This window comes from Pipra filicauda, unplaced genomic scaffold (genome assembly GCF_003945595.2).
Source record: "Pipra filicauda isolate LSUMZ 115617 unplaced genomic scaffold, ASM394559v2 scaffold66_size7647185_pilon, whole genome shotgun sequence".
Taxonomy (NCBI): Eukaryota; Metazoa; Chordata; class Aves; order Passeriformes; family Pipridae; genus Pipra; species Pipra filicauda.
The window spans coordinates 200,778-272,866 of NW_024104831.1; the positions used below are offsets into that span (position 1 = coordinate 200,778).

The 72,089-nt window shown below is 37.8% G+C and overlaps 1 protein-coding gene across 1 annotated transcript; it reads left to right on the plus strand.

Annotated features, from left to right (window-relative positions):
* The first annotated feature begins 7,808 nt into the window (after nucleotides 1-7,808).
* On the plus strand, nucleotides 7,809-48,407 carry MACC1 (MET transcriptional regulator MACC1). The gene is given in 6 exon segments (XM_039388606.1): nucleotides 7,809-7,890; nucleotides 22,987-23,216; nucleotides 36,218-36,332; nucleotides 38,331-40,369; nucleotides 42,817-43,005; nucleotides 48,192-48,407. Coding segments are annotated over 6 exon segments (2,871 nt in total).
* Nucleotides 48,408-72,089: the final 23,682 nt, after the last annotated feature.

Genomic DNA, 72,089 nt, shown 5'->3' on the forward strand with positions numbered 1-72,089 from the left:
CTGATTTACATTTGCTTTCTTAATTTTGTGTCTACAAATAAATTGGAATGTGTAAGCCAGAGACAGATTGATTGTGGGTTTTTTAGTACATTAATAGGTGAGTTTTAAAAGAATTTTATGCAAACTAAATCAAAGCTTCATTAGGTTTTGAAAATTTTAAGGTTTTTTAGAATATGCTTTATAAACTTCTTTTACTTCTGTTTTCTTCAATAGTATTTAATTCTATATCTAATGATAAGCACAACATTTTTATTTAAAATATGAATTCATTGACTAAAATAGAAATAAAAGCAAAATATATTTTTAGTTCTAATTGCATTATCCTTTTACAAGGAGGCTCCATGGAAGTACACATGCTTTTCTGGTGATTTAGTACACTGTTTCCAGCCTTGTATTTCATGGGGAAAGCTCTGCTGTTTCCATAGGGGAAAAAAAATAAGAGAAGCTGGCAAAAGAACATGTTCTGGAATAGAATTATTCCACTATCAAACTAATGTGAGTTTCCAACCATTTTTGTGTGTGCGTGTGGAATGGAGCCCTGTTATAGCAGCTTTTTTATTGCAAAGCTTTTAAAATATGACTCATGAGTGTTTTTTCAGTGGAAATGTTTGTAAAAGATGTTAAGAGCATTATTTGTTTTCAAATTTTCGGTTAACTCTGATTTTAAATGTTTATATACGGATCACATTCAATAATCTCTTGATTCAAATCATCTGAACATAAGTTAGTGTGGATAAAAATCACTTCATCATATCTTTTGTGCATTTTTCCATACAATTTCTGTTAAAGAATAGAGTTTGTTTCTTAAAATGATGTGTGTTACTGTATAAATTGGACTAAAACCACTTTTTTTTGTTTAAATATCCAACATCAGAAAAGCACTTCAATTGAATAGAAACATTTAATGTTAAATATATAATCAAGAACTTTTATGCCCAAAGGGTAAATTAATAATAAAGCTATCAGTACTGCTGTGAATTCAATGACTAATTGGAATAAAATGTCCATAGAAAAAATAACAACCAAAAAATTTATAATATTTAGAACCTCCTTAAGGTATACATAAAGTCCTTATGCATGCTGAAATAAGCATTTGCTTTATTACTAAACATGACAGTAACATCGAAATACTCAAAATCAAAACCTAAACCTCTATTAACTCCTGAACTTATAGAACAATGTAAAGGTTTTTTTTATCTTTTACAAGTGTATCACTGCTGGTCTTCACGGTGAACATTGACTGAGGAAAGGATACTTGAAAAATAAATCAAAAGAAGGAAAAGGACAGGGAGGAAAGTATACGTTTTATACTTCATGAATGTACCCAGATTTTTAGATCTGGCTTTTTTACTTTCTAGAACAGTGTGTTCCTGGTGATGGAGTGAAGAAAGGACAGTTCATTTCTGTTTGTTTAATGGAAATCTTTTTTGTAGTCCTCTGATATGGCAAAATAATGTTTTATCTCTAGCAAAATATTCAGTTGAAGACAAAAATATTCTGTTGAAATTATGTTTTGGCAGCATACTTCTATCTTACTTCTGTCTCTCTGATTCATCAGTGTTTTGCTGATGTTTAGAGCCACAAAGACATATTTCACTTCTGGTGATATTGCTCTTTGTCATGAAAATAAACCTGAGGTATTTGGTAGGATGTGTCCAAAAGTACGTAAATAGTAAGGAGGTTTGTTTGGAAATTTTTACCAGATATAGCTCTTTTCCTGGTTTCCTGTTTTTCAAAAATCCAATAAAAAGTAAGAGCAAGTGGCATTAGCAGCAAGGCTGGTACTTAGTGGAAGTTTGTCCTATGTCATATGGGAACTTCATATGAAGCACTGAAGTAAAGGTGAATCTTGTGGTGGGGTTCGGCTACGATTAAAAAATCTGTATCACTTTCCCAAAAATCTGTGTGTGATTTTAGGATGTTTCTTAAATGGAAGAAGAGATCAAACTTTTTAAGTCAAAATCTCTGCCTAATTTTTTTTTGCTATTGAAAATATTTCTGAATACAAGTATTTTTATGAAGTTCACAGTCCTTTTAAGAAAAAAAGGATTTACTGGAAATGTTTTTAACCTTTTTTTTCTTTATCTAAAGTTCTGTTTTGACAAAGTGTTCACAAATAGTTACTTCAGAACCGGTCAGAACCACGAAAAGGCACTTCTTCTGTAGACAAGTATGAAGCTAACTTTTTGACTCTCCCTTCAACATTCTGTTCTGTCTCAGATTACTTTATGAAGAATAGTTAACAAATAAATCCAAATTCAACTAGACAATTTCATATGTCAGGAGACCTATATATTTTAAGAAATGTAATAAATAATTATTGAAAAAAATAATGACAAAGTTTAATGTTTTTCTGAAGATAAAATGAAATACATATAAAATAGAATTTGTTTTAAACACCTTAATTGAAAAATGGAATTATATTTCTGACAAAAAGTGAACCTTTTTTATTGGTGTAGTAATTGCCTGTACTAATCAGCCCCTGAAACAAGGAAAAATGTGTGTTATCCCAGGAAAACAGTTGAAACATTTCATCAGAGACCACTAAAGTCTTTCCTTCTGTGCATCTCTGGGAAATAAAACCCTTTCTCTGCTCACTGTAATTTGAATGTTTTCAGGGTTTCTATTTCAAAGTCTGTAAACACGCACTCCATTTCTCTGGTCATGTAGTTTTTAATTGAGAATAACTTCTGATTAACTACTGAGATGAAATATTTTTTTAACAAGGGTCCCCTAATCAGAAAAGAAGTTTGATGCACCAAAGCTCTTACTCTTCAAGCAACCACAAAGAATGCCACTGACTTGGTAAGCTTTCAGTATTCACAGGGTAAAGAAGGAAAAAGGAAAATCATAACAAAATTCTAAGTTGTATTAATCATCCTGTAATACAAAGATTTTCATTGCAAGATCACTGTACCGAGTAAGCTGAAGACATGCCTACCCCTCAGAAGCCAAGTACAACTTGTTACAACTGCTTTTTGCAAGCATATGTGATACTGGTACTTTACAACTGGAAAAGGGTCAAAACAAATGCACAACTCCAGTTGCTCAAAATGAGATAAGAGAAGTCATGGATCTTAAGTCTGTTCTCACAGTGGTTTCTTGTAAACAATATCCAGTGGTTGATGATACACCAAAATTCCCCAAGAAAAAGTAATTGACTTTATTGAAGCACACATGGATAATGCCAAAAGGTTCATATAGAGTCCACAAGATTACTCAATGTGGAGAAGTTGTAGTGATAAATTTACAATATTTTATTTGGTCCTGAGGCTCAGCATTTGTCATGGAAACTTCTGTTAGGATTCCAATGCTATGGAGAGCTTAATACCCTGGGTAGCAAAATGGAGAGCAAGAGCTCTGTTTACTCATTGTAATGCCCATACTTGGAATGTGGCATGGCTTCAGACTGTAATAATATTGTATGTGATAACTCTGTAGTTGTTTACCAAACTATAAAACTTAATTCAAATGACACAAATGAGATGTTATTTTTCAGGCCAAATAAAAAAAGTCACGATGTCATCATAAGGATTTTGACCAAAAGGATAGCATATGCATGGAGGAGCACTGATTTTAACTTCTGAACTGACTAGAACAATAGAAAAACTGGGAGACATGCAAAGAAAGAATTTAAAATGATTGTTTGAACTGATTGCAAAGTGTTGTGAGCCTTAGAAATCCCCCTCTTTCATGCTATTTATATGGAAGAATTCCAGAGAGGGTAAATCTTTCCAATTCACGTTGCAGCAAAAGAAGACAAATTTTTCTCTCCACTCACACTGCTGAAATCTAGAAATAAAATATCAAGCAAAGCTTAGCACCTTGTAATTCAAATGGCAGAATGGAGCTGCAGTATTAGGTTTTTCAAAGTACAGTTTCAGATTATGTATGCAATGAGGAGCACTCATTTGATATGTTATGCTAGGAGAGCTCTAGCTACAGAATCCTTGGCAGAGAAACAGGGATAAAAATCTGTGAAGGCTGTAATTTCTGAACTGCCACAGACATTTTGGCAGGAATGATTTGTCAAGGGCAAATCCACCAAAAAGTTGTGAAGTTAGAAATTCTTGAAGGTGCCTGAGGTTCCAAGGAAGAAGAGAGTTCCAAGGAAAGTGTGGTTAACAAAACTAGACACTCAAACTCATGAAAGTATTTTATGATATTTTTAATTGGCTCCTAAATACATTTCACAATGTCCAGCACTCAATCAAACTTTGAACAGAAAATGCACCAATATAGAAGATCTGATCATTTGTATGACCTCAATAGAAACACGCATGCAGACATGCTTTGGATGAATGGTTTTAAATACAACTATGATTGACAGATTTTACAACTTTATTAGTATATTTCCTGTCAAGATTCGTCTGCTTCAATGCATGAAAAAGATTCTGCATAATGGAAAGGGGGAAGTGAGACAGATCTGAGTTGAAGGGGCTGACATGGAAGTAGCACTGTATTGACCAGAGAAATGAGTCCTGGAAGAAATTGTTTCACAGGGGCAACCCAGCACACTCCTCTATTATGCAATCAAATGCTCTAGGTGCAGTTGATCAGCAAATAAACATTGGTAAGGAAACCAGAGTGAAGGCAATGCACTGCCAGTGCGTGAGATGTGGCCCAAGCTACAGGGGAGCAGGAGCCTGGAGTCACACACATGAGCCTCAACCTCTCAGCGTGGGAGGCTTGACAGGTCATACCTGTTGCAAGATAGTGTCAGGTAACAACAAGATTGTTAATGTTAGATCAGAAATATGTATATTTGTTCAATCAAACTGTAACAGTGTCTGCATTTAAAAACAGCAAAGGCAGTAACAACAGGCCTGGTGGCACTGGTAATTAATGCTCTTTGTGGGCATATTTAAATACTCTTCATTATAACAAACTGTGGCTTTGATCCACAATTTAAAAATCATGACTGAACTTGTATACAATTTTATATGTTTATGAGGGAAAAAAAAATATGACTTACAGCTTCCAGATGTTCTTGAGGAATCCATTTCAAGACACTCATCACAAGACTACTCTCTGAACTTTTTTCAGATTTATAAGTTGTTCTTTTCCCTTATATTTAAAAGATTAATGTTTGTATTTTGCTGTTATTAAATTTTTCCACTATTAATAGTGAGATAATGATTCCCTATTCCAAAAAGTATTTTTTAATATAGAAATTAAGTCCAGTGCCAGTAAACTAACCAAGTGAAAGGAGTAGCTAATAATTTAAAAGCAAAAATGTAGTTTATATGTGTGAGTACCTGTGAGTACTTCTTATGTGTTTATACATTTGCATGACTATAGTCTGGACGTTTTGCTGAAGTGTACCAGCATCACTGCCCAATTTATGTATGTCTTTGATCTTGGCCTTCAGCAAGAAATGGATGCAAAGGGAATCTCCACGGATCCTCTGTGACCCAGTTGCTCAAAACATCTTAGACCAACTAACTTTGGTATGTGTGTTTACTGAAACGTAACTTTTATTTTTTGTTGCCATTTCGAGACGGCTTTTTATTCATTTTTCCTCCTTGAAGTTCCAGCCACAAGGCAGTACTACTGCTGGTCTAAACTCAGAATTGTCTGAAGTCATCAAAGTCACAGCTGCTAACACCACAATCAGCAGAACCGCAATTTGAATGCCTCTGAATAATCACGGCTTCCTCACTGCATTGGATTTAAAAACCAAAGAGAAATGTGTGGGACACTGGAAGATGCCAGATTAAGCATTGGTTGTATTATTTGGCTGGAAAATGTTTACTGAAACCACTCATGTCATTTAAAGAAGTTTAAAGCAGTTCATTATTTGATCTTATCTGCTCCTGTACATGTCAACAAAGATAAATCATTGCATTCAAAATAAAGGCAAGAGGAACGAACCCTGCAAGATTTTTGAGTGAGCACTCCCTCGAGCCAGTCAGTGCTGAAAATATTCAGTGCATTGCAGGGACCTGCCTTCCAGAACAGGTCTCATAAAGACCTCTAAACCAAATACGCTCCTATTTCCACAGCTTTCATTTAACAGGGGCCTAGTGTACTGAAGTGATGTTCCACGTTTAGCAGTTTGATACGTATCAGATCCTCAGAAGATGTGAACTGGAACCACTCCTTTTGCTTCAGCAGAGTTGCTCTGATTACTAACAGCTGAAGAACTAGCATTATTACTTTTTTATAACTGCATTCTCAACATACGCTGTACTTAAGTCATACTGTTTATTGAACCTTGCAGGATTTCTCTAAGCTGGGAAGCCATCTTTAGTCAGAACCTTTGAAAGTCCAAAAGATAAAACTTAAAAGCAAAAAGAAAAATGATATTAGCAGAAGATGAAATCAGAATATCGTCTCTTGCATTACCATTTCTCCCACATTAGCAGCCTCAGTGCAAAAAATGTCAGTAGACACAGGGAGTGCTCAGCTGCCACCACCTCGTAAGCTGCAGGAGGTGCCAGCCATGGGTGGAGGGCTGCTGTACCAGCACACACTGCTCTGGTGGTGTAGGCATTAATTACAGTCATTATGGTAATCAGAGGCAACAGGAGGTATCAGTGAATAAGAGGTTCTCTTTTAAGTTCCAGGGGCCCAGAGGTAACAGCAGCTCTGCCCAGAGCTGGCCAGGTCTGGGAGTGGCTTTTCAGCTGAAATACTCTTGGGTTCCAGCTCTATTACTCCTAAGGCAGCCAGAAATGATCCTCCTTTTCGGTAGGCACATTAAAGACCATCTCCAGGCCTTTGTGTGTGCTTCAGATTAGTCACGTGAGGTCACCTGGGAGTTAAAGCTGGGTCCTGTTTTTCAGTTGTAAGGATGATAATGTCAGGCCTTTTCTGAAAGGATTGGGGTCACTCTACCTTAGGAGTAATTTTAATGGGTTTATAGTGCATCAAAATTTCTTGTTATAGGAGAGAGAGATTTCAGTTGCAGAAACAGTGTTTTGCAGATCAGGTGGTTGTTTGTAGAGCTTTTGGAAAATTACATTTCGGTTATTAAAAGGTGAGACAATATTATCAGGGTGATAATAGCATCTGGTTAGTACCAGTTGCTTGTGGAGCTGAGAGGTATGTACTCCAGAGCTTAGATTCGGGTGCAGAAAAAAACATATACATATGCAATGTAAGCATGATAATACTATTCCTAAAGAACAAAACAACAAAATACATTGTTAAATACTCATCTGAATTATGTCAACAACAAGAAGATTAACTGATATTTTGCCGACTCGGAAACCCAACTGAACGCCGGAGTGATTACATAACTGAATAGTTTCTTTATCAGTGGTGTGGGTATTTTTCTTTGCATTGTTACAAGATTTTTCCTTTGCTTGATATAGCTGATGATGAGAAACAGAGTGGTTTTTTCCAGGTAACGAATACACAGACAGTAAGAGCTCAGATCCACATTTCTGTACCGCAAATATATGACAAAGGCATAGTAGAACTTAACTAATTTGTGTCACTATAAAAATAATTATGATCAAATTATCTAATGAGAATAGATAAAAATGCAACCAAAACCTGTACTTTTTTAATCTCCAAATATGATGTGTAAGTAATTGATAAATAAAATGCGATCAATCCAGTCATCCCATACAGTTCTATCATAGTTGTAAAGACAAATTGTTTTTCATGCTACAGACGTTATTGAAACCCTGACTCCTAGTTGTAGGCAACACTTAAAAGGTAACTTTTACACTTCTTTATCTACTATACCACACAGTAAATATGAGTAATTAATACTTTAGGTATTAGACATAATGTACTGGGTATGATAGGTCAAAAATGTAGTAAGCTTAGACTATTGCTTCAGTTACTGCGGAAATATGCAGTCACCTGGCTTAATGGACCACATTTCAAGGATACATCACAGTGAGCGGCATCATGCTGTTGGATTAAGGAGGCCAGGTGATTGTGAGAAGGGATAAAAAACTGGCCTTTAGCTCCTTTCACAGCTTCACTGCTCACTTCTTATTTAGCTACTTTTTAGACCACAATTTAGAAAATCAGTCACATTTAGGTTTACTATTAATACAGACTAAGGTGTTATTAAATTTAAAACAGGACAAATGTTTTCTACTAAACTGAGGAAATGTTCTCAACTGGAGGAATAAAACCCAAAAACTAACTCTCAATTCATAACAAAGAAGAAATGAATTTGTGGTTCTAGCTTTTCAGGGCTTATTAGCTCCTATGTTAGTGGAAATACAATCTATCTTAAAGGGATGAATAACTTGTTTTAAAGTAAAAGTTATATTTAAGCTGTAATTGATAGATATTTAGCAAGTAATTGTTCAAGTCAGTAAGAAAAAATTAATTTCTTTGAGCCTTTTCAAAATTGCATTTTTATCAACCCAAAGTAAAAAGAAGAAACCCCAGCTAGCAAATACTTACTTTCAGCTTTAAATGGCACAAAGAACATGAAACTCTTGCTATTTATGTCATTTTTCGAACCCTGTCTAACATGGAGACAATCAGTTTTAAGTTTGTAATGGTGCTATAAAGTATTTTTCAGGTCTTACCTGGTGCCTCAAATCTGATTTTTAGAAGCAGCTGCTTTCCATATGGGCACCTAAACAAAGGCTTGTCTTTCAAGAGTGTCTGGTATCTCCTGACTCCCAGTGAGGCACCGGTGGCCAGATTTTCAAGTTCTTTACATAGTCAGTGCTGAAGAACAGGTCCATGTTGACAAACTATATGGTCAAATCTAGCCACCTACTACTTAATTCAGCAAAGCTGCTTGGGATCTACAATGAGATCAGATTCTGATTCTTGATGTGTATGTTTTTGTATGAAATAGAGGAGCTTTTGGATTTCAATTTCTCATAACTTTCTGTTTTGAACTGGATTTTTACCTGTTAAAAAAAGAAACCTTCTCTGGATTTTGTGCTTTGATATCAGTCCCTCTTTCATTTGCTGTTTTCACTGTGATTTTCTGCGGTCTAATAATATGGTAACCTTTCCTCCACAGAGGTCCTCAGCTTTCTTTTTTGCTTGGATGAGCCTTTTCAAGAAACTTGCAGCATTCTACCCAATCTGAGTTCTCTGTCCCTTCATTAAGCTGAACTGGCTCATGGATTCACAAACTAGTGGTAGTGAGGATCAATTGGAGTCTTAGACACAGCACAATCATGTAGACCTTGTTTCCTGAGGAAATCAGGCTAAAAATAGCAACAAAAGAATCTTATTTGCTGCTTCTTTAGTAACCAATTATTTTCTACCCCAGTGTGGCTGAGTACAGTGTGCTAATAATTTCTTGAAATACAATATAATAAAATCTGAGACAGAACAGTATTTTTCTTGCCTCACTGCTCATTACTCTTCAAGACATGGACTTTTTGGCCTGGACCCCATTATTCTACCTTGCTCCTCCCGTCTGCAGAAATTTTTTTTTACTGTCACATGGAACATTGTCCTTGGTGACATGCAATATAAGCGAAGCAGGATTTAATGAGGAACTAGGACCAAAATAGGGTTTTACTAACCTGAAAGATGTTATTCTTTTGCCGAGTCTAATGTACATGGATCTGTAGGCATCACTGCAAGGACTGCAGGATTAGTCTCTGCAAAACACTGCTTGGGCCATGGGGGTCTTTGCATGTGTCTTACTCACTGAGGTAGTAGGCTTGTATGCTCAAGCAAAATTTGTTTTTCTTCTTTTGAGGTCTCGTTGTACCTTTTCTCTGTGGGAATGGAGTAAGTGTTCTTTCCCTGCAGAGCACAGCAGATTCAGCTGTGGGAGAGAGAAGTTTGCTAGTGACAGATTAAAAATCATGTAAACACAAAAATAAATTGTCTGTTTAATGAACACTCTTTGCACAAAGTAATCTAGCAACTAACCAAACTATCAGCCTTAGTTACAGAGAGGAAACAAATGTTTTCATAGTACAAAAGACAACTTGTGAGTCTTTCCCTAGGGTACAAGTTCCAACCCACTTTTCTTTTCAAGAGAGAAAGAGATCTTTCTCTACCACTTTCAGAGCTCTTTCTCCAATTCCCTTTTGGCAACCATATGCTCACTATTCAGGAACGTTCCTCCCCTGATATTCTTCAGTCCAGTTTGCCAGGTACCTATTCATCTAATGTTTTGCTTAAATGATCCTCTTTAAAATTTCATTACAAAACAAAATGCTCTCTATTTAATATTACTTCATGTTCAATCAACATAGAGGCATGGTATACTCATTTCTTCACTAAGATAAGTACTAGAGGAAAACAATGATTTTCCTTGAGTTGTTGATATATGAAAATCAGAAAAACTTTTTTTTCTTTAGGACTTTCTGAGTGTTTTGGTTGGTTGGTTGGTTGCTTGGTTTGGTTTGTTGGTTTGGTTTCGTTTTGGTGGTGGTTTTGGTTTTTTTTAACAAAACAAAACCACATTTCAGTTCTTGGTCCAGCTTACCATGGAGAAATTATTTCCCCCCCCCCCAGAGCAGAAACAGATCTAGTAAGTCCAAATATAGCTTCTGCTGCTCAATATAGCATCTTCCTTACAAACTTCATTGCTGGACAGTGTTCTTTCAGTTTGGTCTGTTGCCTTCAGCAGTTTAAGTACACACTTGTGCTTTGGCTGTAGTTTCTCTTACTGCATAATGCTGTGGTACTGTGGTACTCATGCCACAAGTTCTACGTATTCGTTAAAATGTGATGCTGCATTTCTTATACCAAATCTTCACCTTGACTAAAGTCTAAGAAACTTTGAGAGCTGTTTTTCTGGTGTTTAACGTTGCCCAGAACTGTATCCTTCCCTCCAGAAACCCGGTAAAAGCTTTCTGATTGCTTTGGTTCACTATATATCAGGAAAATTGGCTTTTCCTGCCTGGGTGGAGTATTCATTAGTGTTTGTAAAGCCTGCTTTGTTTTAGAAATGTTTGTTATCATAAGTAATATCTCTTCAAAATGTGATTTTTGGCCATGTTTTATACTGGCAACAGCCCTAATGTGACACAAAACTGGCAGAAGTGCTTTTGCTGGTATAGATTATACTCATGGTCCTGGAAGCAGTAAGAACAGCCAAAACCATTTTTGCCAGCATAACCATACTATTAAACATTTTCTATCGTAGACCTGTCAGAGGAACAGTTTTCACCCCCACACCTTTATTAATTGTTATTTCATTGGGAGTTCTACCTAAGCTGCTGCCTCATGTGTAAACATCTTTGGCCTGAATATTCTCTGCCATGGAAGTTTTTCTTCCACTGGTGGCTACTGGCAGGGGAAGAATAATATAGTTGACCATGTCTGAGTGGACTCTTTGTATTCAGAATGCCCTGACATGATACCTTTGTTTTCTCTCCTACATGCATGTATAAATCATGGTGCAGTGACCACAGCTAATTTGCATTGGAAATAATTATATAGGTAACTGTCACGTAGCCTAAAGTTAATGGTGGCCCTCTTCTAAAGGCTTGATGGGCAAGGGGTTCATATTTGTTATCTCATAAGTTTTAGCAATGACTGGAACAAATGGGATGAGAATAGTATGTAATGTACAGTGAAGCCTTGGTGTTCTCCGTTCTTCTGATGAGAACTGCAGCAAAAAGATATGCATGTCCAAGAGTATATGCTGCTTTCTGCCACAGCTATTCCATCCGTTGGAAGCAAATAAAATATTTTTACACGCAGAAACTAAGTGTGCCCTTTGACCCTGCAGTCACTACTAGGTTTAGCCATCAAAATATGTAGGTATTTAAACAAGCAAACAAAAGTAAAAAATCAGGAAAGGGGAAAGCACATACTGTAATCAAACGAAAAGTGAAGAGGTGGCTGCCACTTACCATGTATGTTATGTTATCTCAAGCCAGCATGTGACTGCTTATGCTCCCAAACTTTCCATGGTCTCCTCTGCTCTTGCCACACTAGTTGCTGTGCTAATGTGGGCTGATCCATCGTGTCTGGCTTTAATCCACATCTTCCCATACGCAAGTGCTCCCATCTTCCAAACTTTCCACTTCAGAATTAACCTCATTGGTCCCCCTGCTGTTCCATAAGGTTCCTCCCTAAATTCCATCAATTTCAATAACAGAAATATATCTGAGAAGTGGATTGAGCTTAGCAAACAAACAAAAAAAAAAAGTGAAAAATATATTGCCAAGTGAGCCTGTGAGGATCTGATATAGTTTTTGTTTGTGTGCACAGCATGTGGGTTTACCTTGTACACAAAAAGTGCAGTTAATTAAACACATTAAATTGCTCAACTGTCCACAAACTACCTAGCATTCCTAAGGTCTAGGAATCTAAATCTGATTTCTAGAAGACTTTGAAAATGAGTCAAACTGTAGAAAACCACAGTTTCTCATCAAATGGTGTTCAAAGAAAAGCTGTTGAGGAATCTGGGTTTCAGTGGAGTCTGGAAATGGAAACTGACTGATCAGAATTTTCTGGAGAGGTAGCAGATTATGTAGCACTGTCTTTTAAACATCTGGTTTAGATGCCTTTAAGGTAATCTTCATTGTGCAACAAGGTAGAAGTGGCAGACTTTAATAAATATGTGTGAACTAATAATTGGTCACCCTTGTACAGAAAACCTGGACAGACTATGTTAATGCTTGAGCCCTTTTGTAGGTAGGGTCCTTCCAGTACCTAAATGGCTGCTTCAAGAAAGATGGAGAGGGGCTTTTTACAAGGACATGCAGAGATAGGACAAGAGAAAATAGCTTAAGACTGAAAGAGGATAAGTTTTGATTAGATATTAGGAAGAAATTCCTTAATGAAAGGGTGGTGAGGCACTGCAACAGGTTGTGCAGAGAAGTTGTGAATGTCCCATCCCTGGAAGTGTTCAAGTCCAGGTTGGATGGGCCTTTGAGCAACCTGATCTAGTGCAAAGATGTCCAACCCAAAGCATTCTATCTTCTTATGGCCCAGAGGTGAACTGAAATCCTGTAGATGCTTTATGTGGATCGCTAGGGTTCCAACTGCAGATTTATGGGTACATTGTATACTCATTTTCTACCTGAGAAACAGTTGAGAGGCATATCATGTTAATTGAGTTTTGATTCATCTCTGTAAAAAGAGATGTTAAAAATCATCAGCTTAAACATAAAGTCTTTCTGTTTAAGATAAAATCCCACTAATATTTTTTAAAATATTGTTTTAACCAGAAGAATGGATTATCAAAAACATCTGGCTCTGAAAATACTTCTGCTGGGAACCAACATTCCTATTATGAGGATATGGTCCATTCAGGGAAATGAAGCCTGGGGAAGAGTATCTTATCTAACCAGAAATTTTAAGTTGACATGACAGAAAAGGGATTGAAATTTAGAGTTTAGGATACCAAGATCTTAATTTAGTATTAGATTATATTAGTATAACAGTAAGTTTCAATTGATTTGGTGTGTGTTGTCATTTGTATTAGACACACATGATAGGAAGTACCTACCTCAAAAAAAATGCAAAGAAAATCCAAAATCCAGAAAATGAAACATATAAAAAAAATTAAATACTTGCTTTCTTAGTAGCTCTGAATAAGCCACTAAATGTCACTGGAAACGTTTCCCTTCTTCTTCTGGTGTCTGACAGGACTTATCTGTCCCACATTTTCTATTTCCAGATCTTGAATTTCAAAACTAAACCTTTACAGAAGCAGTGGTATTAGAAATCACCTAATATTTCTGTAACTAGTAGTTTCAGTACATAGTGAATACCCTGCTGTGTTACTCTAACATTCTACTTCTGACAGCAGGATAGAGCTCTCTCAACAATCTATATCTATCATCATCATCATGGCTAGGCTTCGCGAACGAAGATTTAGGAAGGCTCTATCCATGTTTGTTACATGGATACAGTTGTTAAGCAACAATCTACTGGGTTGCTTAAAGCATTTAGAGATGGGGCATCTCTTTTTTCCTCTTTGTTACATATGGCAAGGTGGGAAAGGCTGTTTTCTGGATTGAGTGGGGGGTGGGAAAGTGTTCAGTTCTCTGAAGGAACTGAATGGTGCTGTAATGCATTGACCATTTTTTCCAGATGAAACTATTTGATGAGTTTCACCTCATTTTGCTACCAGCCCTGGTCAGACAGAACGACTTGTTTCAGCAGGTTGCTTATTTGGTGGAAATTACCCACCAGTATTGACACTATCTTGTCCATAAACAACCTGGATTCTGCCTTTCTCCATTTTTTTATCCTATCTGATTTATACTTCAGCTATTTGGAGGCAGGATTAGAAAGCCTGTGAACCCTCTTTTTGTGAAAGGAGGGTTTCAATTGTGAGTCCTAAGTGCCTTAAAACCACAGGTAGCAAATAATAACAGAATAGGCAAATCATTCCTTCTCCAACTCCCTGTGACATTACTAGCACAAAGACCATTTTTCTTACCTCTCTGTACCTGTAATCTTTGTCCTTCTAAACCTTATTCTGCAAAATTCTGAAATTACTGAGAAAAATACCTGCAATATAATGTATTTCCTCAAGGACATGGGGTAAAAGGGAACCCTTTCCTCCTGACGCTCCCAAATATCTTTGCATTCCCTCCTCTGTAGATATCCCACGCCACTGCCACCCCTCCTTCCCTTGCTTCCTTATACCCAGTTGTCTGATTCTCTCACATACCTAAACCGGTCATACAGGTTCACGAGATTTCAGTCATTGTGCTCATTGCCTGTAAATCTAATTATTTCTAACTTGACCTTTATCAGAAGGCCACTTATTGAGCCTCTCCCAGCAATTCAATATATCTGCAACATGGTGTGTGAAAGTAGAAAACCCTAATTCTGTTCCAGTGGCACACAAGGAGCACATGCTTCCTCCTTCTCTCCTCTGCGTGTCTATCTCTCCTCCCTAAGGCGAAACTCCCACACCACCTCTCCTGGTTTCAGGTGTAATCATAAACCAGCAGAAGGCAATTATGGGTAATGTAGTCCCATCGCTCACTCCTGTCTGTTCGAACAAGTGGTGCCAGGTACCTGCTAGACTGCACATTCCAGCAGGCATTGCACAGCACCCTGAAGAGGGAGGCTCGCCAGGTGTACTCCAGCACCTACCTGAACCCTCAGCACGCCGGAGTTTTTCAAAGCTGGAGCAAGAATAAGTATTCCTTCAACAATGCTGATGTCTTGGACAAAAGCCTAATTTGGATCTAGGAAAAAACTCTTAGTTTCCAGAATGGTGAGTTTGCTTTTTTCTTTCAAGTGTCTTTTGCTGATTATGTTTAAAATATATTGAAGGATCTGAAATATCAGAGTAGTTTTTTACCTTGTACTATTGCGTCTGCCCAACACTATCTTTTTGGCCATTGTTAGTTCCAGGTGCCTCTGGAGAAGGTGCAGAACTCGTGTACATTTTGAATTACATGATATTGTACCCTAGGGTGATTTGGGATGTGTAGAGAAAGACACTTGCTAGGTGTTGGTGATTGCCTTTCCTGAGAGCTTAAATAATAGCGATCCTCTTACAATTTTTAATCAATCAATATTAAGCTGGTCTTCCCTGTCTTTTTACTTTGAAATGAGCAGCTGTGTGTGTGTGTGTGTGTGTATGTGCGTGCATGCACACCTTTATGGGGTTTGATTTTTTGTTGGTTGATTGGTTGGTTTGGTTTTATTGAAGCACTGTATGAATTAAAACACTCCACACATGCAGCAGTTGGATTGGCCCCTGGCTTTGTGAGTTGGGGCCAGGATACTGAACACTGCATAACAATTCTCCCTGCGAACAAGGCAGCTACTAGAAATCAGAAAAATAGAGTTTAAAGAGCACTTCTGAACTCTAAAGTATTCATTTGCTATTAAAAGAAACCTTGAATGGTAATATCTCCAGCCTAAATGGAGGCAAGACCTATCATGCTGGCAGACCTTGAACCAACTCCCTTTACAGCTAAAAAATGACAAGCAGAGCTGTCCGGTCTGCTTAAAAATAGACACGTTTAAATGAAAGACAAGAAAGAAACAGTTCTTGTTATTTTCCCACCTGTTATTATCACAGCTAATAACACCTTTTCTTTCACAAGGATTTATTTTTTTAAGGAGACAGATCAAAATTTTAACAGCTTGGCAGTAGCTTTTGACTGGCTTTATAATGGAAGGGAAATAGGCATACTCCTGATTGAGGGAGGGAAAGGGGGGGGGGGGATCATTCATATGGTAATATTGTACTGGTTAGGTCTTGGGAGGTGCAAATTGCCGCACTGGCAACACTTGCCCTAGCCCAAAACTACGTATTTGACAGTAATGCAGCAGTTAATACGAAATTCTGCAACACTAAACTTAGACACTGGAAACAGTTGCACAGTGTCTGTGTTGGGTGGGACATACACAATGGAATTAACAACATAAATTCAAGCTGGTTATTGTCAAGCTAGAAGCCAGAGAATAGTGTTTGCCTTGAGTACATTAAAACCAAGGAATACCTACATTCATATTCACTAAACTACATAGTACAACAATATCCTGTGGGAATGTGTTCAACAGGCTAATTATACAGTCATAGAATCAAAGAATCACTTAGGTTGGAAAAGACCTCTAAGAACACAAAGTCCAGCCATTAACCCAGCGCTGCCACATCCACCACTCAACCATGTCTGTAAGAGCCACAGCTTCACAGCTTTTAAATACCTCCAGGGATGGTGACTCCGCTACTTCACTGGGCAGCCTATTCCAGTGCTTGACAAGTCTTTTGGTGAAGGATTTTTTCCTAATATCCAATCTAAGCCTCCCCTGGAGCAATTTAAGAACATTTCCTCTTGTCCTATTGCTTGTTACCTGGGAGAAGAGACTGACCCCACCAGCCTACAACCTTCTTTCAGGTAGTTGTAGAGAACAATAAGGTCCCCCATGAGCCTCCTTTTCTCCAGACTAAGCAACCCCAGCTCCCTCAGCCACTGCCCATAATACCTGTGTTGTGGATCCTTCACTAACTTTGTTGCCCTTCTTCACACTTGTTACAGCAATACCTTGCAATACAGGGTTTATCGAGCATTTAAATATTTGGGTTAAAGTTTTGTGCTGTCTCTCTTCCCCCTTTTTCTCCCCTTATTATGAGAATAGTTAATTGGTTCAATCACACACTTCTTTGTGTTACTAAAGGTCTTGTAACTCTTTTTCATAGTGATTTCCCCACTGTGGCCCAGGAATATTTGTATTTGGTGGATTATCCGTGAGAGGTTTCTATGGAAGGTATCCAAGGAAAGAAAAGACTTTGAAATTCACTATCACTGAAGTTGGATCTATTCCTGTCTGTTTTCCACAACAGATAAACTCAAGCTCCTTGAGTAACTACATGTCTTTAAGCTGCTGTAAACTTTGGCCTAAGTCCCTGCAGGGAAGTCCATCACATTGCAGTAAAAGTCAAAAGGCTGGCTTTCTTTGGACAGAACAGCCAGTTAGTCAACCTAATCTGATGATCTCTAAAGGATGTTCTCTTGTCTGAAAAGCTGAGCTATGCAGTAGCAGCAGCTGCGGTACATCACGTTTCTACACCACAGACATGGTGCATACTTGTAACAAAATTTGGAAAAGAATAAGTATAGTTCTGTCTGGAACTACAGGCTCTCCTGTCCTTTGTCCTACTGCATAGGATTCTCAGCTACCTCACAGATACAACAATGGGAAATGAAACATGATTGGGTAGGATAAAAAGAACTACTTCAATATCATACCTTTTTAGATGTCCCATACCCTGCTACTGCCACAAAAATGTTTAGTCTAATTTTACCTTCAATTTTTTAAACTGTTTTTTTATGGAAGCCTTTTCCTTTCATCTCTTGCCCTCTTTATTGAATTATTTTCAATTCATCTCCAACTCTGTAATTTCAGAAAATAGCAGAAAATAGGATTTATTTTCCAGAAACTGAAGTCCAGAGTAAAAGTGATGTCATATACTCATGGAAAATATATATCCCTATTCGCTCTGCGATGTTTTACCACATTTTCATCTGCTTCTCAGTACAGACCAGTATCTTATTTGTATTTCTGCACACGCTTTTTAAACTGCCAAAGATCATGCTTAAACTTTTCCTAAGAACCTTCAACTAGTTTAGAAATCGATGTGTATGAGTAAATTTAAATTGTTCTTCTGAAAGCACCTCTTATCTACAGCAAACCTAATCTTACACTGTCTGATTTATTAGGCTTTCCCGTAGTTCTTCATAGTCTGCTCTAGTGTTAATAATCTCATTAATTTTGGTTTGTGAGCAAACACTGTCATACCACTTTTCACTGACCTTCCCTTTCGACCCTCCAGAATTTACTCAAAGCACCTACTGTGTTTTTTGATACATGGGGGCACTGCAGTATGTCCCTACCAAGAAGCAGGATGAAGCTGAATCAGGGCTCCGATCCACTGCGAACTTCAGAAAACTGAAACAATTTTATACCTTGAGGCAAGGGCTGTTTTGGGCTCTGCTTTGGTGTCCTGGTGATGAGCAAAAGCTTTTAGGTTTAGATGCACCTGGAATTTTATAGGAGGCATATACTGATCAATTACTATAGCGGTAAGAGTCCTTCCTTGCACAGCTGAACTTCACCTTGTAAGCCACCCTGATCAGGAAAAAGTTGATTATTTAGCTGAAAGCTACCTTATTACCCCCAAATACTGCCTCCCCCTTGCTGTGTGCATGACTCTGTAGGCTGAAATGCTCTGGAAACCCAATGAACATCCCGGCAGCCCAGAAGTGAGTCTCTGAGGTCTTCTGCTTAGGATATGTATTTATAAAAGACTCTAGATGATGATTATTTGAGTCCAATATGTAAACAGACATTTTATTCAGCTTTCTCAATTGGAAAAGGATCTTTTTGAATTATTAGAGAAAGTCTGCCTTCACTGGAGACTCAGAGTACTTATAAATCTTTGTGTTCCTCTGCTACATACCTGTGAGATGGAGAACTCCACTTTACATTGGGTACGTTCCTGCACTCCATTTAAGCTGCTGTAATGGCTACCTGCTGCTGGATGGGGTAGTCCCATTTTTCATACCTTGCCATTACTTCCCACAGGCCAGCATAGGTGAACACTGAGTCACTATGCCTGGACCAGCTCCTTGTGAGACCAGATAAGTGCCAGTGTTGATGCAAAGGAGATGTAGGACTGCTGTTTTCTGGAGCAGCCAGCCAGCCAGTCAGATGGCATCCCCAAGAGCAGGCTTAGCCTCAAGCACAATGCCACATGAGCTCATCTCTTTTCACAATACTTAAAAAACTTGGGAGACTTGACCCTGCTTCTATTTCAGGCTTGCTCCAAATTAATTCTTTAATTTCTTTCTCTCTCTCCATGGAGGCGTATAATATTTCCTGCATTAAATGGGGGCTTACAAGGATTTAAATTGATTATAAAACATATTGGCTCATACTTCAATCTGCGCTGATCTCTAGCTAGATATAATGGTATTATTTCAGGTTGCACCTTTACCTACTAGTAAGAACTGCCAACAACCTCACTTGCCCATTGTGCCAGTCATCTTGCAACCGTGCCAAAGCAAGCAGTTCCTTTCCCCATGGCTGAATAGGCTGTATCGCAAAACATTCATGTAACAACTTGACAAGGAGTTGTTCAAGTTCCCTCCTGAGCCTACATCTGTAAAAAAATCCAAAAGTTTGAGTATACTCAAAGCTTGTGACCCATCAGTGGCAAATTATACAGCCTCATTTTTGTCCTGTGATCCTAAATGGAAGCAAACTTGGGATATGTATTTACATGGAGAATAAACTGTTTTTCTACATGTATTAAGCTGCGTAATTAAAAGGAAAAGACTTTGTCTGAGATAAATTGGGGGAGGGACTGCTGACAAGACTTTGAAGTGGTTTGTTTTTATTCATACATGATCTCATCCAATACCTACTCTGAGCCCTGAAGTAAAGCTATGATGTGATGATAACCCTCTTGAGTTCACTCTGATCCACTAGCCTTAACAGGATCTCTGTAAAGGTGGGAGGGGTGAGACACAGCAGAGATACAAGAATTATCAATTTATTCATAGTACTGCCCTAATTCCTGCAGCACTAATTGTCACCTGTTGCTCTGCATGAAATTATAGTGCCTTGAACATGAGTAATGCCAGTTTGTTCTGCTCTGTGATTTTTTCTCCTCCCCTCCCCTCCCCTCCCCTCCCCTCCCCTCCCCCTCCCTCCCTCCCCTCCCTCCCCCCCTCCCCTCCCCTCCCCTCCCCTCCCCTCCCCTTCCCTTCCCTTCCTTTCCCTTCTCCTCCTCTCTTTTCTTTGCTTCTTATTTGAAATTGGTCTGTTTTTTAGTGTGGACACTAGTTCTTCAGCTCTGGACTGAAACTGTTAACATGCTTCCAATGCATTGTATACAACCATCAAGTGAAATTAATAACATCACAAACATCTTTGTAAAATCTCCTTAGTTTTGCAAGGAAACATTTAAAAGCTCTCAGCAGAAACGTTTTTTGATTGAAGTGTTCATAATACCTGCCTTAAGGGGTGAGAAGAGGAAAGCTAAACTTAAACCAGGACCCTCACTTTCCGTATATAAGACAAACTGATAAGGAGCAAAGTTTTCTAGACCTACAACTAGATGGCATATAGGATGTGCATTGCACTGACTCAACCAAGAACAAAAGCCTCCAAGCTAAATTCTGTGTAGTTTTGAGGAGACTGTGGGAAACTAGTGTTTCTTCCTCAGTGAGAGAATTGGATTTTTTTTGAGAATTCAGAAGTATTTGAACTCTGAGGTACATGCGTGATTCTAATTGCAAGAGCTTAATGCATGCATTATCCTAACATAAATAACTTAATTTCTTTATCTCACCAGTGGAGAACAAGAGGTGCATTTAATAACTTTCAGAGTTACTATTTTGTCTGCCACAGCACAGGTACTTAGGCTCTGCTAGCTGGATCCCACCCACAGTTACTTGCCTGGCTTGCGCTGTCAGGTGGATACTAATATGGCTGAGTAGAAAAGTGCTACTAATGAGGAAAATATGTAGAAGGGCCCCTTGCACCTTGGAATTCCCTGATAATTATTGTACTCTAGTCACAAAACACATAGCAGAAGGTATTATATGCACTACTCATGTGCTCCCCAGATAAGTAAGAGTTTCACTAGACTTTTCCTTGTCTCCTGTAGTAAATAGCAGAAACAGAAGGACAATTTGCTTGAAGTCTGAACATAATGGAAGTTTCATTTTCCACCAATCCAAATATTTTTTTTAAATAACAAATGATATCAGACTTTTAAATTTGGCTACTAGTAAGTTGTTTTACTGGATAAATGAAAACATAGGAGAGTGTAGACACTGTAAGGTGTGTGTGTATACATCAGTAATTTTCTACTACCCATTATACATAGCTACAGCTTACTTGTATCTGACTTTGATATGTGATTTCTGCTCATAGCTGAAAAGGGAGGCCAAACGTAGCAATGTCAAAGGCTGTTAGGAGGTGTTACGAATACCTGCCTTGCTCTCCAGTTAATTCCCTTTTCAGGGTGTGAACACTTGGGGATAGAGAAGGACTCTTGTGATATTTATGCAGTTACTTTCAACACCCTGCTCTTGGTGACAATTCTCTTCCCATGGCCCTTGCACGTCCTGTGCTCATTCACTGATTTCCTAAGTAGTCTGGGACAAGTTTTTTGGAGATGGATTTTTAAGGGGTTAGCACATATTTACACAAATCTTACAGTAGGGTTGAAAGACACTGGACTGTGGTTATTGGTTTCTTTGTGGTTTAGTCTTTCCATCTTGGGTTGAGGGTTGGGCTAGATGACCTTCAGAAGATTCTTCCAAACCAAACTATTCTATACTTTATGATCTGTAAACTTGTCTATCTCCATTTTCTCCCATCCCCGCCCTTTGTCTTGTGCATTAAACAATCAGTGCCCTGTTACAAGGCACTGCTTGTTATGTATTTGTACAAAGCTTTGCAGAGGGATGCTATTCCAGCTAGTTCTGCCAAGATATAAATGAAAAAGTAAAAGAAAGCCCTGGTTTGGGTCCCAACAGAATATAAACATAAGGGGCTCAGAATTGGATTTTTTTAAAAAAAATTTCAGTTCAACGAAAAATGTGACAATAACACAACTTGTCACAATAAGAGCTAGGTAAAAGTCTGTGGCCTTAATTCTGCTTAGGAAGAGTAAAGATGATTACTTTGTTGGGGTTTTTCAATTTGAAATCTACAAATAAATCAAATTTGGTCATTATGAAAGAGTCTGACAACTACAGGATTTACCAGGTTTTGAGCTGTCACGCCTCTGGTACCAAAAACTGTGTCTTGGTACAGGCAGATCTGAGAGGCTGAAAAACCTGCACATTTCTTAAGTGATTAATCACATCTCTCCTAATACGGAGAAGGTGGAGCAAAACCTCACTCTTTTACCCTGTAGGCAAAAAGTTCACATATGGATTATGGGTTCAGCCTTAGGGTTTTCTAATGCTAATCTCTAAAGAACTTTAAAATAAAATTACTTTTGTGGATGCTAGTGAATCATCATACTGAATGATGATGACAATGACCTACCATTCATTGTAAAATGTTACTAAAATCAGCAATGTGAGATGAATTTGCACTGTAAAATATAATGATCTAAATTAACTTCCACAACAGAGAAAACTGTTTAGCTATATCTGCCAAGACACTTTAGCATAACATCATTTCTGCTTGGGGAAGTCTCCTGAATTCAGTGGAATCTCCTGAAGTTCTGAAGATTAGAATTTACACCGAATTAGAAAAATATTTTCCATATTCTTACTGATGATCTGCTACCTGATACTTTTCACTTCTGATGGATATGACATAGCTATGCAATAACTATCAGAAAAACACTGCATTAAAGCTACTAGTTTCTTAGATCGTGATGATTCAAAATTTGAGCAATGTTGTACATATTTCTCTTTATTACAGATGAAGCAACCTATACAAATATAATCCTGGGCTGTGACCTGACAGGAGCTGACCTAAGCTAACCTCATGTTGGTCAGCATTTGGAATATGGACCTCCAAGAATACTTGCCAAATTAAAGTTTAGATGAAGCTTTGGAAGTAGAACATATTTAATTTGAGTATTGATTTACATACTTCAGGTTTTACTTTCCTTTTTTGAACTAGACAACTCTTTGTCGGAGAATCCTGTGTTCTGTAAATATCTACCTGTCATCATCAATGACCTGAAACATAGAAGAATAATTGCCATAAAAGGGAAACTCAGATTTACATCCAATAAATTGCACAACCAGGCTTACATGTGTCTGTAGGATAGAAATAAAACAAGAGTCTCCTGTCTCATCACAGCCAAGGAGAAATGCCTTAAACAAAGTTACTTGCCGTCACACATCAAGGTGCACATCAAAGTACGTGTTTGATTTGATGTTTGTAAGTTAAATGTTAAAGGAATATTTATGATATTTAGGACATTATGACACATGTATACTTTAATCAAGGAACCCCTGACAGTGATAGCAATAATACATGTGTAATGGTAGGATTGAGCTGATTGACCTAAACAATCTTTCAGCTACACTGTAAACGTGTTGTATATGTTGGTCTCTATAGAAAAAAAAAACACATAAAATAACAAATTTGGTTAGGAAAAAAACAAACAGTGGAATTTTGCATATATGATTCTGCAGTATATCACGTAACAAAACACACATCTTGAACCTTATTATCTTGAGAGGTAGGAGCTGCTTAAATGTGTAAAACTCAAAACTTGCTGCCAAGGAGGTGAGATGGGTAAGGAAATGCTTTGATCATCAAAGTCACTGACCTTTTGGAAAAGCAGTGAATTCTTCCTCCCACATTTTGGTACAAATGGAGCAAGGACGGTAAACTTATAAAGGTGAGACCAGAAAAACTGTTTCTTTAGGGCTGGCATTTAGAAGGTGTTGCTGAATAGGCTGAATACTCCAAGCTAACACATGGCAGATGCCTTCAAGTTCCTAATTAGGAAAATCAAAGAACTAAAGAGCTGTTGTAAGTGTGGTCCAGATTTCAGTTTATTTCACTTGTAACCTTGTATTTGGTTCACTTCTGTCTGAGGCAAAGGTTTCTCAGCTGTTACTGATCAGACTGAAACCGACCAACTAGAGGAACTCCAGCTTCACAGAGGCATTTATCCCAAAAGAAATGGTCTGTGCTGATACCTGTAAGGACTTTTGCCCTGGAGATGGTTGTCTGTTCCTTTCAATGTGCTGTAACCAATGTATGGGACACTGTTGATAGTTCATTCCAGCAGTGAGAGATTATCCTTCACTCCTGCAAGACAGGCTGCCAGAAAAACCTCAACTCTAGGCATTGAATAAAAATTTCATTTCAAAGTAATACTTGTGAAATTAATGTGGTTTTCCATTACATTTAAATATCCTAATGGTCTCAGATCAATTAATTTTCTGTTACATCTGTAGTCTGACAATGGCCTTTACAGCAGTTTCACTCTGTGTACCAGGTGATTATTCTCTCTAGTCAATGGAGAATCATATGTCTGCAGAGGTGGTTTTGAATGATAAATGACACCCTGGGTTTTTCTATGTAGGAAGCCAGTGAGATCATGGAACTGCAACTTCTTCAGATACTAAATAGTATAAAATATTGAAATTGCTCAGTCTATATAAAATTGGAAGGTGAACATGCTCAGTATCTGTGAAGGGTGAGGCAAAAGAAAGAATTGACACTAGGATTGCCACAAGGCTTGAGAGTGGCCAGGTCTTGCAGAGACTGCCACAGCAGTGAAAATGAATTTACTGCTTGTAAAAGTTCTTGAAGGAGTGCAGGAGTGATTGGGATTGTAGGTTTGTTTTGGTTTGGGGCTTTTTGGGAGGGGAAGAGGGGAAGGGAACAGGGAGGAGCTAAACATAACATTGAAATACTGTGATTCTATCTAAAAGCTACTGATCTGCAGTCCTCCACTTCTGCTTGAAGGGCAGGAACTTCAGCTGTGGTGAAAAATAGTAAAGATTGCTGAGACAGAAGAATTGGAATAGAAGACTGGGCACATACTTTGAACTGAGAGAGTATAACCCACAACATTTCTGAATATTTTTCCTTAAGATTTCCTTCAGAGTTGTCTGAGAGACACTCTCTGGAAATTTGATAAGTTTGGTTTCAGTCCAACTTTCTGAGCAATTTGTAACTTTATCACTCTATCCAGTATTTTTATTTAAGTTTAGCAGCCAAATTTTTTGGAACAGATGAAAATTTTTATTCAGCTACACTGACTATTTTTTTATATAAAAGAATGAAATTGATGATAATTTAGGGGTTGATTTTAATTTTTTTCCCCTTTGACGTGCGAGTGGAGTGGGGAGTCTTCTTTATTATAGAGCTTGAGCCATTGACCCCTCATTTTCTGTCCTACACTAATTTCCTCAAAATCTCTAACACAGTCTCATAGCCAGTGCACCTGGGTGGAGATAGGAAAGAAAAAAGAAAGAAGGAAACAACAGCTTTATGCCTTCTTTCCCTTCTCACCACTGCCATATAAAATGCAAAGAAGAATTAACATTAAGTGCTTTCTTCATGGCAAATGATATGGAAAGATGTTATAGAGCTGAGTGGGATAGATTTCTTGTGTGATTAGGCATCCATCAGTGTATAGTGCCTGCTCATGCTGTGCCTGAGCAATTACATCTCTTTCAGCTGCTTCATCAAATTTTGCCCTCAGTGGTGTTGGCTCAGAAGGAAGAGCAAGTACCAGTGGGAAGGTAGGATGCCTGTAGCAGCCTGAGTGGCAGAGCTGTTAGGAAAAGCAAGCTGAAGCTCTGCTGTTGCTTTTGTGGTCAGTTGAGACAATGGGAGATAAAAGTCAGCATAGAAATACCTGGGCTAATGGGGGGGACTTCTCCAATTTGTTGTATATTGATTTTGGATATCAGCCACTGCTCTGGTGATAACCTTAGGAATGGTTTCTGCCTCTAGGCCTTCAGGGAACCAGAACAAGGGAATACACAGCCTTAAGATGCTTCCAGTGGGTAATATTATCCATCACAATATAATAGTGATTTTCCTGGATAGGAAAACTAGCTTTCCACTGAGGTATTGCATCTAAGCTAATGGTATGCATCACCAAAGGGAGAACTGCTGCTGAAAACATAGATACTGTGGTGCAATGGAGAAAATGAAGGTGGTTAAATAATATAAACAATTCTTTCTTTCACTTCTGAAGAGAAAATCTTTGAAGAGTGACTGAAACTGCTGCATAAAAATGGATGAGTTTGCACATGTTATTCTGTTTATCATACAAAACAGTAAGGACCAAAAGTATAGATGCCCTCCTCTCAACAGGTAGGAATAGACAGTTCAATCGATGAGCCTCTAAGGCAGCTAGATTTAAAAACTAAATTTAGACACATAAGGGCATGCAATTTGTTGGGAATCTTCTTGAACTTTACTGTTCCTCAAGAAGATCCACAGTGATAATATAGACTGGTGTATTTAATTTATTTTTTTTTTAAGATAGAACCACTCACATTTTGGTTTTGAAACTACCAGCAATACTGTAAGTAGCTCTTCCTAATTTTCATAGGTAGGACTTCTTCCTTGGAAATGTGCAGTCTTTTGTGATTAGAGATAGATTGAAATGGTAGTTTATCTTCCTCTGACTTCATTTTTTGTTGCTGGATCTTTGTCATTTTAGAGTCAATCTGGCAGTCATATTATTTCTGTAAAAGTATTAAGTATTCAGTTAACGACACTATTAAAGTAGTAGTTAGGAGTATACTTCAGAGACTCAAATGTCCTTCATTAGTAGAGAAACTATCCATCTAAACTTGTATCCCACTTGATAGAAATAAGTGAGCCTTTTGCTTGTCAAGAGCGCTTGTGATTGTTATGTAAAGGGAGAGACTGCACTATAATGAGAGGTACTGTTTTTGGCTTATAGAGAACAAAATGCATTTTTATGAACTCCCCTCCCTTCTTCCTTCAAAATTACAGTGTCAAAAATAACTTTAAAATATTGGCAGATGTAACTTAATGGACAGCTTAGACTATTATTAACAACACAAGCACAAATGTTTTAAATGCAATGATGTCTCACTTCTGGAGAAGAGATCCAACCAAACTTTGGGAACTGTAATTGCCATAAAAAGCAACAAAGAAAAAGTGCACTTTCTGCAGTATATCTTGAAATTTGTCTCTGTGATTAAGACTCTTTCTCTGATGCTCTCTTTGCAATGTTCTTAAACTGTCAAGGATTATTGAACAAGTCCTTCAGTCAAAACAGATCAATACACAAAAATAGGTAACAGTCTTTCCTTGTGAATATTATCAAAATCTATCAAACATACTATTGTTTCTGGTACATGTTCCCTGTGTCTGTTATATAGTCAGTCAAGTAGAGCAAAATGTAATTTGTGAATGCGCTGAAGAATGATTATGCTTACAGTTATTGGCTCTCTGAACTAACCTCTAATTACAACCAGAGAAGTCCTTGATAAGTGGGTTTACTTTCTTATATTTAGTGTAAAGTTTTCCCCAAAACAGCTGGTTGCCTGTTTTATTAATTTTTTTCCATATTGAGCTGATTATGTGTCACCCATCTTCCATTGTTTCTGCCATCTCGGTGTTGATCTCCCTTTATATTTCCCAGGAGAAACGGAACAAGTGACTGACATGATTCCTCCCTCCTAATCTCACCATTCTTGTACCACTGGGGTATCTTCTTGCCTAGTTTATACATTTTGAAAGCTTACCTGACATAGTTTAAACATTGCAAAACAAATTCTCCATGTCTTTTATTGTGTTAATTCATTTTTTGTTCAGTGGGTGTTTTTTGTTTGGTTGGTTGGTTGTTGGTTGTTTTTTTTCTTGTCCTCCCCAAGTTAGCTAATACCAAAGTGGTTCCATATAAAAAGGTCCACTTGACAGTATGGGATTTCAGACATCTTTTTCCTTCCTATTGAAGCAAAATTCTGTCATGCTTATGGAAAGATGGTTTTCTAGTACCTTATCTCATCAAAGGCACAGCACGTGGTAGTGTTCCCCTACATCCTTCACTCACAGATTCACACACAGAATCGACCAGGTTAGAAAAGACCTCTGAGATCATCAAGTCCAACCCTTGATCCAACACCGCCATGGTTACTAGACCATGGCACTAAGTGCCACACCCAGTCTCATCTTAAAAACCTCCAGGGACAGAGAATCCACCACCTCCCTGGGCAGCCCATTCCAATGTCTGATCACTGTCTGTGTAATATCCAACCTAAACTTCCCCTGGCACAGCTTAAGACCGTGCCCTCTTGTCCTACTGCTGGCTGCCTGGGAGAAGAGACCAACCCCCACCTGGCTACAGTCTCCTTTCAGGGAGTTGTAGAGAGTGATGAGGTCTCCCCTGAACCTCCTCTTCTCCAGGCTGAACAACCCCAGCTCCCTCAGCCTCTCCTCATAGGACTTGTGCTCGAATCCCTTCACCAGCCTCGTTACTCTTCTCTGGACCTGCTCCAGCACCTCAATATCCTTCCTGAACTGAGGGGTCCAGAACTGGACACAGTACTCAAGGTGTGGCCTCACTAGCGCTGAGTACAGGGGAAGAATCACTTCCCTGGACCTGTTGGCCACACTGCTCCTGATCCAGGCCATGATGCCATTGGCCTTCTTGGCCACCTGGGCACACTGCTGGCTCATGTTCAGCTTCCTGTCAATCCAAACTCCCAGGTCCCTCTCTGTCTGGCTGCTCTCCAGCCACTCTGTTCCCAACCTGCAGTGCTGCAGGGGGTTGTTGTGGCCAAAGCGCAGGGCACTCCACTTGGCCTTGTTGGACCTCATCCCTTTGGAATCAGACCAACTCTCCAGCTTGTCCAGGTCCCTCTGCAGAGCTCTCCTGCCTTCCAGCAGATCAACACTCCCCCCCAGCTTGGTGTCATCTGCAAATTTGCTGATGGTGAACTCAGTCCCCTCATCTAAATCATCAATAAAGATATTAAACAGAACTAGACCCAACACTGATCCCTGGGGGACACCACTAGTGACCGTCCACCAACTGGATGCAGCACCGTTCACCACCACTCTCTGGGCCCGGCCCTCCAGCCAGTTCATAATCCAGCAGAGAGTGCCCCTGTCCAAGCCATACTTTCTGGAGTATGCTATGGGAGATAATGTCAAAGGCTTTGCTGAAGTCCAGATAGACTCACCTCAGTTTGCTGAAATCAGAACACCACAAGCTTAAAGACACCTTTTATATGCCTGGATATCAGGTTCAATTTCCTTCAAGGTTCTCATTGCATATTTTGCTAATGCATCTTTAATCCAGATCTGTCCAAAATAAAGCATTGCTATTCAGGCAGAACACTGACAGGCAATCTAGTTCCACAGTTGGATATTCAAGACTGGATCCTGACATAGGGTCAGCCACATACTTTTTTACATCATTCTTAGCTTGAAATAGCAAAAAAGCCATCCTACACATTTGCAACATATCCAGCTGATACAGGTGCTCAAAATCTGTTAATATTAATTGCAGTTATAATTTCAAGTACTTTAAGAGATGTGAGCATGTAAAACACTGGCCTTTCTCTGCAGATGGGTTTTACTCAGATTCTATTTTACCAAGATGCTGTGAAGAGAGCACAGCTCTTGTAGGATTTTTTAATCACATCACTGGGTCAGATGAGACATTTAAATGTTGAAAGTCATGAGGGAATTTTTCCCCACCTGTGCTCAGCCTTTAAATTTAAAAGTATTTCTATGAAACATGTAACTCATAAGTGCCTAATTGTCAGTTTCTAATGAAGAACTACTTTGCTACTTGTTTCACTGGGTTTGATTGTCTGGAAACTGGATCTTTTGCTTTCTTTCTGGGTAGATAGTAGATGTGCTGTTTTCTATATATAACTGTAAAAGCTGGAAGAGTGTTGCCAGTACCAAGTCTTTGGGACAGAGGACACTTTTTTTTTTTTCCTTTTTGGTCATGCCCCGGTGACTCTGAGGCATACAAAGGATTTCTTTTAACACTACTGCTGTTCTGTCCCCCACCACTGCTTCCTGCCCTCAAAGACCACAGCTCATATCTATCCTACTCAAAGCTGACTTGTGGCATTAGCAGGCTCAGACATGAGTTTTTCCCAAGGAAGGATATAATAAATACTATGCAGGGTTGGGAGTGCTCTCTAAGCCAAGCTAGTAAGCAAATGTCTCAGCCTTTATATCCACTTGCCACTGACAAGCAAGCTCCTCAGTTAAAAGGCCAGTGTAATTCCTGCATACAGTCTGGATGTGAGAAAAAGTCTAATTTAGTGGAAAGAGAAGAAGAAATCAGGACAACAAAATAATATACAGAGTATTTTGGAGGTAACATGTATTTATAAACCCATGATCACAACTATAGTTCACAGGGATATAAATGACTAACAGAGATTTTGAGTAGCTCCCACTCCTCTAGGTTGACCAAAAAATGTTGACAATTGAGGCTTTTGTTTCATCCTAGCAAACATCAAATGTACCTAAGGATGAGTAGCAGGGCTTTAGTTTACATGCAGAACATGGTACATACAGGTTTTACCTTGCTTTGCACTGTTGCATGCATTATGCTGGCACTGAAACACTTCCAACAGCTAGAAATGAAAGTTTTATTTTGTAAGGAGATTTATAAACAGAAGGTGTTCCTTACAGAGTGCTTTCAATATTCACTTTAAAGGAATAGCTCTGTTGGCATCAGTCAGTAGAAACCTGTGGAATTGTCATTTCAGTGAAGGAAACAGAAGTGCTCTTATAGAACTTCCAAAAGTGAAGAAACCAGCTGTCCTTCCAAAGTATGTACAAGTAGACGCAATAAGTAAGAATCCAGTGATTTTTAACTATTGTTTTTAGAGGTGTAAGGAAACAAGTCCATAGAATAATTAAGGTAATAAACTTACAAAGTTTTCTCTCTTCCGCAAAAAGAAGAAATATTACATTTTAACAGTGCAAAGTTGGTTCCTTTAATTCATTTGTTACTGACACCTTTGTATTCTATTTCCCATTTTTTAAAAAGTTACTTAGTAAAGTAAGTAGAAGGTAACATGTTTCTCTTTTACTGAGGCTGAAGGGAAACAGAGTGGTAGCTGCAACCCAAAAGACAACATCAAAACTCAACAACATATTCTTGAGGCTTCTGGAAAGCAATATTCACAAATGTAAAGTTTATAATTGAAAATAAATGCTCTACCACTTATGCTTACAACAAGCAATTTTAGAAGCGTAGATGTGTGTAGTGGAAGGGAGGATACTTGTCTTATGGAGGGAGAGTCTATGGTAGAGTCATTTTTGCTTGCATAGCGTTCCTCAGACAGGCTGTAAAGCAGTCAGGTCTGGGTTGTGCAGAGCTGAGCAGAGGCTATAAAAACCCACTTGTGAAGTAGTGGAAATCTACTGAGAGGGTGACCCACTTCAATTTCCATTTTTGTTGTGCTAGAGTACTAGCTCTACCCTTTAGCACTGTCTCAGATGAAGTATTACAAGCAGCGATTACATCAGGCCCAAGCAGCAGTGCAGACATATGTTGGGTCTGCAGAAAATCTAAGCCCAGTGTTCATTGTGAATGGCTCTGCAGTTTCCACGGGGTGATACGTTTTCAAAACATTGAAAAAGCAAGTACCAAACTTGGCAACAGAGTAAACTAGTAGATATATCAATTGAAAATTCTTTTCTATAATTATAAGCAAAGCAGCAAGTAAAAGGGCCACACTAAAGCATTTATGTTGTGCCAAGTATTATTACGTTAAGGGTTGAGAACTTTCAAGGTTGAATGTTAAAAGTCAGTTTTTACCCTGTTCAAAGTGAGGTACAGATGCTTTTCCTTGACTGCCTCACATACATCAGACTAAAATGAGTCAAAGACTTCACTTCAACTGAACGTTTCTTCACTTCAACTGTTTGCTATCCTGTACTACCATTAGCTATAGACCACAGTTCAGTCCTGTATTTAAAGGTTAATAACTTGGATTCAAGTGCCTCTCACCAAACTCCGAGCTAGTGTAAAGCTGGTCCAGGCCACAGGAACCAAGGGGCTGTTAAAATGTGACCTATTACTGTAACAAATGTTTAGCTAGAAACATGTTAGTCTGCTGAGAATGGACAGTGTTTTAGATTTGTTTGTGATGTGTGGTGTCTTCTGAAAAAATCTCTCTTCTGTATATTGCTGTCTTTTTAGAATTCCTTTTCTTCTCTCTATATAATAGAATTTAAATAATTCAGCATACTCAGTATTTGTTCAGATCAGAAACTCTTTATTTAACCTTCTGGTGCATTTACCTTGATCCTCTTCTTTCAGAAAGAAACTTGTAAAGTCTAACAATTCAAGCTATATAACTAATCATTTTATCCCATGTCACCTAAAAATGAGCCTGAGGAATGAGACACGTCTCCATCACCTGTTCCTACTGATTTTCCTGTCTGTGCTAATGCTAAACTTTGTCCTCTGGACACAAAGACCATGAGTCTTTGTGAATAATGATATGGACGAGTAGCACTATCTGTGTGGGGAGCATGTAGGAGTCCATAGGGAGACATGGCCACAGGAGAGCTCTGTTGTTAACATAACCTGCTTTTGAAGGATTAAGGTGGAACAAAAAGCAAATTGCTAATGTTTTGCTCTGGGATGCTGATACTTTAAAAACACATAGGAAAGTGTTCTCTCTCATTTTTGAGGGCAAAGGCAGTGGGGAAGTGTTTGCCTTTGGTTTGTTTGTTTGTTTCTTTGTTTTATTTTCTTCATTACCACTATTTTAAACACAGCAGGATATGTTTTCTTTAGTAGAGAGACTGGAAAGGAAAAAAAAGGTGCACTTGAATTTTGAAGACCTGGAAGAGATTTCTGGAGGCATTATATGCAGCAAAAATGACATTTGCAGCAAATCTCTTTTCTGACTTCTGTGAAACTTAACTTTCTACCTGAGACTTTCTTCTTCCTCTAATGCATTTTTTTTCCCCCTGTAACAGTGATGTCGTATGCCTAACACCAGTGCTCTGAGTCCTGAGTCCCCTGCTCTTACAGGTCAAGCAATCCACAGCCAAGTCCACCCTGCTATTTCTTGCCCTCTTACAGAAAAATGCCACATTTCAGCAGTCACTCAGGTTCACTCACTGGTCGTCTCTACAGCTGATCTCCTTCCAACCTCTTCACTTCTTCATTCACTGCTCACTCCCCACTGTGAGCTGACATAGTATCAGTCAAATAATTCCTTGCACCATTAAGCACTTGTCAGTTTACATCTTCCTTATTCAGTAGCTACAGCAAATGAAAAGCTTAGTCTCTGGTTCTTCCTTTACCTGATACCCTCTTTTTGCAGCAAAATGTTTTCATACCTTTCCCTTTCACCACTGATCAACATGACTGTATATCCCACATGCGTTGATGTCTCTTCTCCTGTGAATGATTATCTTTCTGAATTTGTTCAGGTAAGTTCCTAATTAATAGGGCTATGCTATCAAGAGTTTAATTTGGGACATTATTTTATCACACTATGTATCCATGGAAAAGGGTGAGCAATAGGTTTTCTTATTTTCTTAGTCACATAAAAAGGCACGGGGGCTTTAGGCATTCCCAGCAGTAAGGCTGGAACACAGGAGAGATGGGATGCAACCCTGGTGTCAGATCACGTAACCCTGTGCAGGAGGCACATTGCCCAGTACGCAGTGGTGTGCGTACAGCTTGTCCCCAGCGTTTCCCACATCCCCTGCACGCTGACCGAATGTGGTCATCTTTTGCCCAGGAATGTTTACATATCCCCCCTTCTCTCATCCTCTTCTTGGCTGGCCTGAAGACATGTCTCAATCACAAGGGCTCCCTCATCATGCTCTCATACCAAGGAATGCTTTCAAGGGGGTGGAGGTTTATTTTTGAAAGTGGTTTTCCTTTTCTGCCTTTTCTGTCTCTATGCCAGGCTAGTGGTGAACATTTTGAGGAGTTCCCAGAGGGAACTTTTAGGAAATTGCTTATTCTATTTGTAGAATTCCTTAGCGTTTATAAAACTTCCATATGCAATCTTGTTGTCATGTCTCTGTCAGAATACTCCCACCGTGTAAATGGATTGTTTTTCTTTCTCTTTCTCTCTTCCTCCTCCTTCCCCAAGGGTTTCCCGTTTTAGCCCTTGTGCATATATTTGCACCCTTGTGCCCTTTCCTCATCCTTACTTACTGCCTCCCGCTTTATACAGCTACTGAAATAATTGTGGGTTTTAACCATTTAAAGAACTGTTCTGAAATTAATTTGTCAATTGATCAGAAAGTCATCAGTCAGAGATCAGTGCTGGTAACAAGTACACTGGCAATGTATAAAGTAAATTTACTTTGTGTAAACTTATTGAGGTTTTAGACTATGGATACCTTATGCTGGTGTTACTAAACCTCTCCAGTGTCTAAGTAGAAGCTTGAGATAAAAATGTTGCATGTTTATATAACGCTTTCAGTTTGTCAACATTCTGGGATGCAGCAGCAAAGCAAAATTTATTTCCATTGAAGGAGTTTGTACACATTATTCACAGGTGTGGAATGTCAGATCTCAGAATTATGGTATTGGGATTAAGTAGGCATTTTAGTTTCTGTTTTGGTTCTGGTGGGATATTAGTAACAGGAGGCAAGAAAGTATTGGTCATGGAGGCTAGCTTACACTACCAGCTGAAATCAGGACTTCAAAGGCCAAATAACAGAGATATCTGGTAAAAGAAGAACCTGAAAGTCCATACAGCTCTCTGAGCAGCTGAGTGACAGCTGAGCTTAGCCTGACCTCAGACTTGCACCCTGCCTGTGTACAAAATAGCACCCGAACAGAGTGCCATTAGCTGAAGGTGCATCTTGTGGGAAAACAAAACGTACCGATTTATATTTGCAGTGAGAAAAAGAGAAGTTCTAAACCATGGCGTTGTGCAATGAAAACAGACAGCTGGATTCCACTTTCAATGCAGTAGTGCTTGGATATGAGATATGCTTCCTTTTCACATAATTCATCTACTAGAACTGTAACTGAAAATTCCTTTTTCTTACAGCCACAGCAAAACCAGGCTGAACCTTTTTTTTTTTTTTTTTTTTGGGTCCATTTTAAGCATGATAAAACAATATCTGCTTAGGCTGCAATTGCTGTTGCAGAAGTAGGAGGCTACAATATTTCAGACTCCTGAACAAAGCAGACTATTGAATTCCATGTATGGACTGAAAAAACTTCTGGATTTTTACCTTCTCTCTTTTTTTTCCACTTGAGTTTTTGGTTGGTTTGTTTGTTTTGCCTGTTTGTCTTGTTTTTTAACTATATATCTTAATGTACCTATTGGTCATCAGAATTTATACCTCTCTATATACAGGATCTGTGAAAGGATTCTGGGAGAGTCATTAATTTATCTTTTGGCTTATAACACTAATTTAAAGAGCTTTACTGAACAAAAGATCTCTAATATTTTATTTCCTCCAGCTTCTCTTTCTGGGATACAGTAATTTCAGCATGTAGGTTACCAAATAGTCCTTTGAAACTCGTCCAGCTCCTCTGTCTTTAGGAGACATGACAACTGCTTTATTTAACATTAGGCAATGTACCTTTAGAGGTTCATCCTTCTGTTGCCTTTTAGGAAACTGCTTATTCTATGTGTAGAATTCCTTAGTGTTTATAAAACTTCCATATGCAAGTCCCTCAAAGGGACGTCCAGTCTGTCCTGCCTTTGCAATAGGTTTGCTGTTGACTCTCTCTCTCTCAACCACAGCATCTAGTTTACAGCTCTTGTATTGCCCAGTCCACATGCAAACAGCGTCAAAATGAAACAGAGCTTCTTGTAGCCAGAACAAGGAAGAGGAGAGACCTGAATATCATCTCTAGGGCTGTTGCTGTCCTGGTGTGGGCCCTAGGGAAGGGTATATGAAGTCCTTCTTGGACAGACTAAAAGGAAAAATCTGACCTGATCTTCTTTCAAGGAAAAGCATAAGAAGAATAATAAAACAGAATGGGACAAAAATACTTTATATTAATTGTCAAAGAAAGTAAAAGATCTAGGTCTTCCCCTTTAAGGATTCTAGTCAAACTTACCTGAAAACAGGAATTAGGAAGTTTATTTTTTTTGACAAAAATATTTTATTCAAGACTTTCTGAATGGAAGGTATTGTACAGTTGGCTCAGTTCCAATTTCAAGACACTTAATGATGTGTTATTGGACTTCACTATGGACTGGAGCAGTATACTGTACTGCAGCTGTAGCATCTGGTGGGTTTGATATACATTAGATAGTAAGACTCACTCAGGACTGTGATGCTCTTGGCATCATAAACCATAAATTCACTTTTTTTTCACGTCACAGCACAGGATCAAAGCTCAATTATTCTTCCAAGTTTCCCCTTTTCCAAATTGCATAGCTGCTGATGTTTTATATGCTTAACTGTTTTTTAGGATGAAAGTTCTTCCAGTAGTGGAACAGATTCCCTAACCAGTGGAGAGATTCCACGAAGCAGGTCAGAGGGGACTTTGCTTGATGTAGACGACGGGACACCCTCAGACAGCTACAGTACGTGTCTTCTGCAACTTTCTGTACTAAGGCTCTCTATCTAAAGTCTTTATTTCTGGAAAATATCTGGATCAGGCTGGTTGGGAGGAAGAGTTGAAATCTTTAGCCTTACATTAACAAGTGCTGTTTAGGGTATGTTTACTGGGAAAGAGAAAAGGGAGTTCTTAGCCAAACCTTTAGCTAAATTTAGGGTTTTAAGAACCAAGATGGCAAGGTCATTTTTAATTTGAAAACTGGAGTAAAGTTAATTTCATCTCATTGCTATTTTAACCTCAAAATTAAGAAAACTTTGTCCTCCACAAGGTAGACATTCTCTTAGCAACTTGTCCAAGTAGCACATGTAACAGTGAGCCTGAAACTTGCTGTATGAGTTGAGGAGTAGAAATTTTTTCCTTGCTAACCTACTGCACCCCAGTAATTTTGCTGTTAACTTGGCATGAGAAAGTGTCCATCCTAGTGACTCAGACTCTGACAGAGTTTAAGAAACATGCCCTTTAGGATGGGAAAAGAAAAACCAAACAACCCCCCTTATGTTATTTTTGGGCTTAATTAATTTATTCTTTCAATAGACAAAAAATGATCTGACTTTAATAGCATCACACTACAAGGAAAGCTTCATCTGGTGCTTGAGCAGCCCAGCCCCATTTGGTGACTCTGGTCAAGACCAGGTGCTCAAGCAGAAAGAGGCTGCTCCTGGGCTTAATCCCCCAGGTAGCTCACCTGGAAGGCTCTTGTCAAGACAATGTTAGAGCTTTGCAGATAGGCAACTGGGAAGCAGGTAAATTCCACTTTGGTTCTTCCAAATTGGGAATTTTCTGGAATTGTGGAAAAGCTTCATGGTTTTGGCTTTTTATCACAATTTGACAAATGAAACAAAAAGGAAACTACTAACATTCAAATTTTTTTCTTTTTGTGGCTGTATCCACTGTCATTCTTGCAATTGAGCAATCACAAATAACCTTGGAAATAGGAGGTACTATGGAAAGGGTGATAAGGAAAGCTATTGATTTGCTGAAAAAACAGAAATAATGAATTTCTCTAAAAATTTTAACTCTTTGCAAGGATGTTTAAAGAAGGGATGGTATAACCTCTATATGTAGAAAAAATAATGGCACACTGAAGTAATAGAAACCCTTAGTATAAAAAGTTGCAAATACTCTATTCATTGCAAGAAGTGTGATTCTAAATTAACCTGTAAACCAGCTTCTATGAACAATTGTTTGTATAAATTATAAGGATGTCTGTTCTTCAGAACAAATAGATATTACTGTTAATAATGAGTATTTTTATTAGAAAATTTATTTAAATATCCCCTTAAAAACCCCTGTTTGTCTATTGAAATGCAGTCTCAGAAAAATCAGCAGCTGCACAAACATTTCTCTCCGAATTTCAAATTGCACAAGACCTCATAAATTATATCAATGACTTTTTTCTAATGGAAAGCTAGTATAACAAATTCCACACACAAAGAGAGAAATTGTACATGTTCTGTTATCAACTAAATGCATGTGCACTAGCATGAAAAAGAATCTCGAGTAATGCATTAATCTCTACAGTGTTTGAAAAAATGAAATAGTATTTCTTTAATCTTTGCAAAGAGTTCCACACAAAGGAAAGAACTCCATGTCACTTTGTAAGAGGCCAAATATTATTCGAATATAATGATTTGAACCTTATGGAACCTTATCATATTCAATGCTAATTAATAATCGTAGGAGTTGATAATGATCTGCACATCAAAGAAGATACTTTACATCCTTCAAAACTAATCTATTATTCAGCACTAATTTATTAGCACTCTTCTATTAAGAAAGATTCTTAATTAAATAAATATTGATAGTATTTAAAAAACTGAAGAAAAAGTATAGAAATTATCTATACGTATTTCAGGAGGATAAAATTAGTCACCTCTTAGTTTAACAGACTATCAGTTGGACATGAATGGAATGTCTCAAGTCTCTGTGCTTTAGGATATGCTTCTTTTTTTCTTTTAAACAGATGCCAGTGAAAGTAAACTGGATTTGGATATTGACTGGTCTGGTGTATTCAAACATGCCCAAACTGTTTCCAAGACTAATCCTTTCTGGAATGAACTGTCAGGCTCCAACCCTTTCATACATGACATAGCTGCTTCAAATAGAAATAAAAATGATAAATACCTTTCTATCTTAAAAGAAAATCCTTATTTGTTCTCTAAAGTTTCTAGCAATAGAGACTCTTTGGATTCCTCAGGTGATGAGCTAGATATTGATTGTCTCCTAAGAAAGACTTCAGCAAGAAGATCTGGACGATCCAAGAGTGTCTCTGACTTCCTGGATATTGTTGATAACCAAAGATTTAATCCTCACAAGACAGCACCTCAAAAAACTACAACTTCAGACATGACATGGCTTCAAAATGACCGCGAAGCCTACAAGATGGCCTGGTTGAGTCACCGACAACTCACCCGGTCTTGCCTAGATTTAGAAGCCATGAGCCACAGTCCTGGATGGGCACAAACACAAGCTACAGACATTCATGTAGTTTGTAAACTGAATCATGAAGGGGGTTCAGTACAACTACCCGACTCAGATATCAACATTCATGTCCCTGTGGGTCATGTATTACCAGGGGAATTCCAAGAAGTTGGTTTAAAGGCTATTCTTAACCCTCCATTGTCATGTAACAATGAGCTGTCTAGCACCGTAAGTCCTCTGATAGAACTTACGCTGAGCAACCTCAACACAAGCAAAGCCATTTTCCTGGAGGTGAAAGTTGCAGCTAAAGTGAAGAATGATCCACTCAGCCAAGCTATGAGTGATATTGTGTGTTTTTTTAGTTTGAATAAAGAAGGGCCTTTTAAGAAGCTAGAGAATTGCTACATTTATCAGGATACCATACAAGTGAAGCTAACGGACTTAAGTCATGTGATGTATGCAGTGATTGCCATACAAGCAAACAAAATCCAGCCTCCAGCAACTAATGTCTGGGACTATGTTCATAGAAGAGTCTCAGTTGGAATTTATGGTCCCAAATATATTCATCCATCTTTCACAGCAGTTTTTACAGTCTTTGGTCATAACTACATTCCAGGAAAACTCACAATTTTTGATATAAGAAAAGGGGGTAAAAATATGCCTCCTGTGGTGTTTCAGCTGTGGGGAAAACATACATTTCTGCTTGAAAAATCGCAAGACCTAAACATTTCTTTAGTATCCTGTGATCCAGATTTTGAAGTAAAGATGGAAGACCAAAGTAAAAATATTAAAGAGGAGGAGTTGAAAACTGGTAAAATGGTCCACCAACAATTCCTATTCTCCCTGCTTGGATGTAGGGAGATGCATTTCTTTGTTTTCCTTGTTCAGATTAAATTCTTAAAAAGTAGCCAAGTAACACAGTTCCATGTTACAACTCCTGATCCAGCTCCAAAATTAAGTGGGATTATCAGTAGGCCAAGGCACCTACAAAACCGCAAGGAAATCAAGTCCGCTCCTTGGCTTTTGATACCAACAGTAAAATATCCAAAGTTTCAAGATAAAGCTTTGAGCGTTAATACTTATGGAGTGGCTTTGAAAACTGTGTTACGTCAAAATAAGATTGACTATTTGCTGGAATATTTTAAAGGGGATACAATAGCGCTTCTTGGTGAAGATAAAGTTAAAGCCATTGGACAAACTAAAATAAAAGAGTGGTATGTAGGAGTTCTCAGAAGAAAGATTGGCCTTGTACATTGCAAAAACATAAAAGTTATTTCCAAAGAACAAGCTATGGACACTGCTGATAGTGAGCTAACAACCAGGAATCTTGTTGAACAGATTGCATTGCCATTCAAAAAACTGACTTACATCTACTCAGTAGTTCTGTCAACAGTATCGGAGAGTGTTTACGACTGGAGAGCTTTAGCTGAGGTGCTAGGATATTCACATATGTCTTTGGATGACTTTAATGAGGCACATATCAATAAAGAATCAGAGAGAGTTGCACATGTTGTGAAGAGGATGAAGCAAGACTGCCATGCTAACAAAAAAAAAAGACTATTTCTTTATGAACTCATTATTGTAAGTATTGCATGAACTAACTTGCTTATTGGGAATGCGTTGTCAAGAAACTGCTCAGTAGCAATGTATGAACAAGAAAACTTGATTCTGTATTCTTGCAGGAATTTTTACAAACCTGAATATATTACTAAAAGGTGTAGACACCTATAGACAGAAAATGCACCCAGATTCTCATGAAGAATAATACTTTGGCCAATTAATTCTAAAAAGTCTTCTGCTAATATTCCAGGAACCTTGCTCATTTAGTAGGTTGACTGAGTTGACTTTTTTGCTTTTTAAAGAGCCGTGATTAAAAAGTTTTGTCTTTTGTCATGGTAAATTGCTCCCCTGAGCAATTCACATTCCTGTTGGGAAGTAATAAGTAACCTTATAGTGTGGAAACTCCATTATATATATTTTTTTCTATGCTAAGATGTGTGTCTAACTTAGCTTCATATGTTTAAAATTGAAATCCTGATCCACCTGTTGAAGGTAGGATTTTCTGTCCACACATCACAACTTCAGAGTCAATGTTGTAGCAACCTATGAACAATATTGCAAATATTTCAGTATGTATTTTGATAGGCCTCATTTGTAAGCTGCTGGACAACTTCTGTGTGACTAAATGCTCTTATATGTGAATTAAAAGTGGGTTTATTCTAAATTCTTCCAGGTAATAAGTTACACTGTTAACCATACTAATTTACTTACTGATCTGTGTTCAAATTAATTTGGAATTAATGACTACTTAATGCTGTCTTTGGCTCTGACTGAAAAGTCAACCAGCCTATTAAGGGACAGAAGATAATTAAATTTCTGATACGAAAATAAAGTATTATAAAAATGTATGTTTAAAAATTCTTATTGTAGCTATACATCTAAAGCATATTGATTATCCTGAATTACATCTAAAGCATATTGATTATCCTGAATTGTAAACCTTAACAGAGTTTACTTCTCATAACTAGTCTATCCCCTGTGTTGACAGCAATTTCAGCAGGATCCAGAAAATTTTGGTAGCAGTGGCCACTTAAAAATCTTAAAAGCATATTAAACTGTGTGGAATGGAACTTAGCCAGCATGAAATACAGCAAAGTCTGCCATGTCTCTACAAAAAGGAGAGGGGAATCTAAAGGTGAAAATTATCCAAACTTTTAATTGAATACAGTGAAACAGAGTTCATTACAGAACAGGCAAAAAGTGGGGAACAGTTAGATTAAGATAGAATCATATAATGGTTTCCACTGGAATGGACCTTAAACATCATCTCATTCCATCACCCTTGTCATTGACAGGGATACATTTCACTAGACCAGGATACTTAATGTCCTGTTTTGTGAGATTTATATAATTTTGAGCTATGAAGTTCCAATGAAAATCCCTGTCCTTGCAAAGCTAGACTTAAAACTAGAAATAATTTGTGTAATTTTTGGGTAGAATTTACTAGTTACTTCTTTAAGTAATCTCCTTTTTTTATGTTATATAGTGTTTTTGCTAATCAGAATGTAGCAATTTGAACAACTTTGTCTTCACTTTGCCAAAATACAGGGGAATTTGGTACAGTACACTGAAGTCAACTACCCATTACTGTGCCTACCAAAGTTCTGCTGTTTCCTATGAGGATTTTTACTGTAAAATATTTTACAATTAAATCATACACTGACTTCTGCAGAAATGCTTGATATTTCACTAAAAATCAATATCTCAAAAACAAGGAAAATATCTCAATTATTTTCTTGATCTTTCACTGAAAAACTCAACATTTTCAGTGGAATATTTAGCTGTTAATTTGAGGAGAAGAAAAAAACAAGACTTATTTTTCTCATTAGGGCTTATGCAAAGAAAGAAAGAAAGAAAGAAAGGAGAATGCAACATATTTGCACTTCAGGATTTCACTCCTGCAACCATTTTAATTCATCATAAAATTTTGTCATTAAATGCTCATTTGGCACAGGGAAGGGAAGAGTTTTGTGTTTGCATTTCTGCTTGATGGTCAGCAAATTATTAGTTCTGTGGGAGGAGTAATTGAAAAGGTGCTGGCCAATGTGATCAGTGATTTTCCAGAAATGCTGTAGACAAAGGACAACACCTTAGTATAGTAGTGCTCTAACTTAATTTTCAAGTTTCTTGTCATACTTCTAAGAAGCTAAATTTGATGTCACAAATATTTCTGTCAGAGAAGTTTATTTTTCCTTCAGGATCCATAAGCTTGGCAGGATCCATTTGATACTGGAATGCTGAAGCAGCTGAATGCTAGCTTAATTTTTTTCTTAAGCTTTCCTGTGAGACTGTTGGCAACCCCATTTTGTGGGAAAAAAATTTAGATATTCATAAGAACACAAAATTAAAAAAAAAAAAGAAACACTTTCCTGTCTGTGTAAAAATTCAGAATAGTGCTATAAAAACAAATTAAAACGTTTTGTTTGTAATTACTGGTGAAAGATCACTAATAAAAACTATTGTTGCAGGCACTTTTGAAAATAGATTGCCAGGGATTAGTGGCACGTCTTACCCAGGACACCATCATTTTGACTTCAGCTGTCAAACTTGGCAAAAACTGGCGGGAACTTGCAGAGAAGCTAGCCCGACTCACAAAGCAGCAAATAGAGGCTTATGAAGTGCCCCACCAAGGGAAAAATGGAGCAGTAGCCCTGGAGGTAAGGGTCTGGTGTAACACTGCATGCACACTTGCTCCTCTGCACAAATACAGCCAGGGACCTTTCTTCTTCCTTGCTTTGAGTGCTTCTTTCCTTTTGCACTTTCCTGTGGAGGTCCCAGTCTCTTGTCTCGAGCTTCAGGGACACGTTCAGTCCCTTCTTATTGTCCTGTCCACTTGTTAACCTTCCTCACTCCTCTGCTATCAGCTCAGACACAGAGAAGAAGAGCACCCAGTCCTTGCAGGAGCCACTTCAAATCATCCTTAGTACAACTTTTACTCTTTCCACCAAAAGGAAGCTGACTTCCATCATTAATACTTTTCCGTGCCAGCGTAATAGTTGATATCATTTACCTTAAGTAGAATGAGATCAGAAACTCTGACACCAATTTCACTTCTGTTCTGTAGCACGAACACGGCAAATCTATGCTTTGAGTTCATAATTTGCCAGGTAAGTCATGCTATTTATTTTCCTTTGTAAAGCACTCTTCTTATACAGAAGTATGAGTTCTAAAGAAGAGTTAATTTGTCCTCTCATATGTATTTTAGTGCATACACATCTAAGGAGCAATTTAGGTGCCTAATTAGATACCTAGTGTCATTTGAGGTGCCCAGAGGTACTCATGGCATGAAATATCAGATATTTCAGAAGACTTAAGGTGGATCCTTGTGCAGGCTGCTGAGCCTAAGGTCAGCCTGTGCTCCTGGCATACCTTTTCCTGGACAACCAAGTTACTTTCTCCATTGCTCCACCCTAACTCCAAAGCACGGTCCACTCTTTCTGACAGAGTTATGTACCAATGACTTCTAGGTCCCAGACTGGGTTTTACTCTGAAAATCCTCTTTTATAAGCATTGCTGAATGATGCTCAAGCTCACCTTTCTGACCTGAGTGCTTATATTCAGGCTCGACTCTCTCTCTGCCTGTACCATCATGCTTGGTCATGCACATGATCCAGACTGAATTCCTTCTCTCTCACCTCTAAGTACAAAAGGAATTGCTATTTCCCATTCATAGATTCACAACTACTCGGGATAATGTTTTCTTCCTTTTTCTTTCACTGTAGTTGATTCTTCCTGTTTCCCACCAAAAATATTCTCCTTTACACAATCTGAGTCCAGTGAATCTGTCATCTCAGTTTTATCTGCCTCATGATAACTATCTAGATATTTCTGCTCTAGTCATGAACCACCAACTCTTATTTCCCTTGAATGCTCTGCCCTACCTCTCAGATCAATATGGGATCAAAATTCCACATGTTTACTCTTGTGATTCTTCACTTTTCTACAAAATTATCTCCATTATTGTTGTTTGCAAGCACTGCCTCCTTGTCTGATCTTACTTTCCTCTTAGAGCTATTTTGTGTATTTTTTTTACTTGTTCGGTATACTTATGTCTGGATGCTCCTTCGTCAAATTTTTTCTCTTAAAATTCTCCTTCTTACCAATCCCATATCTACTCTCTGTTTTTTTAATGTGAAAAAAAAATCCTGTTATTTTCTTAGGTTTTGCATTGTCTTGATCTAAAATACTAAAATTGAACAGAATATGAATGATTGTCATTTCCATTATCAGTTTTTTTTTTACTGTTAGGCAGTGCTTTGTCTAACTTCAGAAACTTTTGTTCTACTAAGTTTTGTTCTACTAAGTCCCAGCTTTTTCAGAAGGAATTATGGACCTGAACAACGTGTGACTCTGTTGGTCTCCATGTTATTTGGAAATGTTTCTACTTTGCTAACAGATAGCATAACTAAAACAATCTTACAACTCTTTTTCCAGCACCATACTTATTTCTTTTTATATATCAAGAAAATATATAAAAATATATAAATAAACACTTTGCTTTAAATGGATTTCTCTTTTCCATGAAGCCTATCTTCTACCTCATACACCCTATTCTTTTGTTTTAAAGAGTTTTTTACATTAATTTTATTACAAACCACCCACAAAATTCTCTGCCTTTCCATGACAGTATCTGCTGCCAGAAGATAGTGCAGTCAAATTCATCATAAAGAAAGCCAATAATGCTGTATGTTCTATTTTTAAGAGACCATTCAATGAGCAATCAAAGATCAGAATTTTGCTTTACTTTTGTGCCATTTCTCAAGGATTAGATTGGGCCCATGGAGAATCACTAGTTTTGTGTAACCTTTGTAATAGTACTTATCCACATGGGTGTGAGTTCAAAGAACGCCCTGTTTCTAGAACTGGTGTCTCATGCAAACACTCAGCACCCTCACTGCCCTGTGAATCTAACCTTAAATGTCAGTACATTCTACTAAATTTCAGTGCTTTCATACGACCTCTGAACTTTCTTATTGATAGTAGTTGTTGGTCTGAAAACAGAAAACCAAGAAAAGATAGGAGGGTAATAAGTTTTGATTAATTATTGAGGATTATCTGAAATCATTAAGTAATTAATTAACCATTAAGGACTGTTCCACCATCGAGGAGTATTAGTTCAATGTGCTGAGTTAATTATGCATCAACAATGACCAGTTTATAAAGCTTTTGATCCCTGCATTCCTTTTTTTTTCTTTGCTTTTGTCCTATATACAAAGAATCAGTTTTGAAAGATTAGAGGAAACCAAGGTTTGTATTTAAGCATATTTCAGTCAATTGTCTTATTGCAATGTCAGACTGACCTTCAGCATAAGTCAAAGAGCAACTTTTCATATTAACTGTCTTTTCACATTCTAGGGAAGAGAGAATACTGTACCCCAATTCTTTAAATATCGTAGTCTGACAGGAATATAAGGAAAGGAAGCAAGAGACACAGAAAAGGCAGCATATGTAGCCAGCAGCATGAATTCAGGAAATCCCAGCTTTTCTTGTTGGCTACCTTGGTTGTCAAGCTAAAAATAGGAATACAGAAACTTTCTGGTCTCAGCATAAATACAAGAGTGATGAACTGCTTTATTTCATTAAAATATGTTGTAACATCTGTTATTTACAGTAGTATATTAAAACATTATTTTCGAAGTCAGCCTCTCTAAAAAAACAAGGAAATAATTAATCAATCTCCTTCTTTCCACCTACAATCAAACTACTTTTCTTGCCTCCTTTTGTAAGTTTATGGTTATGACTTAAGATAGACTTGCTTAAAGCAAAAAAAAGGTACCATTCATTTGGGTAAATGATGACACTTTTCCCTCCTGTAGACTTAAAATGAGAAACTTCGCTGAAAGCATAGGCTTTTTTTTCGTTGCTTAAACTCAAGGCAGAAGCTAGACTAATCAGACTGTGAAATGGGCTGTAGGGGATGTGAGTTTAATGGGTTTTTCCATTTGTGTCTGGGGCAGAAAGGTAGCAGAAGTTGACGGAGATGTTTACAGAAACTATAATAGAATCAGTCTTGGGTAAGTTGAAAGTTCTGAGCCCAAATGTGAAGAAAAGCTCAGAATTATGAGCAAAGAAATTCTCCTGGTACTCAGTTCCTCAAGGGATCAAGTAAATAAAGCTTAAATCAAGGAAGTAGAGCTTTATGCTTTGCACTGTTTGTAAATTAATAGGATTATATTGAGGACATAACAAATTTTCTTCAGAATTATGCTTCAGAACCCTAAAAGCTGCTTTTCTAATAAAAAAGATGCTAAAAATATCCCAACCTCTTGATCACTTTTGTATATATATATAAAAATGTGCATGCATCAATCTATATGCTTTTACTATGATGCATAAGTGCGCTAATGTTAAAAGAGTAAATCCCTTTTAGGAAAGGGATGGGGGTTTTTGTGGTTCTGTGTATTATCCCTGAAATCTTTAACTCAATTGCTTTTTGCAAAACCTTATTTACCAATGAGGAGGGGGAAACTAAATAGCTGATTGCCATTTGGAAAAGCAGCAGCTGGAAAAACAATTATTTTGTTTGTTAACTGAGCAAATTTACTCAGCACTTTGAAAGATATAAGTCCAACTTGGTATCTGAATGATGCTGCCATAACTTAATTAATGTCACCAGAGCAATGACAAATTACACCTGTTAAGGATCTGCTCCAATTTTTTGGTATAAACCAAATAAATTGTAGTTTGAAAAAAGGAGCACTGGTAACTTATCTTTTCATTTCCTTTGTTTCTTGCAGGACAATTTTTAAATTGTATGTCCTGATTTAAAAAAGTTATAAACGCTTTTGACTTTCCTGCTTTTGGAGTGTTTGGTTTTTTTTTTTTCTTTCTTTTTTTAAACAGATTTTATGGATAAATCATGTTAGAATCGTAGAATCATTTAGGTTGGAAAAGACCTCTAAGATCAGCTAGTCAGGTTATCTAAATCAACTGTTAACCCAGCACTGCCAAATTACCACTAAACCATGTCCCTAAGAGCCACATCTACACGTCTTTTAAATATCTCCAGGGATGGCAACTCAACCGCTTCCCTGGGCAGCTTATTTCAATGCCCAACAACCCTTTCAGTGAAGAATTTTTTTCCTAATATCCAATCTAAATTAATTAAGGGGGCTTCGTTCTACTTTCCATGCCTGTTTTCCAGCTCAGGGGGCTGGGTACCCAGAGTAAAAATGGTCTTGCTATTAAATATTGAGGCAAAGAAGGCATTAACTGCCTCAACCTTTCCCTCATCCTTTGTCACCGTGTTCTCTCCTTTTGCTGCTGATGTCTTTATAGAAACATTTTTTATTGTCTTTTATGACAGTAGTCAGATTAAGTTCTAGTTGGGCTTTGGCCCAACTTCCTTCTGCTGTCATTAGAAAACATTTCTAAAAGGTAAGAAGCATGTTTAAAATTTCCAGACTAAGTAGAGGGAGAGTCGAATGTTACTTAATGAGACAGTAACCCTCAAAAGCACAACCAAATAGGGAAACTCTTTCTAGTTGTATGCACTGCAAAAAAATGATCAAAGGGAAAAGGGTTTTTCTTCCATTCCTGTTCTTTCAATTATACTTGCAGACAAGGATATATTTTGACTTGGTCATAATCATCTGAATGAAGAGTTAATGTTTCTATTATTTATCCCTCTAAGAATTTGAGAGTTTCATAGAAATGAACTACATAAGGTTATTGGAGGTTTCATATCAACAAGCGTTTTGTGATAAAACATTTCAGCACGGCTAGGCATCAAACACTTCTTTTCTCTTTTTCTGTGGCTTTTCTACCATTCAACTGTTTTTTTTTCCTTCAATAATTCAATTTCTGTGAGAAAACCTTTTAATTTTTTCCCCTTTATTTTCAGATGATGTGGAAACCTGCATATGACTTTCTCTACACATGGGCTGCTCATTATGGAGATGGTTACAGGGATGTCTTACAAGATCTGCAATCAGCCTTGGACAAAATGAAAAACCCAGTAACAAAACAGTGGCGAGAGTTAACAGGAACACTCATTCTTGTGAACTGCATGGAGGTGTTAAGGGCAAGTGCTTTCTCCAAAATGGAGGAAGAAGAGTAGACAACCTAGATATGTTTTTGGAAAATCTCTTGGAAAACTGTACTGCTGATATTTGTGTTTTAGTGATGCTTGCAGAGCACGATGGAATGAAGTTTGTTTTAACTGAGTTGATGTTGGGCATGTGGTTCTCAACTACAGATTGCCAGAGCTTGCTAATGGCTCCTGAGTAAATAAGAAAAGAATAGGGGTTTAAACTAATGAGGTCAACAAAAATGACTTGAATTCTCTAGGGTATTTTCTAGAAGGAGCTATTTCTGCTTGCACTGACTTCTAGCTGGAGATCAGTTTTAAAAACAGACCTATAAATGAGTTCAGTCTGTGGGGCTTAGGTTTACATTGTTTTCAGTGAAATGTTAAAATCTGAATATTTAATACATTATTTTATTTGGTGCTCAAACCCATCAAGTCTAAGTCAATGGGTGCAGGCTAGCCTAGAAAAAACCTTTAAGATTTCTTTCATCCTCAACTGGGAGAAAATTAATCTAATTGTCTCACAAAATAGGAACTCAACAGCTCCTGGAAAAATAGGTGTGTGCTGCACAGTCCTTCCAAAATAGCTTCTGGTGTCTGTTTTGAAGACTGGAAGAGAGACAGAAGATATAATGTCAAAAGTGTTTGGTTTTGATCTATTTGTTAATGGAACTAAACAGGAACATCTCTCTTTTTGTTTGTTTGTTTATATTTAAGCATTTTTTCTAGATTTTGCTGAGTGGAAATTCCAGAAAATTTGGGAAGCCTTGTTTGTGTACACTGTCCATCCCTCTGATTATTTGCTTGTTCCTTCTCTGTTGCTATTAAATGAGTATGTAGGGAAGAGAGACTTTGTAGGTTCAAAGGCTGTAAAAAATTCATACCCACTTGTGTTGATCATTTTCTTCTACCTTACTGGAGAAAGAATATGGGTGATGACTACTATTTTCTCAAAAAAAGTTAACAGTGGGGTGCTTTTTAGATGAATTTATTTATGGAAAAATTAATTATCATTAGTCATATGTTCTAAAAAGAATTATACTTAGATGCAATCAGTAAAAATCTTTCAATTACTGAGTAGCTTATTGTAAGTACAGAAATTACAGGTTGAATAATAGTTACAGGCTAAAAAATTCTTTAACACTTTTTTTTAGGTAAAGGTAAGATTTTAAATATATTTTTAGTTAAGTGGTAGATCTAAAAGGTTAAAGCCCTTTTGAGCACATTTGATCAACATTCATGCAGAAACATCAGCAAAAACTCATGACAACCAGTTGAAAAGAAAATTGGCATTCTGCCATCACTTGCGGTTCACAAGACAAAGCCAAAATCTTTCAGAAGTACCACAAAGTTGAAGCATTTCTGTTCAGAATCTGTTCTTCCACTGTTTTCTTAGTTCATCTCTACTAAGAAGGGAGATTTTGTGGTTCTAAAAGACCCCGGTACATTTAAATGTTTTTCTTTCCCTCTCCTTTCCTCTAACCTGCTTTCTTCTCTACTTGCATTAAGCTTTCCCAAAGCATCCATAGCTCAGGAAGGAGGCAGAGGAAAGAACACTTGCTCTTTTGCTAGGAAAGTTCGCTCACCAGAAGGCCCTTTAGTATCAGGGCATGACTGAGTTAACATGTGTACAAGTTATCTGGCTTCAGTGGACTTGCCCTTGATTTGCAAGAGAATGAGGAATTCAACCCACAGAATAGTAATTGTTTTTGCTGATCAAGGAAAGGTGGAAAAAAAGAGTCCAATTATCAAAGTTCCCTGTTGTTTCAGGTGCCAGCACCAATTTTATATCTTACCCCATGCAGTTTTAAAAAAGCTGTAGAGAAAATATGAAATAATATTCTTTTGTGATCTGCACTTCAGTGCAGAGACCAGCTTGTCCTTCCTTCTTGCAGGTAGTGAAGCCCCCAAAAGGTGAGAAAGTATCTGCTGTCTTACTCTTTTGTTCTAGTAGGTAAGGAAAAGATGCATACTGGTTCCTTTTAAAATTGACTTCTTTAAAAGTAAAATGATACATTCAAATATTAAAATAATAAATATTAAAAACTGCTGCAAACTGCCAGGGAAATTTTTTTATATTTCCCATACTGCTTCTGCTTTCACCTTAGACCCTGCTCATAGCAAACTGTTAAGCCTGAACAGGATTTTGTAGTGGTGCAACGTCACACACCATCTCTCTAGTTAAAACCTCAGGGAAATACATATTTTGCTCCCTCAGAGCTGAAATACAAGAGGACATCACAGATAAAATCTTTCAGCTTCTTTCAGCTTTCTCACTAGCTGATTTTCATACTTCCCAGCAGGCCATATTCCCTTGGTTAAAGCCCTGCTAAGTCACTTTTTTAAGCTTTTTTTTTTTTTTTTTTTTTTTTTTTTTTTTTTTTTTTTTTTTTTTTTTTTTTTTTTTTTTGTTAACCTGTCTGCAACAGCTAAGCAGCTCAGCTTAGGTCTGTTTCCGAAGATGGATCTTGGTTTCCATCCTTTTTTTTCACATCTTAATTTCTTATCTTTAGCAAATGCGCGTTTACTCTCTTTTTCAACAAGACATAGTAATTTCTTAGTTCAGTCCTGTATTTTCCTGTTATTAATACAAGTCAAAAGACAGGCAGAAGCTACCAGAAGCATGAATTCCTAATTGTGTGAGTCTACCACACCCCAAATATGAAGGACAGGCTGCCCAAAGTCTTTGAGGTTGAAGAATAATCCATCCTGAGAAGGTAGTCAGGGATCAGGGACTCAGAAAGAGAAGTGTTTAGGGACCAGAGGCTGCTGCCTGTGACACTCACGGCCGGTCCTTTTCATTGCTCTGAAACAAAGTTGTTTCTGTCTTGAACAAGAGTTGAATTTGGCCCAGTAAATTTAGCAAATATTGACTCAGTGAGTCAGTGTTCTCCTTAGCTTGCAGAATTATGCAACTGGTCCTCACAGTATATTTCTTTAAAAGGAAATTTATATCTGTCTGTAGTTGTGCCATATTCTAGGGTCTTTGCTTTTTGGGTTGCTAATTGTGCTCCTGTTTTTGCTTTGAGTTTCTGCTCATATGAATGAAATGTGCACTCGTGCAATATTCTGTTTACTTTAGCAGCCCACACTGGATATATTAAAAAAAAAAGTATTAAAACCCCATATTTTATTTAGTGGTCTAGTATTCAAAACCACAAAATGCCAGCTGAGAGTGGAAGCAGCTGCACTCAGCAGAAACACACAGCTAGAAGCACATGGCTTAGGTAAACACGCTCTGTTCTTGACCTTTTCTCCTTTCCTCCCACCCTGTCAAGAGAGAACAGCTTTCCCATGGGCCTGCACACATACTTTCTTGGGTTTCTTCAAAGTGAGATGAGATTAACAACTACTCAGGAGGAGACAAGGAAAAATACCAGCCGCTGGTCTTTGCCTTAAATGACCCTCTGTTTCCAAGTTTCCTAATTTCTTTGTGTAGAAAAGAGCTGCGTCAGCTAGTTCCATTTCCCTTTGAATGTGTAGGCAGAAAAAAACCCCACCTTTCACCATCCTTTTATCCTCTGAATAGGTGTTTCTTAAGTAAACGAGCAAATTGAAAGTTGTGAGTGCATCTGTTGCTTTATGATTCCACCTACCTGTAAAAGCTGGAAAAATGGTTCCCTTGGCTGAGTCTGCTCCTGACTGAAACAGACACCTTCCACAATGGGCAGCAGCAAGGAAGACCTAGTTGTCACTCATACTAGAAATGCTGGTTTTCAATGAAGTTGGAAGCCATTCCTGTTTCAGTTAAGAGGCATCTGAGCTCCATGCCATTTAATGACACTGTGCAATGATATATATATCTGAATTAATAATAGTTAAGATTGGAGAGAAAAGGCAAATTATTTCTCCCTTCAGAAGTTCCAGTCCTTCAGTTGGCTTTGGGGAAGGGTTGAGTTCCTTAGTTGCTTCTTTTGGAAAGCACAGGTTTAGAAAAGGAAAAGAAAGTTTCTTTTAAAGTGCAAGTAAAGGGTAACTCCCCAAGCCAGTCTCCAGGCAGTAGTCTGGATGCCGAGACCAAGCTGCATGTTATGGGGCATTCTTAGTGGAATTGTCCAGGAAAGAAAAGGGGAGGAGGCATCAGGCATCCTTCTTCCTACTGAGAACAGAAAAATGGGGAGAAATATGTGAGTGTTTATTAAGTAATGTTTTTGTGAAAAAGACTGATTTTCACAAATCCTTCCTGTAAACCTAAGCTCTGTGGAAAACAAACATTAAGCAGCTCCAAAGAAGCAACTTAATTTTATTGTGTGGAGCTGACTCTAAAGACCTACTCCTAAAGTATCTCCGGACTCATTAAGTGATCCAGCTGACAATGACTTACCGAATAATAAAGGCAATTGTTTAGAACTGCAGATGGCAATGCTGTGTTCCAGCTAAACCCAGTGATCCTGCTTTTTCATCATCTAGTCGCTTGTTCAGCTACAGACAGCTGTACCAAATAGGAATATAAAGCTATGCTGGTTTTTTTTGTTTGTGTCATAGATACAAAAAATGCTTGTGAAAAGACAATGAAATAGAGTGGTTGTATTTCCCACCACCTCCAGGAATAGAATGTTGTGAATGGTATTCTGTATATTAGTTGAGACCAACCATTAAATTCTCTGTCAAGGTCCTAGAACAATTGTAAATATGTAAAACAAATGTTAGTCTAGTGTGGTTGATAATTACTGTTCTTGATAGTTCTGCTGCCAATAAGTATCTACTGACACTATGGGATATTCAAATAACCTGTGATTATTCTTAGTGAAAAAAGTGACATTCTCTATTTCTTGCCAATGTGTATATATATAATTATCTATTTTTTTAGCTTACAGTATATATTTTTAAACAAAATTAAAAAAAATTATATTGTCCACTGGAATCCTTCATGAATTTTAATTTGGTTTTGTAAGGCTAAGAAGAGAAGAGGAAGATGACCATGGTGGGGGGGGAGGGAAAATTGTGGTTCTGTAAATACCAGGAAATAAGCAATGTCTTTGCACACATTTCTCTTCATTTAAAAATCCTGTATGTTAAAAAGGTGAATGTACACTCCTTTTAGCATGTTCATAAGCAAAAGTAATTTGCTTATATTGGTTCCAAAACTAGAATGAATTAATTCATGAGAAGAGGGTGGTCTGTGGACCTTGCTGAGGAAGCCAGGCCTCCTCACAAAAATATGCTCTCAAATTTTCTCTTTTTTGTTGGAGAATCGTGATGGTAAGTTCAAAAAGACAAATCCTCATTTGAAAAGGCCAGTCAGGACTAAAACAAACTTCTGAACCTTCAGGAGAAAGAAATAATCATGCCGATTGGCTTTTAATTGAATGTTTAATTCAGTTTTCTCAGATCAAATTGTTACTTACTGTAACTGATCCTTCCTGTATAAATTTGACAGGAATACAGTCTATATTTTAAATCCTAAATCTATGGTTAGGATTTAAATTTAAAACTAGGTAGCAGGCGTTATGATATGAACTGGAAGGTTAATTTACATATCAATTCTAAATTCCAGGTTTTAAAATGTAAATGAAGTGGCCTGCCAGGAATAGGGATGGCAGCACAATAGTCCCAGGAGAGCAGATGAAGATGAAGTGCATCCAGCTTCACTTCATAACATCAGAGCTTTAAACATTACATTTGTGTTAAATTCAGAACAAGATCTAAAATACAGCTTTGTCAAATACAATACCCCGAGAACAATAGAAATCAGGAGTGACAGGGAGGAAGTGAATAAGCAACTGACTTCTCAGCCTGTCTCATAACAACCAAGTTATCAGGCAATGGGTTTAAAAATAAACAAAAGTACCTTTTCACAGAGTGAGGAATTGGGGAATGTGTTGTTACAGGATATTTTCCAAGACAAAAGCATACATAGGTACAAAAGAAAACTAGTCAAATTTATGGAAAAAATATGCCTTGTGGATGTGGTGGTTTGTCTATAGCCACCGGGTCTGTATAAAACAGAATAGGATACTGAAAATGCAGCAAGGAGAAATACAATCCTGCACTCGCTTTGTTTCTCACCATCTCCTCTGGAGACTCTGAGTATGAAGTGGGCAGGTGCCTGCTCTCACCCAGCCCTCCAAGCACTCTTACAAACATGAGACTCACAAGGCCCTCACACACCCTGGCACACACTCCTTTGACATTGCCCTGCCCTCTGCCACAGCCCAGGCAATTCTTCCTCAATTTATTCAGCAACAACCATTTCCCCACTCCTTCTTTGTGGCCTCAAGTTCCAAGAACAGCTGATTGGACTGAGCCGTGATCCTCTGACCTGCTGCCTCTGGCAACGGGGTTGCTGATGGGGGAGCACGATCCTCAACCTTAGGCAAGGATACATCAGCCTAGCCAGAGCCCTCAGGAGTGGCCCTGCCCCACGACCTTTCTTCTTTCTCAGGATCCAGCGTAGTCTTATTGTATGCATCTGAGGGAAAAAAAATACGAAGAGGAGAAAGGATGAGGGGGGAAAAGGAGTGGCAGATTTTAAACAAAATCTTAGATGAGAAAGCTCATTTCTTAATTCTACTTACAAGCATGAAAAGTTATTATTAGAGTCTGAAACCATTTCATATAATACCACTCTTTATTCTTCATGCAAAAGCCTTTATTGCTATTAATAATGGCATTTTAAAAAAACCAAACAGCTAATGGATGATTTAATAATGCTGCTATAAAACTAATTGTGTGTAACTGAAAAGCTCTCCCTGGGGTCCCATTTGCAGGAGGGTTAAATAGGATTATCAAATCTAAAAAAATAGATGAAAAAATCTCAAAGCTCTGAAGCCCCAGAAAGAAGGAGTTGGGACATTTTGTTGAATAAATTACAGACCTCAGTAATTAATGCCAGGGGATTATCTCATAGAAACAGAAATCTGAATTGGCTGCATATGCCTGTAAGCATCATTAAAGGCTTTAGGTCAGAAGCTCCATTTTCATACATCCAAACAGGTCCCTTCACCTGGAGGCCTCCAGCCAGCAAGAACAATGTTGATGGACTATTACATTCCTGTGGAAATTTGTGTCAGGTCAGTTCACCAGAGAAGGAAAATATAACAAAATACAGGATGTGGAAGACACAGAAATTAAAACAGCTACAAGATATTAACAGCCAATAAACACATTTCAAGCCATCTTCAGTTTATTTTTCTCTAATTTAAAGTATGTCTGGAGAGGAGAGGAAGGTAAAAGAGGAGAGAGAGGAAAAAGAGAGGTTATTTTTACTCAGATGATTATTATTTTTATCTATTTGTACAACATCAATGACTGGTTCTGAAGATTTATTGTGCAGCAATCTCCAACAATGGATAGTGAGAAAAAGCACAAGAAGCAAAGTGAAGCTAGAAAAGCCTTTTTTTCAAAGTCACTCAAAGGCTATGTCCAGGATTTTTCTAAACCTTTGTTCAGGCCTTATCCACTGAGCACTGCTAACTTTATAGTTATCTGGATCATCCTGAAGCTGTATATTAAGCAATACTGGTGTTTTGGCTGCAGCAAGGTTCACAGGTGTTTCCAGAAGGATTTGCAGGCTATGCAAAGTGTGGCAGTTTTCTGTCATATAACCAGGCACATATTCATCACCTAACCAAACTATGGGCATCCTCTGCACATGGGATCTATGCATCTCACTGCACTGGAGAAAGTACACTACACCTGACTGGTGGTGCACTCACAGGAGAGGTCATTGATACCCCACCATATGCAGATGTGGGATGAACCTTTAGGAGAGAGGAGCTAGGCTGTATGGCAATTGCAGGCCATAAAGTGTGATCAGCTGTAAGATTACCTATGTAAGAGATGTTTTTATTTATATAACAGCAGACCCCTAAGACAAGATGTTTTTGTAGAAACCCTGACTGCTTTAATTCTTTTATTTCAGCCTTTGCAATGTTAAGTGTGGCCAGTAAAAATAAAATCTGGGAAATATCTCTAGCAGACAAAGACACTAATAGAGATTGAGTCCCTCTGTCTGTGTGTAATAGCCAGTAACTGTAATAGTAAGTAACACGTGAGACAGTGTAATAACAAATCAGTAAGTTTGTCTTGAGAAAAGACAAAATAATCCAGGAGTCTTTTCCATATAATGTCAAGTACATCTCCAGAATGGGCAGCAGTGAGATTTTTGACCACTCTTGATTAAAATATAATTTCATATTTCACCATTCCCAAAATGAACAGCTTTCTTGTAACTGTATTATTTCAGATGAGCTCTCTCTAGGAGAGTGGTTCTTTCAAAACTCATATCACTGAGTATAGGCAAATAGCATCCCAGGCTATATAATCTAAATGAGAATGTGAACACACCCACAAGTCTCCAAATAAGGTACTGGCTTTGCATTATTTTTTTTCCCTCAAGTCCAATTATTTTTGTCCTCAGGGATACCCATTAACTTAGAATAGTGCTGCTAGGTCTCTCTTTTTCTGACTAAGGCAGAAGGAACTCATTAAAAGATGTTTATAAGCTAAGGGTGCTCTGGCTCTTCATTACGTGCAGCAATAATGGTTTTCACTGTACCTATTAAAATATCTTAGCTATATAGCCACAGTCACCTGTATTCTGATCATTTTATGTCACCAAGCATTACACTTTTAGGACTGTAGTCTTGCAAACTGCTAAATTACCCCTCCAAACCCCACACTATTTCCCTGTACTTACCTATACAAAATGGCCTATACCACAAATCAGCAGGAACTTAGAATTCTAAATTTTATCTTCCCTCCTATTCCCCCTCCTTTTCTGTGCATCACAAAGGTGCAGCACTTGGTATACATTACAAAGAAACATTTTTGTGGGAGGTGGTTATTGAAATACTGGCAGTACGTGACTAAGATTATAACAGGCACAAAAGTGCTTACACAAATGCTAAGAGGAAGCCAGCACAGTACAGAGTAACAGGCAGAGAAATAATTACTGAGGTTAGTTAGAGAGTATGATGTCATTAGTTATGGCTTACCAAAATTTTGCAAAACAACATGACTTAAAAGGAAATAAACATTGATGTCAGCCATTGTCTCAAGTCGCAGACTAATAAAAAACAGAGTGATTCTTCATCAGTCTGGAGTTATTTCTCATTTCTGTGTTTCATTTAGTGGAAGAAGCCTCAAAGTTTCCCTACATGAATGCAATAATAGAAAAATGTGGATTCCTTTTTCTACCCTAGTTTGGTTCATACACAGTTCTGGAAAATATTCCTTTGTAGCTAGTACTCTCCTCAGAAAAATCAATCATTTCTTAGCAGAATACAGTAATCATAGTCTAGCTTGCATAGTACTTGCCTGTACTTCTATTTTTAATTAGCTTAATTAATGTAGGAAAGGATCATAGGAAAGTTTAAAAGTTTTAAGCAGCTACAGAAATTAAAGTGTTCGAACATTCAAATGGCATTAATGGGATTAATATGTCATTCAAAGTCTCAGTCTTCAAAATTCTATCCCTTTTTTCTATTCTGATCATTGAGTGATTTTCTTGTTTGTTAGCTTTTGGTTGGTTGGCTTGGTTGATTTTGTTTTGTTTACAGACTGGTTTACTTTTCCCCCTTTCACTGTCCTATTAACATCAAGAGCCATTAAGATTACTTTGAAGGCAACATGCAATAACCCTGTCTTTGTCTTTCATTACTCTTCTGTTACATCTGCACCTCCTTCTACCTCTTTGAGACATCTTGGTTATTGATGTAAATAATGAAAAAGCCGTACTGTGGAGATCTGCAGTCTGATGCTGACAGGGCATAGCTGAAGGTCAGGAGATAATTTACACCAGTGTATTTAAGGGGTTTTATTACTGTGCTATTTGTAGTAACTGATCCAGAAACAGGCAGCATCAGTATTGTTATGGTAAGCATTGCATGAAGAGCAAAAAGCAGTTGTCAGGATCTCCTTGAAGTAACCACAGAATTCAACTGTAAAGGGCACAGAGATGCTTTTCATCTATCCTGAAAGGTCACAGATGTCCACTAATTTACAACTGTCATAGTCGCTTTGATCATGACTGTTTTAATGCCATTAGCCATCTGATTCTGCAACAGCAGTTTGAGAACCATGGACTTAGTTCTCTTGCAAACAAGGACTGTACACACATGAATATTCATGATTGACTGCACCAGACAAGTGAAGGGAAATAACATGAAATAAGGAACTGAAACTCATGTGTTCTAGCCCCAGTCATTGCACCAGCTATTTATTACATTGGCTCCTCCTATGATGTTGCACAGAGTAGTCAATATTTTCCTGAGTCAAGACCTAGTTTTGAGCACTATCAGTGTGTCTGCTCCCATTACTTACTTGTCAGAGCTCATATAACTGGCAATATAAATTATCAGGATTACCAAATTCAAGCTCCTTCCAGAGCTGCCTGTTTCACCAAGAGCTGTGAGTTATTTCTGGAGGAGACCCGAAGTCCAAACATGCATCTTACTGTCTTGCTACAAGTTGAATTATTTTTGTGGTCGCCACCTTCTATTGCAAAAACTTCTTTCAGACAACTGTGGTACCACATCTTTAACTGGCCCATGCAGCTGGAATAGCGCTCTCACTTTACAGATCCTCTGGAGGGACCCAGGGTGCTCCAGCACTGTTACATACAGAATGCTCTCCTGCTGTTTACTTACCAGGAAGTTGCACTTCATTCAAGGCAATCCAAGGTCAAATTCAAATGAAAGCACCCGTTCATGGAACTCCAAACTAGACAACACAGTTATTCATAAAAGACAGCTGCAAATGTGAAAAAAAAAACAACCAAACTACTCCAAACAAAAAAAGACTAAACCCAGTGTACTTAACAGACTTAAGAAATCAGAAATGTTGCTCTTTCTATACTGCTTATAAACCTGGCCTGCTGTCACATCTTACCAAGGTGCCCCAAATTCCTACTGTTAGAGTCAATTGTCAGGCAGATCTCATTAGTGAACACTGTGTCAGTGGGGTATGTTGACTTTTACTGCCAGTCTCCTCTTCAATGCCTTTCAAGAGATTTGGATAGATTTAACTTTAATCTTTGAAACTCAAGGAGATTTCCAGCTGACCAGTTGTTCCTTAAAGGGCTAAATGGCTTCTCTCTCCTTCGCAATTCTCTGACAAACATCTGAAATTTACTGACCTGAAAGAAAACCAATCCCCTATTTTCCTAAATTAGTTTTCTACTGATTCAGTGAATTGAAGTGGCTGCTCTCATTGTCAGAGCATGGCTTAGCTGTCTTGTGAAATCCCACCTTGAATTTGCTTCTTGACCAGAGATGTCTTGCCATTCTGAATTAAAATAAGCATGGTGTCATTTTCTTGGAGAAAATATGTTGTGTCCAAGAAATGACACTTGGAGAAAGTGACAATGGAAAAGAGAAAAAGAAAAGGGGCTAGGATGATCAACACTCTTTCTTTTAAGGATGACACAACACATGCTAGTATAGGTATTGTGGCATGTAATGACAAACGCTCAACTGGAAAACCTTGGCTGGGCTGCCTATAGGTGAGCACCCTGTCACCATTTCTGGGTTTAAAGCAGCAGAAGCAATTTTTCACCAAGCATCTCAGCATCACAGGACACAAAGTGAGCACACTGAATTGGGAAGGGTAAGGAAGGAGCTACAGCCCTTCTAGAATAGCACCATGTATCTGTGGGTGATTCATTCAATATCAGAGGCTACCTTCAAAATTTTCCACTTAAACTTTCTGCCTGTAAAACAGATATACAACTCACATGACTATTAATTATAGGCCAGATGCACAGAATCTCTGTATATCAATCCAGCATCACTGGTTTAAGCATACACTAAGTGAGGTTTGGATCCGAAGGTTATAAATTGGCAATAAATACATATAGATTATATAATATAACACACACACAATTTTTAAAATAATTTTTAAAATCCTATTGCAAGTGTGCTTCAATTACAACAGTGACAGAAAAGAGCTAGTCACCCTTTTTACCATCCAAACAAGAAGCAGGCTCTGCAGCTCTCTGGGAGCTATGATGATTGCAACTGGAATTTTACTACAAAAGCCAGCAGGTATTTGGAGATACTTGATAAATGGCTTGATGGTTTTCTAGTCTGCTGTTATGTGGTTAGCTTCTTCTGGGACATATATACCTATGAGACAGCCCAGGTAACTAGCTGTAAAATATCCATTTGATGTCAGCAGCAGAATGCCAAGAGCCAGGTAAACTGGGTAAGGTTTAAAAGCAATGCCCCAAAGGAAAAAGCACACTAATTATTTTTCACTAACTCTCTATTTGTTTGATCATGAACACTTTTCTTTCCAATATAGTCACTGATCATAACCTTCAAGTGCTGAGATCTTTTTCACTCCTTTTATGTTTATTTGCAAAATTAGCTAAAAACATATCTAAAATAGTAATTTAAAAAAATGGTGTTTACATAACTGCCTGAAGTATAGAGTATGGTTCTCATGAAAGATAAAACGAAGTCCAGTGTGGAGTCTGAGCAGAAAATAATGGCACCTCTTGTGCTCTCGGCACCTGGGCCTGAGACTTTATCTTTTGCACACAACTGTCTTACACCTTGGATGTTCACATCTTTAGGTGTTTAATTCACTCTCTGTATTGGCATTTGCCAGTTACTGAATAAGAGGAAGAAACATTTTTTCTCTCTTCAAACACGTGCCTTCGCAGAGAGAAAAAAAGTGAGAAACACAGAACAATTTGCAGACATCGAATTTGACATAATTTTAATATCCTTGTTTAGGAAGAGTAACATCTAGCCCTTTAAGGACTTTGAATAGTTTTACACCATAATAGACCATAACAGTAACAGTTGTTCATTCTCAGTCAGCTGAGAGATCCCTAACTGTGCACATGCCATATGGACCCAGTAAGGCTTTCTAGCCTAATTCAAAAGAAAAGCAAGAGAGAACATATTGTTTGTGTTTTATTTACTCTAAATAGGGTTTTAAAGTTATTTAGACACAGATTAGAAATTTTCTAAGCACTGCAGGCTATATTACTTTATGTTTTAACTAAACCAAATGACCTCACTAGAGTTTTCACTGTTCATATCTGTAATGAACTTGACACTCTTGGGCAAGTGTCTTTTTTTCCATCTTTTGATGAAAAACACAAGTAATCTAAGTCAAATGACTGAGCCACATTCCACTTCTTGGAGTACTGACTCACCATTTACTGTTGTTAATTGAGCAACATAGATATAAAATTCTATGACCTCTTAATATTAGTATTTTATTCTCAGAGACTACTTTGAAAGTTGTAAGACACCTTAAACTACACCTGCATCACCTGTGGTCATTAAACCTTTCAGCTACCCTTGTAAGTACTCCCTGAGGAGCAGCTCAGCCCAGCCTCAGATCATTTGCTTTGCATGTTAAAAGTGTCTCCATCACTCCTCTGTTTCTAAAAAGAATTCTGCTTTGCCACATAAGCAAAGTAGGGCTCCTGTGGTAGGAAGATCTTCACACCCACCTTCAAAACACACAATGAGAAATGCATAATTAAGAAGATGAATACCACAGACTTCTACAGTAAGGAGGCAGAGTCATGGCATCACATCCAGATTCAGCTAAAACAATTCAGAATTCCAGTAACAGCTCCTCAGTTCAGCATGATGTTGACTTTTTCAAAAAGAATCATGTGTTTTCTTATGGATAAGTTTATATTTCTATCCTTTCTTTCATACAAAGAAGTAGATCATCCTAACTAAACTACCATGACCTTGTCTAGAGGTGGGAGGGACTAAAAAACTACCAACACTTCAAAATAACCAGATGTTTAGAATACTGCTGTTTAGAACACTGCTGCTAACTTTCTCTTTTTAATTATGAAATGATGTGAAAAGTGTTGATACAATAATACTAGCTAAGAGTCATTGCAGCTATAGAGTAGCTGACATAAAGGATTAATTGTGCATTATTCGTTCACACTATTTTAGTCAGATAGTTTTTAAGTCTAACTGGTAGTCACTAAACATAGATAGAAAAGTATGTCTCTTTCTGCACTTTCTCATTGGAAAAATGCTGTAGAATCACAAAACATCAAAAACCTGAACCAAACTTTGTCATTAGCAGAATGACTAAAAGAATACATGTTCACTTGTTTTAAAACATGTCTGACAGTTTCTGGAGAGATGAACTGAGAGAAGCAGAAATGACTGAAATGAATGTAGAACTGATGGCCTTAAATATAATGTTTTTCAATGACAGTTCATTTAGTAACTGGTTTATTCTTTTAGAATTTTTGTGTTGTATTGTCACAGAGTTTTTATACTGAGCCACAAGTACAGGTTACAATCTATACATGATTTGTAGTTATATAATACATGGTCAGACTCACTGAACTGAAGAGTCAGTATTAGTATGTTAAGTAATAACACAAATTTGGTATGAGCCATGATATTTTGCTGCATCTGAAAGCAAAGCCTGGCTATTCCTGTGTGGCCACTTCCCCACATACAAGGAGCCTTGTCTTCTTCTTGTGGTATGAAATACATTCAGAGTACAGCCATATCCTTGTAAGTACCCTGAGCCACAGACATTTCATGGGACCTCTCAAAAAGGAGACAGCGGAGAGTATATTTTATCTTTTCATGTTGAAATGAAAACATACACTTCTGCCACCATCAAAGATAAAAATCCATGTCCTGCTGCTCTGTGTGTCCACTTTGCGCTGCTCTCCTCATCAGCTTCTTATTTCTGAGGAAATATATTAGAAAGTAATAAATACAGCCTCTGCAATGAATTAGACACATTTAACATTTTGTTTCTTATATACAACTCTACATGATTAAATTCACTCCAGAATCTTTTGGTTTTCATAAGAAAAATGTCATTAAAATAAGACAAACTTCAAAAGAAAGAAATTTGAAAGCTTTCTATGTATCTATTTCAATACAGTTTGAAGCATTTGTTATGACTGAGAAGTCTGGATGAAAAATGTGATTTTTACAGGGCTAATCAATGCCTCATATGCAAAGCATATATATATTTATCTGTGCAAATAGAAGTTGAATGTTACTGAATAAATAAGAAAAAAAATATATATTGAAAAAGGGCTTATAGTTTGGACCAAACTCATTGGGACCACCACCAGAAAAACACTTTAAGAAGAAATAATTGTGCTTCTTCAGGCATGGAGATATACTGCCTATAAAAGAAGCAAATGAAAAAGGGACATTCCCAGTCTGTAAAACAAAAGTGGCCTAAGTTCTTTACCTCAGCAAAACCCAGAATTTAAGGTAACTATAATGCCGCTAAAAACTACGGATCAACCCTTCCAGTTTCAAAGAATCTATGTTGATCCTTAACAGGTGAGAGGCAAATCTCATGGGATTTTTTTCTTTTCTTTACTTCCTTAAGAAACTCCAGAGATTTTTTTTAATAATTCTCAACCAGGAAACCATGGCTTTGGAGCATCCTTGCCCCCAGGCTCCTACGGAAATGCAAAGGCAACTCTGTGGTGCAAACGTGAGATTTTTTCTGTCCCACACCGACTTTGAGCAGGATCACTGATTTTTGGCTAACAATTGGCAAAAGGCAGAGACTGAAACAAGATGTTGAACTTAGGTAGCAACATCTTCATATTATCCGCTGGAAACCAGCACTGACTTAAGTTTCTCACTCTCAAACTTCCTCTTTGTGATGAAGGAAAATGGACAAATGACTAATGAGACACATGTTAAAACATGTAATAAAATTACTGCAAGCTAGAGATCCCACTAATCAGTAAATCCTATAATCAGCTAAGGCATCCAATTGGAACTAGAAGGACCATGCAAACTGTAAAATGGCAGAAGTATTATGTGAGCAGAAAAACATATTATTCACTTACTCAAGTCTATAAACTTTAAGTGCATAAGGTAAGAAACTACATGTGCTTCATTAGAGTTATATATGGAAGGAAAGGCTAAAGTAGAATTACAATATCTGGAGAGTGGAACAGGTTATTTAAGTCTAACCACCATGAACAGAATAACTGGGAAGTAGTTTTGGGATGCAAGGTCTCTTATACCTGGGTAAATGCATCAGTAACACCAGAATGGGCTGTTTGCTCCAGTTAAGGTGTTGGAAACTGTATTTAGATATGCACGTAGCAGAACTGGGACTAATGAGGAAAACACAGCAGCAGGATGGTATTTAGGGTGGTGAAAAAAAGATAAAGAACAAGTTGTACTGAGTAGAGAATAGAGGGGTGTGATATCTTCTAACAGTGGGAGAACAGATGACCCCAGTGGTAGTGAAGAAGATCTGCACATTCCAGTCCCATGGAATGCTGGGGAGAACTCCTTAGACAACCCACTGGACTCCCCATCAAGTGCATGCCATGACATAACAGGGAGAATTAAGCAGGAACAGGCTTGCAACCTAACACTAAATGAAGAAAGGAAAAGAATAGTTTCTGTGTGTGACTTGCAAGGGTTTTCCACAGCAGTGCAATGGTGACAATACTTCTAGTAATATAGGTCTGTTTTTCAGATAAATGGTAGTTTAGAGAATTAGTAGTTTCTTGGTGGTGTGTTATTTAATTAATAATCATCACAACCATCTAAATCAGTTACCTCTCAAGTCTTCCAATAAACCATATGAAGTTCAACAAGAGGAGGTACCAGATTCTGCCCTTAGGATGGGGCAACCCTGGATGTATATACAGACTGGGGGATGAGATGCTGGAAAACAGTGCCACAGACAGAACCTGGGGGTCCTGGTCGACAGCAAGTTGACTATGAGTCAGCAGTGCCCTGGCAGCCAGGAGGGCCAACTGTGTCCTGGGGGGCATCAGGCAAAGCATCACCAGCTGGTCGAGGGAGGGATTGTCCCACTCTGCTCTGCACTGGGGTGGCCTCACCTTGAATATTGTGTACAGTTTTGGGCACTGCAATATAAGAAAGATATTAAGTAATGAGATAGTGTCCAAAGGAGGGCAATGAAGGGGGGTCTTGAGGGGAAGCTGTATGGGGAATGGCTGAGGTCACTTGGTCTGGAGAAGAGAAGCCTGAGAGACCTCATTGCAGTTAAAACTTCCTCGTGAGAGGAAGAGGAGGGGCAGACACTGATCTCTTCTCTGTGGTGACCAGTGATAGGACCCGAGGGAATGGCCTGAAGCTGTGATCAGGGGAGATTTAGGTTGGATATTAGACAGAGGTTCTTCGCCCAGAGGGTGGTTGGGCACTGGAACAGGCTCCCCAGGGAAGTGGTCACAGCACCAAGCCTGACAGAGTTCAAGAAGCGTTTGGATGATACTCTTGGGGATGGTCCTGTGCAAGGCCAGAAAAAGCTTCCTGAAAAAGCTGGCAGCCAATGGCTTGGACAGGAGCACTCTCTGCTGGGTTAGGAACTGGCTGGAGGGCCGGGCCCAGGGAGTGGTTGTGAAAGGTGCTGCATCCAGTTGGTGGCCGGTCACTAGTGGTGTCCCCCAGGGATCATTGTTGGGCCCAGTTCTATTTAATGTCTTTACTGATGATCTGGATGAGGGATTGAGTGTACCATCAGCAAATTTGCAGATGACACCAAGTTGGAGGGGAGTGTTGATCTGCTGGAAGGCAGGAGGGCTCTTCAGAGGGACCTGGACAAGCTGATTTCAACAGGATGAGGTTCAACAAGGCAGGTCCAGAGAAGAGCAAAGAGGCTGGTGAAGGGACTCAAGCACAAGTCCTATGAGGAGAGGCTGAGGGAGCTGGGGCTGTTTAGCGTGGAGAAGAGGAGGTTCAGGGGAGACCTCATCACTCTCTACAACTCCCTGAAAGGAGGTTGTAGCCAGGTGGGGGTTGGTCTCTTCTCCCAGGCAGCCAGCAGTAGGACAACAGGGCATGGTCTTAAGCTGTGCCAGGGGAGGTTTAGGTTGGATATTAGGAAGAAATTTTTTACAGAGAGAGTAATCAGACATTGGAATGGGCTGCCCAGGGAGATGGTGGAGTCGCCGTCCCTGGAGGTTTTTAAGATGAGACTGGGTGTGGCACTCAATGCCATGGTCTAGTAACCATGGCGGTGTTGGATCAAGGGTTGGACCTGATGATCTCAGAGGTCTTTTCAAACCCACCTGACTTTATGATCCTATAATTCTATAATTCTATATTCTGTGATTCTGTGAAGTCTCCAATCTAAAGGTTTATAGGCAGATCTTGGCAGTAACAGTTGCTTTTCCTATTAACTGGGGAGAGCCTAAGGCCCAGTTATCAACTCCTACAGTCTTAATCTTCTTTAAACCCCCAGATTCTAGAAGTCTATTGTTTAGAAAATCTCAGTTTGCATTTTCTTTTAGGAACCAAGTAGTTGCAAAGGAAAGGGTACAAAATGTATCTGAAGAACATATCTAAAACCAAAAGGCCACAGGGCAAGGACAAAGGATATAAAGTGTATTTTACAACCTCATTTTCCCAATGTTTCTTTTATAATTATGAAACTCTTGTGATAGACTAGTGTTGGTATAGAAAACTACTGGCACTCCTGCTATCCTCTTAAATAATTTATGTTTCTGCTGAATGCTGAGAAAAGATAATGAAGAAGCTACATAATTGTTAAATAATTTTGATGAACTTTCAGCTGCATTTTTGAATAGGTGAGATTTGCCTAGAAGCCATTGAAAATGATTTCTCAGGTGGAGACTATTAATCAGAAATTTTAAAAAAAGTTGTAAGAATATTGTCTGCTAAATCAGAATATAATTGCAAATGAGAGATTTGTTTCTAGCAAAAACAGTCACTTTGGCAGCTATACAGAAAGATAGATTTGAATTTAGCATTGACTCACTGGAGTGTATCAGTTCAAGCGCAGAAGTGTATGTGTAAGCAGAGAGATGAAGAGTTTTAATAAACTAATCCTTATAATAACAGGCGAATTTTCTGTAATAAGTTTAAAGACAGAAGAGAGAATCTCTGGGCAAAAACAGAAGCTTAATTTTAGAATCCATATTAAAGGTGCCTATTGGTAGAATTATCAAAAGTGACAATAAATTACAGTGATTTAAAATATGATTCCTTAATGCTTATTGATACTGTTTTATTAGATTACTATTATTTCCTTACTGACATTTAAAATACTTCATTACATTATATGGAGCTTTTTCTTATCTTTGGAAAAATAACTCTGACTCGGCAAATTGAAAATCAGAATAATGGTTTCCATACTTATCAGAGTTGAGCTTTCATACTAATCTTTAAAATCATGGATCATCTTTTTCTAGTTTCATTATGACACTTAAAATAATCTGGCTGCCATGCAATACACCTCTATGTTTTAATGAAATGAAGTGGAAAATAACAGACTAGGTTCATGTGACAAAAGAAAAAGCTCTTCTTTACCATCCTTCATCCTCCCTAGCTAGTCTTGTTCTGATGAGCAAAGCTTCACAGATAAGAAATGATCCCATTCCAGTTGCCTAATTCAGTCCTTGAGCTCCTTGGCAAGGCTGCCAACAATGGAATCAGTTTTGACAGTGATTTTTTGCTTAACGGTGATGTTAAGCTGATTATAATTCAAAAGACTGGACTGAACACACACGTGTATTTTAAATGGACCATTGAATAGAGCTAGGCACAATTTTAAGATGGGTGGTTTACTTAATAAAATCTCTTTGAAGGGAAAACTTCACTTTCCTCAATTATTCAGAATTTTTGGATAAGATAAAGAAAAATTTAGGAGGACTTTATGAAAAACAAAAGTGAGATGTAAAAAAAACCTCCTGAAGTATAAGAATATTTTTTGACATTTTCTAAATAGAAAAAAATGGCTAATTTAGACATTCATTTAGATATTCATTAAAGAAACATGACTTTCAGAAGTGGAAAATAATGAATATAGCATGCAGGTTTTTGGGAGGTTTTTGCTGTTTTTTTTTTTTTTTTTTTTTTAAGTTATTAGGTTTTACTAGAAACAAAAATCTTTTGAGTCCACCTAATAATTCTGTTTGATCAGTCACTGATCTGCAGTAAGCCAAACCACAGAATTATTTGTACAACTTCGCTGGAAAAATCCTGGAATCTCAGAGCCAAAAGGCAGTCTATTGCATTCTGCATCAAGTATGTAGATCTGGTCCTACTTTCAGGCTTCTAAACTTGCCAGGAGATTGCAAAAGTGAGAGTTTTATCAATACAGCATCAGAATACAGCTGGCATACCTAATGCAAGATCTCTTTCTCACCCAATGCGTTTAGAAGGAATGGATAAGATTCTTCTCTGATCTTCCCTTTCCAGCATCTTCCCTTTCCAAAAGCCAGACCCAAGATAACCACTGCACCTCATTTCTATTTTTAAATTCTTTCCTGTAATGGTAAAAACAGGATTCACACAATATGCTGCAGCATGCAGTAAGTGCTCAGGAAGGGTGATGCTCTCTCAGCTCAAAGGTCTGTATTACAGTATTGATTCAATTGCACAAGGTTAACACTGAGCCAGCCCTTCTATTCTGTACTCATTTTTCAGATCTTTAACTGTACCAGAATTTGTGTCTAAGCTGAAACTTATCACTACAACTTGTGGTGTAGAAATTGCTTGCATTAGCTATCACATCCCTTGCTTCTGAAGGAGAGTTTATAAAGAGCTTTTTGAATGCAATTAATCAAAACACAGTGATCTGTGCTGAAGTCAAGACTGAAATTTTCAAGATGTACTAATGACTCAAACTGTCTGTTTTTAAATCATCATTTTAAAACAAATTTAAAGGATTTGGTTTCAGAAAATGTTCTTTTCAAATTGGGCAATTTAAATCTTTAGTATGCTAAAAGCTTGATCAGAATCCATGGTTTGGGCCACTCTGGAAACATTATATTGGTGACATGAAGTCATTTATTGTTCTTCAGTGGGTTAAATTGCAATAAAAATCTAACTATTTTTCTTTCCATTTTTAACATATTCCTTCCCTTAAAGATCTAACCAACAATGAATTTTAGGAATGTTTTCAGATAGGTTAAATTATCATCCAGTACTAAGTTTCTGGAAGCATCATACTGAACATCTTTTTGAAGACTTTCAGATCACCAGTATAGTCTTTCTTGAGCATCTAATACATAATACATCTTTTCACAACACTTCAAGGAATGGGGAGTTAGATTCACCTTTGTTTTACAGCTGGAAAACTGATTTACCTGAGGCAAAACAGGAACTCTGAAGCAGAGGAGTGCACTGAATTTGTCTCTCCCATTTCTATGTCAGCCTAAAGACTGGGATAGTCATTGTTTATCTATTCTGCCCTTACATTACTGGGAAGAGGATGACATTGTTTCATTATTTCAAGTTACCAGACGTACAGGCTGAATACCAAAAGTTTGACAGTTTGGATGTAGTGGGTTTCTTTCCCTTCAGCAGCTGTTTCCTTTATGCTACAGAAGTAGTATAGTGATGGTAGAAAGATGTAGTAGGCAAACTATTTACCTTTGCTCTTGACAAACTGAGTTAGGCTAAATGGTAGGTTTTATTTTCATCTCTGCAGAATGGTTATTAACCAAACTACAAGTGTGTTAAGACTCAGAGTGCAATTCAACTTAACTTCCACTCAAATCAAATATTTTTATGCTCATACTTGAAATGCTTTGCTACAGCATTTACCATCAGATCTGTAATATTCACTACAATGAAGTATTTATATAGTACTGTATATGAATCTTAAATTTTCATGTTTCTAGTTAATTTATTTAATAAATGAATGTATATAAATGAGTGTATAAAAATTCAATTCCTGAAGAAGAATTTACACTGGGTTCAGAAAAAGAATCAGAGAAGAAATATTTGAGCACTATATAAAAACCATTTTGCCTGATAAAAGTCACTAGTTGCCCAACTAGTATGTTTCACTAAGCTTTACAGCCTTCACTTCAGTATAAAATTTTGTAGAGTTGTTTTCAAAACCTATAAAAAAGATTCTGTCTAGTTTGATTTGATACAATTCTAATTGGATACTTGGAATGTTCTGTTTTGGGGGAAGATATGACTATTACCAATAACAATTATTTTAGAAAACTAATTCTGCTTGATTACTTAAAAAATAAAGTACTGCGATTATCTGAAGTATCACAGAATCAGCAGAAACCATTAAGTGCTACATTTTCTTTTTCCCTGATCTATTTTTAATTGCACCTCAATTAAAAAATTATGTTAATTTAAAGGATACTGTCAGTCTCCTCACTTTTTATCTGCATCAGTGTTCCTACCAGCAAAAATATGAACTTTGTTAAAAGAGAACATCATTACAAAGTTGATGTACCTCCTACTGATCATGGCTCATTTTTTGTAATACCTTGTGCCAGAATACATTACTAAGGCAGGACCAGTCAGAACACCTGGATGAGCTTGACTTGCAGGAGAAAATGTGAGGGTTCATTATCAGGAGTAACCTACCAGTAAGGATGGACCCACTGCTGAGGAGGCTGTGCAATCTCCACTTTTAAAATGCCACACACCCGGCTGGTCCTACCCTCAAGCAGAGGAATAGCATTGATAACATTTTCTGACCTCTTCCAACCCTGTTTTTCCATAATCTTATGATTTTGTGATATATGAATCTGTAAAACATATTGACTGGCCTTTTAGATTATTTAGGATCAGCAAAGACACTCTGGACTGAATCCACTGGCCTCTAGTCCAAGAATTAAATTTTTGTTTTCCAAAACTGTACTCATTATATGAGCAGGCAATTGGAGTGGTTTGGAAAAGGTTTTTCCAAACCACTACCCCAGCTAACTCAAAAGAGAAGCAGCAGTTTAGACAGGGAAAGGGGAAGATTATTTCTGTAACATCATTTCAAAAGAACTTTAGCTTGTTCTGATTTTTTCAGATTTGATATTAAGAAAAAGGAATCAGGTACCATAATACCCTCTTTCTGCTAGCACATTGGCTGGCATTTTTGACGAGTGAGAGATTACATCCAACTATTCCCTTGGACAGCTCTCTCAAAACACATACCTCTGCTGTCTCTTAGATGTCTAATTGTTACATTGTTACCTCCTCTGGGACAAGAATATATTCTTTTTATAAATATGAAGTATCTGATATAGTATTTGATTGCTTTTATGGATTCGTAGCTAGATTTCCTAGATGTTACAAAGAACACCAACAATAAGATACAAGGAAGACTAGTTCCTCAGTAATGCATCTGGTAAGTGAAGGTAAAACGTGGAGTTTTCACATTTTAAGTTTCCTAATCTCTACCTAATTTTCATATTCAGTACTTTCTTTGATCATTGCATTGCATATCTTTTTAATCTTTTTATAGATCAGATAATCTTTATGTAGTGAAACTCCTTGAAGAGTGCTAGCATGTCATGGTACAATTATGGAGTGTCTTATGACAACAACTGGTGTGGACAGACAAACACAAAGAGCTTCAAAAGCTCTATTGCATTCCTTACTCACATTTTGCTCCCATGTCAGATTTCTTATATATGTATTTTGATCAATCAGTAAATTTTTTAGAACTGTCACATGATTCTATAAGCCAGTAATAGCATTTCAGCAGTAGCAGCAGTAAAAGTAAAGCTGGGAACACAAAAAACTTGGCAATGCAAGATTCAGATCTGCATGATGTACCTGCCTTCCACTGTGTGATGCTGAACTTCTTGGACAAGACTTTTTAATGCAAACCCCAACTGCAGCATTTGCAGTATGCTGCAGACCAGGTGATGGCCTCTGGCACATCACGTATTGACAACAATTTGCCTGTGCTTTTGTGACAAATTCTTCTGTGTTCTTCAAGTTTGTTGTCTGTGGTAAATTATTTTTCCCTTCAGACTACCAAAGACACTGGATAAAGCAATATGTTATTTTAATGGATTCTGCACCA